Below are 60,081 nucleotides of genomic sequence, written 5' to 3'. Positions count from 1 at the left end.
GAGAGAGCGAGAGAGAGAGAGTGAGTATGACAATGAGAAAGAGAGAGAGAGAGAGAGAGAGAGAGAGAGAGAGATCTGATTACCTTGACTTTACAGGGCGGTTCACATAGAAAAAAACATTGCATTATCTTATAATAATTATCTTATATTGTCTGCATTATATATTCACAATTTACACGTTATGAAAATGGCTGAGAGATGCTGCAGTGAGAAGCATTAGCGGTCTGTGTTAAAGATAAGCCCGTACTACGTCGCAGCGTCAAAGCACCAACGGACACCCAGTGCCATGCATAAATTATTAATGTGGTTCAAAATAAAAGCTAATTAGCCTTTAGAGTACTGAGAACAGAGCCGTCTCCCCGGAGTGCGTTCGTCGTCGTACCTGTTCGCTAGAGTCCACGCTGAATTGGCCGCTTCCTCTATCTTCTGAGCCTGCAGCTCCACCATATGTTTCTCAACGGAGGCTCTGGCTTCTCGCTCTGCCCGGATCTTCTTCTCCAGCGCCGCGCTGGTCTGCTTGTCCTTGTGCTTGGTCTTTGTCAAGCACAGAATCCTGCGGAAGAGTCGTGTAAAAACGAAAAAAAAGACGCTTTGACGATGTGGATATAGATGCAACGCACGGAACGGACACCAGGGGGAGCCAAACGCTGACCTGCTTTCCTCGATGGGTCATCTGTGTGATTGTACTCACTTGCTTTGGAGCAGCACGTTGGACTGCCTGAGCAAGGACACCTCCGGTCTGAGGCTCCTCTCGCTGTTGGTCAGGTTGCAGATATGGCTTTTCAGCTCCTGTTCTGTTTGTCTGCTGGCCTGCAGTTCCCCTTTCAGCCTCCTGAACTCTTGCTCAAGCCTTGGGGAGAGGTACAGCGATGGGAAGAGTGAAAGAGACAGAGAGAGAGGGAGAGAGGGAGAGAGGGAGAGAGGGAGAGAGAGAAAGAAAGACACAGAGAGAGGGGGAGAGAGGGAGAGAGAGAGAGAGAGAGAGGGAGAGAGGGAGAGAGAAAGACAGAGAGAGAGGGAGAGACGGAGAGAGAGAGAGAGGGAGAGACGGAGAGAGGGAGAGATAAACGGGGAGAGAGGGAGAAACAGAGAGAGGGAGGGAGAGAGAGACAGAGAAAGGTTGGGGGGTGAATTTCGTTCCCCAGCACCATGAAACCCCCTCCATGTTGTGCGTTTACACCCCCCCCCCCCCCCCCGGAGTGGGCGGCTCCCTACTTGTTGATGTGCTCGGCGTGGGGGTTGTGCGCGGCCCGCTCCCCCGGCTCTCCGCCGTGGCCCGCCGCCGCCTTGGGGTGGAGCCTCTGCTTCCTGTCCGTCCGGGACGAGGACGGCGGCGGCGGCGAGGGCGTGTTGGTGCCGCCCCTGCCGCGGCCGGCCGCCTTGGGGGACCCGCCCTTGACCGGCGCGGGCGCGGCCCGGGCCCCCTGCTCCTCCTGGAGGGGAGGGGCCTCGGGGGCCACGGCCGGCTCCCCGGACCCCGGGCCCCGGGGCGGGTCTCTGGCCTCGCCGCCGCCGCCGCCGCCAGTGGGGGAGGTGGTCTTGGACGAGACGGAGGAGGAGGAGGAGGAGGAGGAGGAGGAGGGGGGGGGGGGGGTCCGGCGGCTCGGGGGGTCCACGGGTTTCACCTCCTGCGCCGGCTCCTTGTCGGACGCCCTGGGGTCCTCGCTGTGGAGCTGGAGGCAGTCCTCGCCGCCGGGCGCGTCCCCGGGGCCCGGGGCGGCGGCGTCGGGGCCCTGGTACTGACCCAGCTCTCTGGGCTTCCACTTTGAGGCTGAGGACACGAGGGACACGCCGGTGAGAAGGGGCTCCGACGGGCCGCACGGCGCCGGCGGTGGCAGCGACAGATAGCAGTTATTTTACTCCAGAATCAATGCTGATTAATCAGCTTTAATGCTGCTTGTGCTGGCCTGATACGTCCTCAGAGTCACACGCACATCCTCATTTTGGCTTGGGGACCCCTTCTGAATGCTATTTCTACTGCCACAAACATGAGCACTGAAAGACTGATCGCCAACATAACACTGACCCCTCGCCAATCTTAAGAGACCACCAAGCAAAGCTCCCTCTAGGGGTAAACAAAAAGAAGCCCTGTTTGACCAACTGAGACACTTGTACGATCAACAACTGTATTACATTATCAAGCCAATAGGTAATGCAGGTCATTACAGATAAACTAGCATTGTCCGGGGCAAAGCTTTCCTATATCTGTTTAAGTAACAGCCAATACTGTTCACTGAGCTGCGCAGTACAGTGTTTAAGTTATGTTTAAAGAAGCAAATGTGAAAAAACACACAACACACACACATCCGATTTTTGGTAGTTGGGATTCTCTCCTGTAATCTCCTATGATAATCTATTTGAGCGTCTTATCAGTTCAGTGGAATCACTCTCACTATTCTCCCCAACGAATCACCATTTTCTGCATGAGGACTTCGCGGTTCCGTCCACAGTGGCCGGCGTTCTGGTCCTTGGCTGTCTGTTGACTAAAAGGCGTTCTAACAGCGTTCTAACATTCTAACAGCATTCTAACATTCTAACAGCGCCAAACGTGGGCTTAATTCCGGGGGATGGCATCTTGGCTAGGAGAGCACTTGGCAGCCACACAGACGTTTGAATCCAGGCCTGAGGCGGCGCGCTCTCCTCCAGCGAGACACCGACCGGCTGTACGTGTAAATAGCGCGGTGGCTGCGGCGCTCGCAGTGCGCTGTACTTACCGCCGGCCCCCTCCGGGGCGGTCTTGGGGTACAGCTGTAGGCCCTGGGGGAGGGAGTGCTGGAGGAGGTGCATGTGGAAGTGGTTGTCGCTCCGCACGGCCTTCTGCGTGCGCAGCTTGAAGATGTTGGTGAAGTAGCAAGTGGCGTCGAAGCCCAGATACACGACGGGGTAGCCGATGCTGAGCGGGAAACACGGGAGGGATGGAGGGTTATGGTTAGAGAGAGCCACCGCTGTGAGATGAACGACTCACACCCTGAGACTCGTGGGTCAATCCTTTTCTCTTTCTCACCAGATTGATTGCGTGTGTGACAAGAACTACTACGATAACGAGATCCATCTGAATCATCCATTTTCTGTCAGGATGGTCCATTACGAATGGCTATATGTTTTATATTTTTAGCTCAGATTGGTGGTAGCAGGGTCTGTTATTTAAATCAATACATAAGCAAGACGCACACCGGAGAAATCATGCTAATATTATTCCATTGTGGAAATCATGCTAATATTATTCCATTGTGCTCATTTTTTGTTCAACGTTTTTTATAGGCATTGTCCTATATAACTTGTTAATTGTAAAAAAAGTGGTCTGCTGTTTTTAATGTTCAAGTGTGATCCACAAATAAAGACATTCAGGGCATTGTTGACGCAGCAATGTTCATCGACAGAAACAACGTACCAGTGGGCAGCAAACAAATGAGACAGGTTTGCACTGGAGATCTTGAGGTCTTTGAGTCGCAGTGAAGCCTCGGTATACACCAGCAGGACCCACAGGGACACTGTGGAGATACAGATGCCCTTCTCTGCAAGGAACACATGAACCATTAATGTACTGCTATGTAAGAGACCATGGAACACATGAACCATTAATGTACTGCTATGTAAGAGACCATGGAACACATGAACCATTAATGTACTGCTATGTAAGAGACCAAGGAACACATGAACCATTAATGTACTGCTATGTAAGAGACCATGGAACACATGAACCATTAATGTACTGCTATGTAAGAGACCATGGAACACATGAACCATTAATGTACTGCTATGTAAGAGACCATGGAACACATGGACCGTTAATGTACTGCTATGTAAGAGACCATGTAATGTCTCCCTGAGAGTAGGGCACTTTGTTAATGTTGTGATGGGAAAATCCAAAAATCCAAAAAAGTGTTTGAAAGTGAAAGAGATACAAAATGATTCATTTTGGGAAAAATATTAAATATTTGCCTAGACAAATAGTTAAGATTGTAGACTACTTTGCTAATATTTGCTATTTTGCTGAGAATGCGCTAACATCTTAAATCCACACCTAGAGGGTGTGGAGGCAATCCAAATGAGTTTGCATTCAGCAAACTTATCAGTCTGGCCTTGGGCGGAAATGTATTTGTCACATAACAGCAGCCAATCAGATGACATATCCAAACGCTCTCGCTCTCTTTGCTCTCTCCGAATCCTCTTAACATTAATGTTCATTCTATTTGAGAAAATCAGTTTTTATTGCTATGTAGATTGCTTCACTTTCCCTGGGTGCCATTTATTTGATTCCCGCAGGCTGCGAGGCACTGATTGGCCCTAACATGATTTTTTTTTGAAGAGGCTCTCAACAGACTCAAGGTCACTCTGAACTGAAGAGAGAAACCGAATGTGAACTCAGGAGATCAGGATTTGTCTCACAAGGCGATGCCTCATTGATGATTTGTGATTTGGCATTAAGAAATGTGTGTGTGTATCTTGGTTTGAGCGATCTGGTTCTCCATCAGAGCAGTTTCGTATCGCCACATTGTTGGTGTTATGTAAAAGCATATTTAAAGCAAGTTTGCCAAAAGTATTTTTTGGTATTTTTTGTATTTTGTATTGAAAAATAATTTGGTCATACAACACAATGCATATGCATTGTATGCATATATGCTATATATGCATACTATATAATAATATATAATATTTATAATAACCTTTAACATAAATGTCACTCACCTGTGTGCCAAATGTAGTTAAACAACACATAAGTACTGGCCACAAAAAACAACCAGTGTAGTGGGACAAAAATTAAACAAAAGATATCCAAAGTGAACGCGGCGCAGACGAACACCACACAGATGACCTGGGGAGAGAGAGCGACGTCCACGTTAGTTCAGTCTGACTCACACCTGCTGACATTCAAACTCCTCTTTGACATGAATGCATATGACGACGAGGCAGCGTCTCACCAGCCCGTAGCAGTGGAAGGTGGTGTACACGCTCCCGAAAAACATCCAGCAGGGCCACAGGTATTCCAGTCTGAACTCCAGCGCAAAGTCCGCCAGCAGCACCACAGACCACACCATCATGCATTTCAGGAAGGTGTAAGCGCTGGGAGGATTCAGAAGGAGAACGCGTGTGTTATTATTAGTCAGACTCATCATTGAATGGTTGCGGCCGTGAACCATATATTTAGTGTAACTTTTAGTATAGGCCTAACCAGGGGTTGCACATTTGTCTTGCCTAGAAACCCGAATGCATGGCATCTATTTTATATTTTATATGAAACAATGTACAATGTACAATGTATTTTGACGTATTAATATTTGTCCCTGCTCAATAAACTTCTAAACTAAACACATGTCTCTTATCCATAACAACAATAACTACAACAATAACAATCTCAGAGACAAACAAAGACAGCAGACAGACAAGCCAGCCAGCCTCACACTAACGGTATGACACGTGGTCAGGACGTTTGGTATTCATCGCTCACTCGCACTACCCTACGTATAAACGGAGGTGAACATATGTAGGCCTACAGTGTGTTTCCACGTTGAAAAGCAAGGAGAGAATGGCTATTTGTTAATTACACGCGCATTGTGTCACGCCACTGCATGCCAAACAAGAGCCGGGGTTTTCTCCTTTGTTCTGGGCTCATCCATAGGCTGCTATCGCCACGGAGCCGCCTCTTTGTTTGGTTACCATGGCAATAATTCATCTCAGAGAGCAAGAAAGGGAGAACACAACACTTGAGCCTTTAGTCAGAGGAAAGGGAGTGGAAATGTGCGTTCAGCCACATCTCTGTTAGTCTATCCCCTTTATCTGGTGGCCGACACAGACAGCTCCATTGTAACAGAGCTGTGCTGTTGGGATGTAACATTAATGCAAATCTACAGGGGTGGCTGAATAAGTCGAATACAATTATTAAGGCAAACTATAGCACAACACAAGATCAAAATGTTGCCAACTGAAATTACATAGGCCTGTTACAGATAAAAACGTGTAGAAAGCCTAACAGATCCCCTCTGTGTGAAATGCTTTTAGTCTAGACTGGGTCTAGACGCTGTCTGTAACGCTGTAAAACAAATGTCTTAGATGCAAAAGCAGTGCCTGAAGGCCTCGTTTTAGAACAACAATAGCAATGAGGGCAGACCCCCTCATAATACAAATAAAATGTATATTATAGTTGTTAATAAAAAATATCCAATAATAATGATGATGAAGATAACAGCCTAATAATCACTGGCAGCTATGTGTATTTACATCACACTTTACATAGGGCTCTTTATGTCTAGATCTTTAAGTGTGGGCTGATGCTGGCCTGTGGTGAGAGAAGATGACCAACGCACCTACACAGCGATACCTCTCTGTAAACAACGTGCCATAATAAAGTAACCAAGAGGGGCCATACACTCGGCTATGGTGGATCATAATATTGTACATCAGGCCTGTGACAAACGCCTATTTATAAGACCGTTATCCTTCAATGCATGGGAAACACGATGTGGATGGTTAAAAAGCAACAAAAGGACAAATCAAGTGTTGAGGTGAGACAACATGATGGGAAGATTACACAAAGACGGCACCACAACAAAAGCAATGGCACCCTGCGGTGCGTCACACACACACACACACACACACACACACACACACACACACACACACACACACACACACACACACACACACACACTCTATACACGCTACCTCTCAGACAGCTTCTCCGTCAATTTCATCTTCTTCATTTTCCTCAGCCTATTGGCATCCACATAACGTTTCTTCATCTTCTACTGTCAATTTCCTCCGCACTCTTACACCGCCGGAGCGCGGTTTTGAAGGATAGAAGAAAACCCCCTTATGGAGAAAGATGTTCAGCCTGATGTCAGGGAACAAATAAAACCTCTTTATTTGACCATAGCGGACGCGTCTGCGCATGCGCCCGCCTCGGTGCACCTACGCTTCGCCATCGCGCGATGGGAGCAATTCGCAATAGAAACACGCCCGGCCCTTAGTGCGTTACATTTAAAAGGGATAACGCACCACAATCACAGTCAAATGTTCCGAAATTGTAAGTGGTTATTACATGATCATAGGTCTACACTAGAAACGTATTGATAGGTCGAATCCTGGCCTATGCTTCAGTTGAATGGGCTGATAGTAGGCCTACACCTATTCACCTGCCTGTGTTGAACATACTTGATTGATTGATACACTGGTGTTTGCTAGAACCTTCCCAAAACGGAAAATCAGCTCCCTAAACTCACCTGTGAGTTAACCTGTGGATAATTGACAGTGTATTTATTTAATATCATTCTGTGTATTGATCTTACTCTGATGTGTTAGTGCTTTTTTTTCAACTTAGTTGAACAAAAATCACACAAAGGTTGTAGAGCAGGAGGCCATGAAAACAATGGGAATGGTATATTCAGGATATATATGGAATACAATATATTCAGATTGTAAACATGTCTCACTAATAATATATATGCATGCCTTCCAGTCTTTTGTAGACTTTCAACAATGGTCAAGAGAGGTTAATTCAAAGGTTGCTATTCTGGTAAGTTTTGGTAGTGCTAACTAAATGAATGGGTATACATTGGTAATATAAATACACAATCTACTTTTTATGTATAGGACATACCGTCTATGGGTTTGTAACATTACATCAAGAATGTGTAGGTTTTCGTGCTGTTCTTGACTATAAATAGGTGCTCACACTCAAGAGTGATGAACAATGCACCAAACAGCTTGCCCGTATAGGTGTGAATTCCACACTGCTTTTTTTCGATCATAGAACTATAGTTATATAGATCCTATATAATAGAATAATACCTAGAATAATACTCAATATCCAGTCATGGGTAGCAAATGTAGAGAGAGTAGATTCAAATCCATATTCACGTTACATCTGATAACAATGGTTGACACACTCCATCACTCCTAACTCATACAACTCCTCACCACTCCGAGGCTGACATAAAGTGTTCTATTTTGCACCTGACATCACATCACTACTAGTCTAGCATCGCAACTCAATGGGCTGTGAAGGACTTCATGCCTGTCTACGCTTCAAACTCGTGCATGTTTAAAAACAGCTCTGCCTTGGGTCACACTTTTCGGTGGGTTGCAGAAATCGGTATAATGGCGCATTCTAGTGGTAAGCGAAATCGGGATTTATACTGTTTCCGGTCCGGAAAAGTACAAAAAAAACGATAATGAAACGATAATGGTGACGCACATTATGAATGGGAAACAAAGTTATGTGTCCTCAATTTGTCCTTGTATGTGCTGTTTAATTAAGCGTTTGTGTTGTAAAAAACTATACAAGTACTTTCCAATGGCATTTCTATTTCCACTGTAGATTTGTGTTAGAAAAGAAGTCTGTGCAAGCCCGTTGTAGCCTGAAGTCGTTCGAACCAGAAGAGTCTATGGCCAGACTCCGTTGCTCAGCAACCATGCAAACAAAAACAACCGTACGGCGCGCCGCCATGTTTTCCGGACTGTTGCAATGAAACGCTTCAGATCAGACGTGTCACATAAACCCGGGAAGGAAGGAACGGCCTGGATTGCTAATAGAATGCAATAGAATTCATGCGCAATAGACAAATTGCACATGAAACACATTGGGAATTACAAATGTATTCACCAACATCCTCAATTGAATACTGGCCTCACCTATTTTCGATAGCACTTGATACAATAACATGAATGTAAATAAAATGTGCCACCTCTCATCCTCCTGTGATAAGTGAAGCGCAGCTCCAAAAGGCAGACTCTCTAGTCCAGTGACCACCCTCAGAGCGGCCAGCCGAGGACCAATGGCCTCCCCTGGCACTATTTAAACAGAAACAACGGGGCTCTGTGCTGAGGCTCCTGAGCCCTGTGCTGCAGAGACCACCAGGGCCTGGACTGGCTCTGCCTCAGGTCCCTTTGAGTGTGGAGGGGACAGAAAAAGCATTCAACTGTAAGTGAGCCACATCTTTCTGCTCAAATTCAAACACTATGAAATTGTAAAAAGTAAATGTTTGGGGTTGGAGGTGGAAAGGAGGGGGGTGGTACCATGGGCGTAGCGGACGCGGGGTACGCGGGGGACATGTCCCCCGCACTTCCCGTATCTGTGCCCTCTGTCCCCCGCACTTTTTACAGCCATTACAACCATTCAATTCATTTTTAACACGTGGAAGCGCGTTTTTGAGCAGGCGGAGCCAGGTGGCAAACACCGCTGTCGTGTTGTGATCAGCAAACCAGCAGCCAAGTGATGGGCAAAATAGCCTAACGAGCACACCACATGACATGTACATTACGAATATAGTTAACTCTTGTTCTAAACTAACGAACATATCACATGTACATTACGAATATAGTCAGCTATTCGTTCAGGTCAAGGCCTGAGCCGGAGGCCGCATGTCTAGGGGTGACTGCTGGAGACTCAGACAATGCACCACACATTCGCAAGAACAGGAGTCAGTCTGCTGATACTATTCGGCCACAACTGATGGGCAAAAACAAAAAACACAAAAAACAAACACATCACATCTATGGTATGCCTTTTTAACCTTTCTCATGTCAAGGCCCGAAAGGTCAATCAACCCAGAACGTAGTATGCCTTTCAACTTATATGTCATGGCCCGTAAGATCAAGTCAACCCAGAATACGGTCAGAAATCCCACCATTAGACCACAGTAATTAACACATAGCCTAACCCAGCGGTTCTCAAAGTGTGGGGCGCGCCCCACTGGTGGGGAACAGAGACGTGACAGGTGGGGCGCGACAAACGGGAGGAAATTTCACTGAAAACTCCACATTTCTTATGGTAGGAGTGAAAGCTTGACAGTAGGGCTGGGCGATATGGACCACAAGTCATATCTCGTATTTTCAAGCAGAATGTCGCTATAAGATATATACATGCTATAAAATAAGTGCTGTCGCCGCGCTCCAACTCGTCATTCTACATCGGGGGCGCCGCGTCGCTGTGCTCGTTAACCTGCCTGTAGGCCAGGGTGGCTAAACATTTTAAAATTAGTCAGTCAAAAACAGTCGGAGCAAGATGTGGCAAATACATGTTTCGCTCTGAAGGGGATTTTAAAAAGTGACGCGAGCGGAAGAGCGGAGGCTGGGGGGGGAGCGTGTGTGAGCCAGAGGCAGAGCGGGACGGAGAGAGAGGTGAGCAGAGCAGTCCTGCACGGCTCTCATGTTGCAAACCCGCACCCGTCCTTATACCCGCACAACTTAAAACCACATCCGACCTGAATATCAGATCCAGCACCGGAGAAGTCTCGCTCTCTTGCTGCGCGGGATGCACTGAGCAGGGGTGGCGAGGATAAATCTGTCAATCTGAGCGATATTGGGAAACGAACGACCGTGCTTCTCGCCACCGCGATCACACACCGACAGAGTCGTCTTTAGGTGTTGTAACCGAGCAGCAGCTTCGTCCCGATGCTGAGCCTCGTCACTGGAGTCCTCCCCGTCCCATAGCGTGTCCGCTGACACTCCAGCTCTCTTCTCGGCCGGGGGGGCGCTGCTCGCATATTTTGTAGACGTGTCACTAATAATGATTTTTTTTTTATTTGAAATAGGCCTACATTTGAACATTTTAAGCTTGCAGCTTTGCAGCCACTCATGCAGGTATAGGTCTCATGAGTTCAATTGCTCACCTGTCTTGCCAAATGCATTGCTCGTCTTTTTTTTTTTTTTTAACAGATTGCAAAGTGGCACTTTTATTTTCTCTTTTTCTGAACTTGGTACAAGTCATGACACAGCTGCACTTTTATTTTCTCTTGTTGTTGAACTTGCTGTTATTTGACGTTATTGAGTTAGAATTTAGATACAACATGATGTAACTTGATGTTACTTCAATAAATGTGGAGATGTTAAGCTTGGCGTATTTCGTTAGCGTTGTGTTGGGGCGATGGGGGCAGGTGGGGCTTGAACATCCCCCCTTGTCCAAAGTGGGGGGTGACCGAAAAAGTTTGAGAACCACTGGCCTAACCACAGCCCAGGGCGCCTCCCGCCTTTCTCAAGGTTAGGGAGCTGAACAGGGAGCTGGACCCAGGTAGACTGTTAGGGACTTAGAAATATTCAATCTCTCACGCTTTATGACTCAGCATAACTTTTGCTACTTTACTTAATAAATCCAAGGTCCTCGTGCCGACAGGCTTTATTACCTCTCCGTCTCATTTTATCTGGTCAAGTAACTAGACAGACTGTTTTTCCCAACACAAGAGGCAAAAAACGTTACCTTGTTTTTTCCAAACAAACCGTGTAAGTTGAGTAATGCTGTTGCATGTTGTTTAGCTACGACTGACTAATAGATGTCAATATATCAAGTTAAGCTAGTTAACAATTGTTAACTGTTACCTATGTTAAATCGCTTGCTAGGTGCACAGGTGATAGTAACTAGTTACATTTACTTAACCTTTTGGATAAATTGTAAGAGTTGTTTTACTGCAAAATACTTTTTTTACTTATATTATTCTAAAGTAACAATACTCCTACTTGACTACAAGTTTTGGCTACTCTACCACCAAGGAATAAACCCACTCCTCGCATTTCTGCACAGAACTTGTGCTCACTATTATTTTGCACATATTTTTAATTTTTTTTTTAATCTTCATACAATAGAAAGAGCAGGGTCAGGGAGGAGACAGTGGACCAGAGTCCAGCAGCAGCAAAAATGAACAGGGAGGGTCTTCACAGCAGGTGAGGAGAAATTATAACCAAAGTCCTTAGAACGTCTCTGTTACAACTGGCTGAGAGAAAATATTGATAGCATAAAAGGGGCTTTGAGGTTAAACTCTACAACAATTTCACTACTACTACTGTATTCCTAATTCTATTTCAAAATGTTGCTTTCCACATATTTTTTTATCTTTATTGCCACAATAGAAAGAGCAGGGTGAGAGAGGAGACAGTGGACCAGATGCCAGCAAGGATGATCATGCAGGGTCACAGGTGAGAAGAGAATATAACTAGCTGAGAAAAAATATCGATAGCATAAAAGTGACTTTGCGATTAATTTCCACAGCTATGTCACCACTACTATTCTTAATACTATATATAAGTTTTGCTTTGCAAAAAAAAGTCGGTCTAAAGTCGGTCCCCTGGTGCTGTGCTGTTTGTGGTTATGTGGTTCTTTAGCCACTAAGGAGAGGTGCAACTGAATGCGAGAGGATGATAAATCACTCAATAGACCTCTGAACAATCTCCCCCTCACTTCTGAAATGATGGCTACACCCCTGGGTGGTACTATCCCCAAGGTTACGACCTACAGCAGCTTTGTGATACTTGTCTTTAAAATAGTACTCATCATTGAGTATGAGTGCTATAATGAGTACAATGTTATATTATTGCGTTATACAGTGTTTGAGAAGCGTTTCCGATGCAACCATATCAACATTAACCGAGGGCGGCAGTAGCTCAGGAAGTCCAGCAGGTTGACTTGTCACCGGATGGTGGCTGGTTCAATCCCAGGCTCCTCCTAGAATGTCGAGGTGTCCCTGAGCAAGGCACCTAACCATAACTGCTCCAGCCGTGTGCCGTCGGTGTGTATGGATTTTTCTAAGTCGCTTTGGACAAAATCTTCTGCTAAATGCCCTATATTTAAATGTAAATATGAATATAACTGCTGGCCAGATGGCGCTTCACACATCCACACACCATTGATTGAGGCGAGGGACTCTAAAAGGAGTTAAGGTTGGAAGGTGGCCAGAGATTAGTCGGTACACATCTCTGTGACTCCCTTGCGAACTTGTACATACAACAGTTAGTGTTACAGTTACAACATTACTTTAACTGTATTACCAAGATGTCTTCATCACAAATTTTTTCCCGAGATTGAAAGCACCTTATTTAAGTTTCCAAAACAAGTCCATAGGCTATGGTATATTGAATAATGTTATTATAGAAAAAACAATAAAATTGCAGGTTTTCTTTTCAGTTTCTCACACCATCCTCCTGCACTACCATGTCATTACCTAGTCATCACCAGTACAGCTCTCTTATGCTTCCAGTCATGTCTCTCAAACTAGAAACAGCTTGTCAAGCTCCCAAGCTTCACTGGATCCTGCTCAAGTCCTGCATCTCTTAATGCCATAGCCATGGGATGATTGTGTTTATGAATATCACCATTGATAAGAGCTATTGTGGTGTAATTCTGCAGGCAGAAATACATCACCTGTCAGGTTTGACCATTCCTGTGAGGCTGGCATATGTCACATGTCCAGGTATGTCCATGCCATGGCCTGACACGTCACTCATAAAATAATAAAATGTGACACCACTGAGACGAGATCCTCTTGAAATTTAAGCCTAATAGAAATAAGCATCTCTCTGCCAAGGGAGTGTTTTCGAAAGTACCTCTCTGTTAACAAATGTTTGATCACCTCTGAAGTGTAAACCTATTTCCTGTCAGGTATAGGCAAATATATTTAGGAAAATATTGATACAAAGACAGCTGCCTTCAGGTCAATATTTGCAGCACACAGAAGTTTACTTGTTTACTGGTCAGGGAAGTTAGGGCAATAGTCTCCTTCCAACAAGTTTCCATCTTCTGGCAACAGGATCCTCTTTGTCAGACATACATTGTTTCCCTCAACCTGAAATGAGGCAGATGTATGTGCATCAGCTTTAGAAGCGATGACTACCCCCATCGACTGTGTGGACACGGTGGTCATGGTCATTCCTGACACAACCATATATGAAATTGTAATTGATTGATTGTTCAATTAGATTATAAATTACCTTTAATTCAATTAGAACTGTGAAACTTAGCAACTTAGAAACTTAGAAACTTAGCACCATCTGCGATATTGACCTCTGTAATTGTGTTCCATTCAATTTAGATCTGAATGCATAAAATAAAATAAATCTTGAGCAAAGAAATGAAAGGACAGCTAGATAACGAATTAAGAAAGGGTCAAATATCTGGCAGACTTCCATTGATTTCCTGGCCAAACATGAAAGCGTGTTATATATAATCATGTACATTGTAATGTGTCATCTGGGGGACTAGTTGCAGTACCAGTACCAGATCTCTTCACTGAAGTCCATGGACCCTTGTGGGACAGGACTTTGTGTTGCCAGTAGCAGGCCTCTGCTACTGCCACAGATGGAAAGATTAGGCTACAATTTACAATATTGACCAAGAAGGCACAGGCAGACACAGGCGTGGTTTATATATTGATATTAGTTATCTTCATATATCATATGATATTTTTTTGCTCTATAATAATTGTGACATCATTATAAAACTTATAAAAGTATAACATTTTGATATTTTACTTATAAATATAATAAGAAAAGAATAATAAGAATTTCATGTACATAACAACAGTTGTTCAATTAAAGGCCTCTGGAGCCTAGGCATGGGAACTCCTGTACTTTGTCATCTTGGCTTTACTCACCCCCAAAACATTGAAGACTAACAGAAATAAGCATATCTCTGCCACGGGAATATTTTCCAAAGGCTCGCTGGGAACATATTGTTGAATACCTTTGAAATATTAATATACCTTTTCAATATTCATAGGTTCAACTTGCTACAATGTACAGGCATATACATGCCTTTTTTAACTGGTCATGTCGGACAATTTTTTTCTTAATCATAAGCAGACATGCATGAAAACATCTGTAAGGGTATTTGTAAGTAGAACTTTATTGGAAAATGTTGAAAAATAATAAAAGAGACAGAAGAATGCACAGTGCTGTGTGTGTGTGTGTGTGTGTGTGTGTGTGTGTGTGTGTGTGTGTGTGTGTGTGTGTGTGTGCGTGCGTGCGTGCGTGCGTGCGTGTGTGTGTGTGTGTGTGTGTGATGTCTTTGTTAACATTTGCATTGCGACAGAACCATCCCCATGTGTTTGTCCATAAGACCACAGCCTCGTTCCAATCATGAACTGACAGTGTTTGTGTTTGTCGCCAAAAAATACAATGACTGCCGTGGAAAATTAGCCACAAAGCTCTATGTGCTCACCATAGATACACACACACACACACACACACACACACACAGGATATCTGTACAAGGGAAGCAATTTTGAAAACATCTTTCAAAATGTAAAAATCAACATTAAGCACTTTGCTCATTGCTTGTTGCTTATATTTTGCTTTACAGTAGCCTACAACATGTGAGGCCTACTTCATCCACCGTTCAAAGATGGATGAGAAGGAGACTGCTATGGTGCTATCATCTTCATCTCCCCTCCTGGTAGCAAGCTGGCGAGGGTTGAAGGGCCGGCCTAGGAGGCACTCAGTCACAGCCTGAGCTCACCTGCATGCATTGCATCACCATGTAGGGACATGTGTATCATCAGTGTTTCATATAAGTAAAGCCTAATAAAAGCAGTTCTGATAATAAAGTAATTAAGTACATTTAAAAGTTGCGCAAAAGTCACTGAATCTATCGACAAATCCGGACACCTCCACTCTTAGCTGCACATAGTTGTAAAGCTCTCTCTATTATTTAGGGCAAATAATAACACAAGGTACATATAGGAGCCTAGCTCTAGCCAGTGGTCCCAGCTCCACAGTCTGCTGTGTCCCAGGGTCCAGAAGACCCTCAGCTTCAAGACTCAGGAGCGAGTTACCTTTTCAAAGGGCATGGGGACTTAGACATACATGTGTGTCAGTATGTCTAAGTCAAAGCAGTAAGCCTCCTCTTTTGTATTTATTTTACCTTATCACTAATCTCATATACGTTTTCTTTCTCCGCCCCCACCCAACCGAATGTCAACTCACATACAAGAACGACGCATAAGCCTCCATGGGGAACAAATAAGGCTAATCTTTATGTGTGTGTGTGTGTGTGTGTGTGTGTGTGTGTGTGTGTGTGAGTGTGTGTGTGTGTGTGTGTGTGTGTGTGTGTGTGTTTGAGTGTGTTAGTCTTGCGTTCCCACGTGTCATCGTTCGGCTACATAACCTGTGTCTGCGGGCGTCTGCAGTCCACCGTAACCATGACGATGCACACCTTTGCCTTCCAGTGCGCTTGCGGTCTCCTGGCCCTACAGGTGCCCAGCACCACTGCAGCGGCCGCCACTACTGTACTCCATTCATTCAAACTGCTCGTGGCAGATGACAGCGTTCTCGCTTTTTACATCCTAAATATCGGGATCTCAATGGCCACAGGTGACTTATCTCCAAAGTAACGGCTCTTTCTTTCCTTCTCTTTTATCCACTCGTGTCTCCCCTCAGAACGATCAGCAGTAAGCACAACCTGGACTGAGACTCGGGGAAGCTGTCCTGTCCTCTGTGCGCATTCTGTGTGTTGAAAGGTCGGTACTGTGGCGCACTGCTCTGTACTTCAGAAGACAAGAAGAACTTTGACTCTACAATGCGATTGGTTAGATGTACCGCATCCACAAGAGGTTTAACAAAGATCAGTAGACGTGTAAATTGACTGGTAAACTGCCATTTTTGAGATGCTACAAAGGCACATTTACATTAAGCAGGCGCTTCTATCTAAATCGACTTACAGCGGTTAATACACACCGGCGGCGGAGGCGACAGCCAGCTCGTCAGGAGCAGTTGGGGGGAAGTGTCTTGCTAAGGGAAACACTAGGAGGAGCCGGGGATCGAACTAGCAACCTTCGGGTTACAAGTCAACCTGCTCTACCTCCTGAGCTAAGCCGCCCCCTAACGGTAGCATCTCAAACTCCCTTTTGAAGGAATCCTCTCCTATATCCCTGTCTTTCTCCACCTGCAGCCGGTGTCTGCGGTGAGAACCTCATCCAGTCCAGCTTCAAAGACACCTGGACCAATTCCATCCAGGCCTGGTACAACGAGGTGCAGGACTGGAAGTACGGTGTCGGATCCTACAACGTCGGACATTACACCCAGGTGCCCCAGCTTCTGTTCATTCCCTTCGCAGTCCTTTGTTGAATCCCTCTCCCCTCTGTGGTGTCTCCATTTAGAGATACCTCGAGTCAAATACTGCTGAAAAATAGGAAATTGCCATGGAGGCAATAATTTCATGTTTTCCGTCTCTGCGCACAGGTTGTGTGGTACCGGTCCAGCCTGATCGGCTGTGGGATGGCTCACTGCCCCAACTCTAAATACAAGTACTTCTACGTCTGCCAGTACTGCCCAGCGTAAGCACCGAGTTGTCATATTCCACTTTGAATGCTTTGCACTCTATGAAATGTTCATATTGTACTTTGTGTCGACTCTCTGATACAGCAGATAGGAACTTCAATATAAACCCTCCGCTTTGACAGTTCTATGAATCCATCGGTTGCGGAGTAGATGGTAAACTGACTGCCAGCGATCCATCGGTGAAATTTAACGCATGATGTCCCCCCTACGTCACAGCGGGAACAACGCTGTTCCCGCTGTACAACGCTACAAATCCGGACCCACTTGCGGAGATTGTCCCATTGACTGTGACGACAAACTGTGCAGTAAGTGGCCGAGGCAACACCCCCACACCACCACGCCACCTCTCCTCAGCTCCATCAAGCCATTGCCAGTTTAAACAAGCCTCTGGTCGTGTCCCCAGGCTGGCTGATCTCACACCTTTACGATGAGTAGCTGTCTTACAGTCCCCATGTAACCATTGCTCTCTCTATCCCTCTCGCTCTCTCTCTCTCTGTGTGTGTCTGCAACAGCCAACCCCTGTCCCTACACTGATCAGTACCCTGACTGCCCTAAGCTGGCGGCCCGGTGGGGCTGCGGCAACAAGAGTGTGGCCTCCTGGTGCCTCCTGCCAGTGCGCCGGTCTGATCATCTAGACGCCGTGTGGAAGGCTCATCCATGAGACCCCTGATTGTGATTTGGTTGTGTGGTCAACCTTTAAAATGATTCCGAAACGAGGAAATCGTTTTAAATGAAATAAAGGCGTGGGTTTTAAGCAGCAGAGCCTACTGTTTTCTTCAGCACTCTGATGGGGAGGTGGTTGATGGGAAGTGGCGGTACGGGTGCACCTCCCTGGGTCTCTGGAGGACGTCTGCGTGCTGCCGCCCGCCGCCCAGCTCTGGGCTCTGCTGAGCTCATTCTAGTATTCTAGTTGATCGCATTCGCCAGCCCTCAGAATTGCTCTGACATTTACATTCACATTCAGGGCATTTTATCCAACATTCAAGGACACTTCTATCCAAAGCAACTTACAATCAGTTCATTTGTCAGAAGAAAGAGAGACAACATATCGCTGTCGGTACAGTCAGGATGTTCATAGAACCAAGTGCCAAGCACTAACAATCACTAGGTTAACCCATTTCCCGTGAAGATAGCTAGGATAAGATGCTTCACAACTAAGTACTATAACTAAGTACGACATACAATAAGTGCGTACATTAAATGCCAGGACGTACAACATACAATAAGTAGGAGGGGTGGGAGTTGGTCGGAGGGGGTGGCTATGCAGAGTCTAGGTCAACTCTTAAATGAGGGACATATTAAAGGTACTTAATTACTTTTTGAACACAGTCTCACTGGACAAACACTAGGCCAATCAGATGACGGCAGGGACAAACAAATAAACATTTCAAAGGTGTGTCCCATAAGAGGAAGAGGGACCGGTGATGGGCCGTGGCTCTGGCAGAGGAGCGGGGAAAAGTCCACTTCATCAACAATAGTGTTTCACACACACACACACACACACACACACACACACACACACACACGCACACGCACACGCACGCACACGCACGCGCACGCACACGCACACGCACATGCACACACACACACACACACACACACACACACACACACACACACCGCATACAAACACACACACACACACACACACACACACACACACCCACACTACACACACACACACACACACACACACACATCCACACAAACACACAGACACTTCCTCCCTTACTGACTTGTTGATTAGGAATATCTTTTCTGGCACTCCCCTTTCCTCCTGTTGATTTTATTTGAAAATGATCTTCGTAACTCCCTTGTGTTTTCTTGTTTCTATGTTTTAATGCAGTTTCCTAAAGATGAGGTGTAAATGTGTATCAGGAAGATACATTTTATTTGTCCAAATTCAACTGGTTGTGTTTTTGGGCCGTGGTCTAGTGGTGAAGTCTGTGCCTGTCACATTGAATAAATATATCCAACATACATTTATTTATGCATCCCAGCCCGCATCCATTCTTCACCCTTGAACTTGTTATTATTCTGGCTTGTGGTTTCTCCGCTCTGCACCTCATCTCTGATTTCCTATCCCCTGAATCACCACACGCATGCTATTGTGTTTAAATTAGTTTGCTTTCCATGTGATAATACAGCGATTATTTTTTCAAATAAACACGGTGGCTGGATTCTTGGCAAGCGAGCGGCCTGGCTCCCAGATCGGAAGCGACCTGGCGTTACAACCGCCCCCTGAAGCACAATAACAAAGAGACATTCAGGGAATGAATGTTGAATGATGAAGACGTTACCGTGTCAGTCCCCACAGACCACCGTTTGCGCCTGAGGAAAAAACGTCAGGGAGACTTCGGTAGCGTTAGCTGCGAGTTACAGTTTTTGTCAATCGTTTAAACACGTTTTCTGAAACTATAGGTCAAGCTCTAAACACAAAACTGAAAAGAGTTTACCATTTTGTCAAAACTCCACAAATGTCTTTCAAAATGAAATAAATTGATCACACTGGTGTGATCAATTTAAAACACTTCCATCAAAGTACTGTTTACATATGTTTTGGCTTCATGAGGCCTATGTTACATATTCCAATGTATACATCTGTTCAGAAATGGCTTCCTTTTTTAAAGTTGAATAGGTTGCAATTGTATGGTACACACAGTATAAAGACTGTTGCCATATTATAATACTGTGAATATATCATAGAAATATTGCATTGACACAATCGTATCAGAATAGGATACAATGCATATGTGTCTATCCAATGAGCTCCAATGGGCTAAACTCACAACCCAGCTTCCCAGAGTCATACTGTACACCTAGAGTTGATACTGCAACATTGTTGGAGTTCTGAGAATACACTAATGTTACCTATTTTGGCAAAACTCACAGTACAGTAATTGCACTGATAAGTAAAATGAAAAACACTACAGTTTTTTATTAACAGAAAATGACTGTCTTTCGGGGGATGTAATGATGAATCAGTGCACAAGTACAAAAAGGGAACGAAGCAAATATTTATTTGTTACTGTAATACAGTAAAATGTTCAGCTAAACTGACTGCAAAAAAAGCTTTTCATAGGCCAACAAAAAATCCAAAATAAGAATATAAATGAGGTGAAACAGATGTACATGTTAATCTGTATCCCACCTCCGATCCTGATCAGGCCAGAGGAGCTCATCTACAACACAGTGAGCTCACTGAGGCCTCAGTGTTTTGCCAGTTGAGTTTGAACAGGAGAGAAGTGACCGAGACCAATTGGTAATTGCGTGTGGCGTTTTCCAGGTGAACCAAGCCCCTAAATGATGAGATTTGTGCTTAGAGGTTTGCAAAAATATGATTTAGAATTTCTATATGAGTGAAACAATGGAATTGTGCTTAGCAGTCTGGAGTCTTGCCGTTGATACAGGAGCTTCAAGTATTCAGAATTGTGTGCATAGCTCCATTTTGTGTATACAATCGAGAAAAAACTGTAAGTGTTCCTCCCTTGTCGAGGCCAGATAAAACTTTTTTTCCTCTGAGAGTCGGGCCGGAGATAGCAGAGGGCATCTGGTCTGGCGCTGCATGATAAGCCCCGGCCACGCAGCCCCGGGAGGCTTATCGGCCAGAGCAGCGCGGCACAAGTTAGCCCAGAGAACCGGCTTCACCTCATACAGTAGGCAGGCCTACTGTAGGCAGGCCTACTGTAGGCAGGCCTACAGTAGCAGGCCTACTGTAGGCAGGTCTACTGTAGCAGGCCTACTGTAGCAGGCCTACTGTAGGCAGGTCTACTGTAGCAGGCCTACTGTAGCAGGCCTACTGTAGGCAGGTCTACTGTAGCAGGCCTACTGTAGGCAGGCCTACAGTAGCAGGCCTACTGTAGCAGGCCTACTGTATACTCTCCTGTTCTTAACTTTTAATACATGGGGGTTGAACCATTGAGGTCAGAACCTGATTGAAGTTGTTCTTAAATATCTTTAACATTAGGAAACTATGACAATTTATAAAAATGTCACTATTTAAAAGTATAGTGTAATTCTGTTGTCTAAAGGCCCTGACACCAACCAGATTATCGGCCGTCGGACAGTCTGGCGAGAAAAGGCAGTCAGACCGATTTAGCGATGGCCGATTCAACGCGTGCAATCGGCTGAAAAGAACACAGGCGGCTTTGACGACGGCCGATCGCACAGCACACACCCAACAGACTCAGGTCACAGCACACACCCAACAGACTCAGGTCACACACCCAACAGACTCAGGTCACAGCACACACCCAACAGACTCAGGTCACACACCCAACAGACTCAGGTCACACACCCAACAGACTCAGGTCACAACACACACCCAACAGACTCAGGTCACAGCACACACCCAACAGACTCAGGTCACACTACACACCCAACAGACTCAGGTCACACACCCAACAGACTCAGGTCACACACCCAACAGACTCAGGTCACAGCACACACCCAACAGACTCAGGTCACACTACACACCCAACAGACTCAGGTCACAGCACACACCCAACAGACTCAGGTCACACTACACACCCAACAGACTCAGGTCACACTACACACCCAACAGACTCAGGTCACACTACACACCCAACAGACTCAGGTCACAGCGCACACCCAACAGACATCGAGTTCACCAGACTGTCTGACGACCGATGATCTGGTTGGTGTGTCAGGGCCTCAAGAGGCTCTGCGGACGGCCCGGCGCAGCAGACAGCTGGTTGTGTGTGTGCTCAGGCTGACAGGGACTGAAGATGAGAAGGCCTGGAGGGCCTCTCGGTGCTATCCGCTCATCTGTCTGCTGGCTGAAAGACGTTTGATTCAGTCTGAGGGTTATCTCTTATCTCTCTGGAGGGGCCATAGAGAGACACAGACAAGATGGCGGACGGGTAATTAGCCCAGCACAGACTACATTGCATATATCTGTTATGCTCATTCAGAGGTACATTCAGAGGTAGGTCACAACGCGTTGTGACCTATATGTACATCCATTTGGCATTTAGCTAGCACCTTCATATAATTAAAGTTAAATGTCACATCGCATCGCATCATCACATCGTTATCATTTCATCCAGTTTTCATCCTGTTTACTGTCATTTCCAGTAGACTGCACATTTTGTGTACAAATACAGTATTTGTTGTTACTGTATTTGTATTATTTGTATTATTTGTATTATTTGTGTGTTGTTTTCTATTTGAGTATACGTAAAAACATTATACGGTAATATTTGACATCCAACAGGTGACCGTGTAACACTGAACATGCAACAGCATAATACTGATTCATTCATATTGTGTTTTCCATTCACACATACTTGTCATTTGAAAAGAAAATACCATTTAGTGAAGAGTTAACACTGTTTTGAGGGCAAAGTGTGCTTTTGCAAGAGAAGTGTAGGATTTTGCGTGTGAGTTTTGAGATTTGTGTTTAGGGTTTTGGGAAAGTGAGGTAGTCCATCAGGAAATGTGTTTAAGCAATTGTGAAAAACTGTAAGATGTTTAACTGTGGTCATGCCTCCTTTGTGATATCAAATAAGACTAGAGGGAGACTAGAGGAACACAGAGAGGATAGTGTGCAGAAGTGGAACCTAACCCTGGACACATTGACGCACCACACGAGTCCAGCGAGTCAGACGAGAAGGTGAACCTACTGTCCATAAAGGACAGTGAGAGGGTGACTGTCTCTCCCCTCACTTCAGATGTAATGTGGTGTTTGGACTTCCGGAGCACTAGGGGGCAGAAGGTTAACCCCGCCTTGGCCAGGGACGTTCCCCTTGTTATTGGTCTGGCCCAATCAGTCCACCTGGGACTGATTGGCTTATTTAAGGGGAGTCTTAAGCCGTTTCTCAATTTGCGTTCTCGTGTACTTGCGTTCTCGATAAACGTCATCAGTGGTAGCCCAAGCACTGTTCCAATTCCAAGTACGCGAGTACTGTCGTAAAACCCGGAAGTGTTCTCGATGCGTTCTCGATGAGGCCGTTCTACCAAGGATGCATCGGAGGTGACTCGTGTGGACTTGGGACCGTTAAATATCCCAGAATGCATCATCGAGTCCGCTGCTGTTCCAATTGCAGGTGCCTACTCGCGTTCTCGGAAGTCTGTACTTGAAAGTCCGGACTTGCCAAGTACGTACTTCCAAGTCTGCGAGTACGTAGTTCACGTACTTGGTATTGAGAAACGGCTTCATTATGTGGATGAAGGAGGTGCTGGCTTGACGAGAGGCCAGTACTAGAGCACATGGTATGATTTGTTAGGCTAGGCTATGCTAGGCTATGCTATGTTAGGCTATGCTATGCTAGTTGATGCTGATTGATGAAAACAATACAGTCGAACAAGTCGTTTCTTTTTGGAACATTGCTTTATTTTTGTAATCAATGGATTTATTGGACTGTTTTGAAATAAATAAAACATTTTTTTTTGTTGTGACGCAATTGCCCTCGTTTTTGGCCCACACTCTCCAATCTGGTTGTCCGTATCCCGAATACGTGGGGTGACCACGCCGGCCCCTCACCGGGTCGTCTGCTGTCGAAGGGGGGGACCTGCCCTCCTGTGCAGCCCTGCTTCCTTCCATTCATTGCGTCTAGGTGCAGAATAACAGAACCTTGAGGACCTCCAGACGCCCTCCCCAGCGCCCCTCTTAAGCTGTCAGCGCACCCCCGAAGGAGCACCGCCAAGAGCTCCTACAATAACAGAAAGCCTACCTTCACATCACGCACACACACACAAACATATGTACATGCACACGCACGCAAACATACATAAACACACATGCACACAAACACACTCATGCACATAAACACACACACAGACAGATGCACATGCACACACATATACACACACTCACGTGCACAGACATGCACAAAACAAACACACACTCATGCGCCCGCACACACACACAAACTGTACATGCACACACAAATGCATGCACACACAGTATAAACACACATGCATTCACAGTACACACACACATACACACACACACACACACACACACACACACATGTATACATACACTCAATGTGAAAGGAGTGAAAGGTCACTTTCATCTGAAAAAAAACAGGATGGAAGTTATGTGGGAAAATGCTTCTTATTGTACAGGCCTGTCACCTCAGATCTGTACGTAGCAGTAAGTTGGTACCCCTTACACCACAGTTATTCTCTTTCAGACCACATTGAACCTATTAAAGTCTATCTAAACGGACTGAGGCGGAATGCCTGTTTGAAAAGAAAATGATTGCATTTTTTGACATGGGATTTCTATAGTCGCCGATCGTGAGAACAGAGTATATTATCTGAGCCCTGGAGGGAGACGGATCTATGAGCTCGACCGAAACGCCAAAGATGGATGTCTGGGATCTCACGCTCACACAGGGGCCGTCAGGTCAAGTTTAGGTTCCTGTAATGACCACACGACCCCGGAGGAGCAGTGTGTTGGCACAGTTCTGCTCAACATAAAGGACATACTGAGGTCTACAGCGGGAGCAAACGGTTCAGGAGGCCTCAGGCTGTTTGTCTCACAATATGTCAACAGAGATTGTTTTAATAATAGAAGATATGACAGGTTGGATTTTTCACAAATTGCATGTGCACATTCACTATTGGTAAGCAATGACTCGAGCCCTGTTTGTAAATTAATATTTAGTCACAAAAGGTGTGTATTATCAATAAGATAATCTTAGGAAACGATTTCTCACTCTCTCACTGTCTCTCAAGTCACACGTGCACTCAGCAATAGCTAGACACACACACACACACACACACACACACACACACACACACACACACACACACACACACACACACACACACACACATCTTTATATAGATACACAAGAGAGGCCTTACAAAACGCCCTACAAATAAATATTGCATGAGAGCATATTATTTTCTCTTATTTTCTCTATCATTGACCACACCAACCCCACCCTGATAATATGAAAAAAAATAAAAAGTTCGGGGGCCCCTCGCATCTGCTTTTTCACTGCCGCTGCGGTTCATCCGACACAGACATTTGCCAGACCTGCCGTCGACACAAAAGGAACGGGAGGAAGGGAGTGTTCCTCTATTTTCTTGTTCCTTGTCCGAGTTCAATCTGTCTGCCGTTAGATGCTGTCGTACAGCTGCAGCAATATAATCCATAAGCTTTGCTTCACTCAGGAATGGGCCTGGTCGCGCAAGGGTCAGCAACTCACCCCATCCAGAGCCCATGAGGGGCAGCCCCAGTGCATTCTGGGGTATGGGAGCGGGACACTCCAAAAATGTGCAATAGTCCATGTAGGCCTCTCACACACACTCCAGTGCAGGTGGCTGTAGGGGTGATTACATTTGTGCTTGAGGCATTTCAGCCTACCCTTAAAACCCAGGGCTTTGTTTATCCTCACACTAAACAGGTTCCCTGGTATTACCACTCCCGCTCGGACAAGCGCATGTTTCCCCAGCCGTGTCCAAACGGACTAAGTGGAAACAGCTAAATAGTGTAGATGACTAGAGAGGCCCCCTAATATCCAACATGTGGCTAAACATTCCAACGGTTGAAGATGCATTTAGAACAACACTCCTTCAGTCTCACGCACCAGAAATGATTCGCCATAACCAGGGGCTACTGCTTGTGAAGACTCCATCTCCCCCCCATGACTGCTCACGCTTTGACCTCACTATTGAAAGATGCAGAACCTGTATTGTCTGTTCCCGTGCCCACTGATGTGCCCGCTCACAGAGGGTCAACGTCAATCCAACCTCACGCACTCATTTCCCGCCCGCCCTAACGACCATCTGCTCTTGCGTGACACGTCGTTCCGTCTTCTGTCCATTCTTCTCTGTTCTCAGCCGACATGTCTTGGAGCGATCCGGCCCACATCCTGTGCATTAAGAGAGCCAGGATGTTTCTGTTTCTCCTCCTTCGTCTTCTCTCTTTCTCCGCCTTCCTCCTCTGCCTTGTTGTCCCAGTGCTGAGGGAAGTCCTGGGTGGTGGTCCATTCCAGTTTCTAGGGAGATGCGGGGATAGCGCGGGCAGGTTGATTGCCGCGTGGGGCCGCGTTGAGGAAAGGGTGCGGTGAACACAACTCAATTACAGCGGCGCTATTTAAAGAGGCCAGCGCCACTAGATAAAGCAATTAGTCAGGGAGGCTGGGTTTAGAGGGGCGGTGGGACGCGTCAGGAACGGCCGTATAATGAAGGCCCTGGCCCTTTGATGTAATGCTGATCATTCTGGGGTTTCTCTGGCGTCTGTTCATCATCGTATAATAGGCTTTTCATTTGATTTGATTGAATAACAGGATTTCAAAGTGAATAGAAGGTGAATGTAAAAGCACGTGGCCCGATTGGGACCTTTTGACATTGTTTCAGCACTATTTTTGTTACATTTCACAATGGATGCCGTCGTGCATATTTCTAGCGAGCAGCAGCCTGGGATCCTTTGCTTTGGGTTATCGTCCTCATTTCAGGAAACTTGAAAGTAAAGACAGTGTTATCTCTGAGTGTGAGCACTGAAAGGTCCCAGAGATCAACACAAAGAAACGCCTCATAAACTCTCCTCCACCACCTCCTACGTGTATGACCGCTGCGGCGGGTGTGTCGCACATCCGGTACGGAGGCGTTGGACACCGTCTTGGTAACCTGCACATGGGCGTCTCTGGGCCTCGGTGCAGATCCAGGCGAAGGGAGCGGTTGAGTCAATACTGAGCACACGTGCCAACAAACTGTGGCTGCCATGTGCTCAGCATCCTTTCGCTTTTGTTTGTTTGTTTTTCTGGTGTTTCGGGGGATACAACTGCAACGGTTTTCCACCGGCGTTACGTTTCCGCGTTCCCAGCTTGCACCAAGGCTGACAGCGTTCATTCTTCTGGACTGAATAGACCCTAAGTTAATGATCTGGCATGTCTGTACTAAAAAGGCTACTTTGAGCGAAGCACTTGAACTGTGCTGGTACCGACGGGGAGTGAAGGGAGTGTCTCCTTCCCACTGAAGCTGTTGGGCGGGTGGCTTGCTCCTCTATCTGGTAAAGGTCCGGTAACCGGAATGGTGACCAGCTGTAAGACTGTAATACAGTAGTTACACAATCATGTCATGGTGAAAAACGCAGACAACTTTCTAACCCTCTAATTGAATGAATGCATGCATTCCAGTAATATTGTGACACCAATTAGAATATGTGTCATATGTGTGTCTGCACACATCAATTGCACTTTCATTTTCTTAGACTTTCATTTTCACTTTAATACAAAACAATCTCACAGGAACAACAAAGGACCACAGTCACCCACGTCAAATCCCCCTCGGTGTATTCATCACAGAGCAAATGTGAATCCCACCCTGTGAACTGTACTACAGAATAAACACCGCAGCTGGACTCTTGGCACGCGCGCGGCCTGGCTGCCAGAGTGGAAGCGCCCTGCCGTTACAACCACCCCCCCCCTACAACCCCCCCCCCCCCCCCCCCCCCCGAAGCACCGTAAGAATAACAAAGAGACATTCAAAGAAACAGTGGAGGAAGACGTCAGCGGGTCGGTCTGTCCTAAACACAAACTCATGAAGTGGTCTGTGGTGCGAGGGAGCTGGGAGCAGACCTGCTCATGTGAACACACGTTCACATGTGGCGTCGCGCTGCTGTCCGTACTTCACTCTGACAAGTGATGCACTCCCCTGTCCCGGCTGAGCGGCACAACATGAAGGAGCGTGCGTGTGAACGCGGACAGTGATATACGGAGGCTCTGTCTGCGCCCCGCTGTGACTGATTTGCGTTGCGCATGCCCGTGTAACATGATGAACAGACTGAAACAGGCTGCTGCACCTGTTGAACGGCTAATCGCTCCCATGCTTTTCAAACATGGGACCGCTTATCAGGCAGCAGAGGCATGTGATGTACGAGGTCATGAACGTTTGTTTATGTGTGTGTGTGTGTGTGTGTGAGTGTGTGTGGGTGTGTGAGTGTGTGTGTATGAGTGTGTGTTTGTGAGCGTGTGTGTGTGTGTGTGATTGTGAGTGTGTGTGTATGAGTGTGTGTTTGTGAGTGTGTGTGTGTGTGTGTGGGTGTAAGAGTTTTTGGATGAGGTTTTTATTTTTTTTTAAAGTGCAAAGTAAATACCAGGTATTGTGTAAACATCATTTTATTCTAAATCCTGCTGAGGTTTTGCCACCCCTGAGCTCTGCAGTATCAACACTCGGCTCAAGCATAGAGTCAGGTTGTCTAATTGTGTTAAACTGCTTTAATGTATGTATTAAAAGTGACCTGTGCCCAAGAGTTTAAACCTTTTTGTCTTTTTAATTTAAATTTTCTGGTGCTCCCCCCCTCAGAGGGGGAAACGGTGGCCCACTCAAGACGTGACGATCAGACACTATAGGACGTCGTATAGGGAGCAACGCAGCCCGCCTAGCGTAAATAGCGCGGCAACATAAACATGATGAGTGCTCGCGATTGTTCTTGATTACCAACATCCCCCCCTGCTGATTAGCTGGCCGGCCTTTCCTCCGCAGGCCTGCTTATCAGGGCCCGCAACTGTCGGCCTCGCAGGAAGCGAGGGGTGGGGTGCATTTAAGTGAGGGGGCTGGTGAGGGGGGGGGGGGGGTGGTGGTGCATGAATCTCTGTGCTGTCTTTTTACAATCCCTCAATTCTTTCCATGGCATACGTGCGTTAAAGGCAGTGCACGGGCCTCTGCTGAGCACACCTGTGATTGGACGTACAGGACGGAAAAAAATGAACCAATCAACAGGTCTGTGGAGTCTCGAGCGACGAGGACTTGGTAAACACACAGCAATCTTAACTCGAAGGTAAATAATAGCAGTGAATCGGTGCAGAGAGAACACCTCGAGGCCTTTTGAAGACGCAGCAGAGCACGCCTTGTGCTGTGAGAACTGAGTCTAAAGCCATTGATCCGTGAGGGCTCAATGCATTGAGATCACAGGATCGCCCCTCTCTCTCCGGCCTCCGTAGTAGGGTGGAGTCTGGCCCCTCGGCTGTCTGCAAACCACTCACTCCATCACCCTGCACTCCATGGAGTGGCCCTCTGTTGATAAATCAGGGAGCTGGCTGGACGTGGGGTTTCCACGCACATGTGGACCAGGACCTCTGGGGTTCTGAGGCACCCCACAACCCTTTATGGACAGCTGACCTCGTTCTGATGTCGGGTCTGCTTTTGGGTGTGCTTCTAGAGGTGTGTGGTTCTAGAGACGTGTTCGTGGGACGTGCTTTCTCTGTGGTGTCTTTCCATCTGGCTTCTGTTACCTTCTCGAGACACACGTTGGAATGTTGGTGGGGTACCAGCCGTCCAATGAGGCTCATGTCTGTCATGCCCGTATGTGCAGCACTAGGATTTATTGGTGTTTCGTTTCAGCGTTCCTCTTTGGGAAGTTGACTTAAAGTTGCAGTATGTACCGTTTGAACTAGCTCACAAGCTTAAAATGACCTGGATATATCCCTACTCAATTCTTATCCATAGTGTTTTCAATAATGTTATTAATAAAAGCACATCCTGTAACCAATATTTACAAGAGTTTACAAGAACATCCTAGCCTAGAAATCTAGACGCCCCCAGCGGCAGCAAATCTAACGTGCAGCTAGGGGAAAAACCAAACTCTGGTCAGGCCAATCACGTCGTGTATAGAGTCGGCGGGCGGGCTTAACATAACGACGACGGAGTTGCGACGGTTCCGGGTGAACTCTGTGCGGTCCCTGCTACATGATTGATTGAAGAGCTGTCCTATTGCGTGCAGAGATTATTTGAAAGACAACCGTTTATCCCGCCCCTTGGCCAATGGAGTGTTCCCAGACCAACACCTTGACCCCTCCCAGTCACACTGCCCCGCTAGCAGAGCTACGCTCGTTTAAGTCACATAGTCGCACAGTGAGAGTGTACAGAACCCTCTTATTTATTTATTTTAATCTTGAAAATCTCTGCCTATTAACTGGGAGGAGCTCAAATTTAAATGTTTAATTAAACTTTAATTTAATCTGTTTAGATGTTGTATTTGCTTCTGGGTGTGTACCTAGGATGTAGGGTTAGGGTAGGGTGTGGATATGTTACAGGTCAAACCACAATCCTGACATCCAGCTGATGTCAGGTCAATCACAAGGCATGTGAAAAATGTGGTTCATGACAGGCTTATCTTGATAGATCTGGGTATTCTCAAGCCGTCATTGCTATTTCAGTGCTGTCAATGGTTGAAGTCTAATGGTTTAATTTGCACAATTTTAAAAGTTTAAAGTCACAATGGAATATCTGCGTGTCTAGTTGACGCCATCTCAGACAGTTTTTGTCAGACAGTGTTTTTTATTGGTGATAAAAATAACAGAATGTGTATTATAATATCAATCTATTTATTTTTGAATAAAGGTGAAGCTGTAATTGAATGTACAACCTTCTGTATTGACACACTTTGAACATGCATCAATTCACATTACAAAACAACGTTAATAAAATGTTATGAATGTATAAAATATTAATCTTAAACTTGGTTTAAGCTGTTTAAGTACAAGCAGTATGGCTAGACCCCGTGGTTTGCTACGGGACCGCTAGACCCCGTAGTTTGCTAGGTTCAGAGTGCCGTGTAGGAAGGAACAATCTGCGCTCCAAAGTCCAACAAAGGGAAAGTCATTACGTCATCATTTAGAAGTGTCAGATGAATCATTGCTTGAGTTTGCTACTGTAGGCAAGCATGCGCATTATGCGCATAATACATCATTTCAGTCTGTGGGCACTATTGAAAAAAAACAACAACCTTTGTAGCAGAGGGGAACCGTCAGGGCCCTTGCGACCCTACCAAGATATTCTCGATATTGTCATTGTATTTGATTAATTCTTTATTTTACAATCAACATCAAAACAAAATTCTTCTGAAGAAATAAACCCTTCAAAACGGCCGATTCAATTTGTCTCGGAACATGAAGGGTTAAATGAAAGAAGACCCTTCGTCCGCCTGTCTGAATTCTGTCTGAAAGGGCCGATAAGTTCAGAGAGATCGAGTAATAGAGACTCATTTCAAATGAAAGTAAAATTAAATAAAAAATTTGTGGGCTAGTAACGCAACCGCCAGTGTATCATGACTGATTAACATCTCAACCAACAGTTAACCTGGGGTGTTAGCAAAGTGGTTCAACTCTTAAACATGCCTAATCATTTTACCGGGCTACTCTCCTTCTTGAAACAGGACCAGGTCCCTTTCTGTGTTTTCTCTTCCATCTGGTATCTGGTTACTTTCCTTGAGGCACGCAAGCTCTACCAGTAGGAATGCTGGAGGGGTACCAGCCTGCCATTCACCCCCCCCCCTCACACACACACACACACACACACACACACACACTCACCCACACACACACACGCACACACACACACACACACACACACACACACACACAACCACACACGCACACACTCACCCACACACACGCACACACACACTCACACACACACACACATGCACACACTCACCCACGCACATGCACACACACACACACACACAACCACACACGCACACACTCACCCACGCACATGCACACACACGCACGCACCACATGCGCACACATATACACACACACACGAATGCACACACGCAAATGCACACGCACACACACGCACACATACATGCTCCCACACATACACATACACACACACACACATTCAAACTCATGCACGCAGACATGAGTGTAAACACACTAGAACTAGCAGGAGTTCGGAGGTTAACTCCTACACATTCCACACACAGTAGAAAGAAACTACTGGAAACTACTCCTCCTGAGGAGTGATCAGATGATGATGGGGGGGGGCGATGCGTGCAGAGCCGACCTTAGCATGAGAAGCAGAAGAGCCTGAACAAACACAGCCGCAAGCAGGTCAAAACATAGTAGGTGCATGTAGAGAGGAGAAGTGATGGAGAAGTGATGGAGAGCCGATCCCTCCAGCATGCCTCGATGCCGTAAAGACGTGTGAGATGGGGAGAACGGGGACCATGCTATCTGAATATCAACGGTTCATATGTCATGAAGCCCTGCATCGCTTTGTGTTAACAGCACCATTCATGTTCAACGTAGCTGCATTAGGCTACCAATCATAGCGGAAGGAGAAAGGGTTAGTCTGGTGGTTCACACATAACTGGACATTGGAGATTTCCAACTTCAAAATCCAAGTTTCTTTAAAACTTACGTCTAATTGGGTTTGCTAGAATTGCTAGAATATTAAAATATTCACATTTACCAACATGTGGAGGAGCCGGATCACCCCTGTACAACGAGCACATATGAAGCTTATCACAAGGCTTATCGCTAGGAGGGAGACTAAAGCGTCTGCAGATTAAAGCGTCAAATATGCTCCCGACCCTAAAGGCCAACAGTGCAATGAAACCATCCGTCATGTCCTCCTCTAAGTCTCCGAAGGCCTCGGCCCTCGCACGGCGAGCTCTGCAGGCCGGCGTCTCGTGTGTACGGCTCCGTCGGCTTTTCAAAGCGCCGCCGAGAGAATGCAGAGCCTCCGTGTAACGGGCGGTTACGTAACGGCACGCAGGGGCCGAGGGAGACGGAAGATAGAGAGCGCATTTGCAGCGGATGACTTGTTTGTTGTTGCAAAGGAAAATCTGTGCCCTGCGACGACGGGTTGTGAGCGAGTGCAGATAAAAGTCTTAATAGTCTTCCTGGAATGTGAAGTTCACTGGGAGGCCAGATCACTGCTCTGATTGGAGGGGATTAAAAGAAGACTTTTGCCAGAAGTATTCTTATTTCAGCAAAAAAAACAACTATACTAACATTTATATTAATCAGGAGTGTGTGATGTTATTTAACGATTACGCTTCAAGGAAAGACTGGCGTCTCAGATTGTACAGAGAAGAGGGAGCCAGGCTGTTATGTGTTACTGGCTTGGAACTACCACTTAGAACGACTGTTTCATCAAGTCTTCACGTGCTGTACTGAGAGTGAAGAACAGCCAATCACAGTGACAAAATGTAAATAGGATGTCCTATTCCCATCAGTGCTGTCCTGAGTGTATTTAATATTTAAAAAAAGATGAATGCTGCATAAATTAAAATTGATGCCGCATTACTCTTCACAATGGGTTGCCTAGTTCACCAAGTGCTACCGCATTACATTTAAATCTCACTTTGTAATCCAACAAGAATTCTGTTGGTAAACAATGCAAAATGCACACCATTGCAATGGGACGGCTTTGTTTATTTAACTTTGTCTTAGATCAAAACCAAATACATTCTTTGAAAGCTCTTGTCCTGCAGAGAAACATGTGTGAGTTCTAGCAGCAGAGCTGCAGCGCTGGCGACCTATGAACCCTGAGAGCATGTCACGTTGGAAGCGTCATACCTCGGCAATAAAACGGGCGACCCAAAGAAGGTCAACCGCGTTGAACAGCTCCACACGTCTTCTTTTAGAGGAGAGATTTAATGGCGGGCGCCTACTTAGGCCAACGCAGATCTTTCTCCTAGTATAAATCAACCCAAAGTTCACCTGTGTATCGTCTTTCGCTCATTCCTTCTTTTACTTTTTTATTTTGATAAGAACATGCGACGACATTACCCTCACAATAACCACATACATATGTGTCACGTTGCTTGCTTTGAAATGCCTTTTCTTTGAAGAGGTTCTCAGAGGGTCTGTTGGGTCTTCTGCCGGTTCCCCAGCAGGACAGATCAACTGCAGCTGGCCCAAGGTAAGCCTGTCCCGATGATAAAGGCACAAGCTCTGGGTCAACTCACACCGTGGTGCTTCAGTTCAACAATGACAACATTTAAACTATTGTAACTCTGCGTATCTGTGTGGGTGGTGTGTGTGTGTGTGTGTGTGTGTGTGTGTGTGTGTGCATGTGTGTGTGTGTGTATGCAAAGCGTGTGTCTGTGCGTGTGTGCATTTGTTCATGCATGTTTGTGAAAGAGAGAGTGGGGGAGTGGGGAGGTAGTAGATGGTCGATAGAGAGAGAGAGAGAGAGAGAGAGAGCGAGAGAGAGAGAGAGAGAGAGAGAGAGAGAGAGAGAGAGAGAACCTAAGTGTAGAGCATGTGTTACCACTCAACGTTTGGAAGTTATTTTCAGCAGGTCTGGGAACAGGTCCACCCAGCTAGTCTCCCAGACAAAGAGGAACGCTGGCAGTGATCGTGTTTTGCTTTCATTCATTCATGAAGCTCCTGGCTCCCGATCTCTGGCCTCTGAGTCACTTGTGTGAGAAGGGCCCCAGTCGTCACCCAGCACACCCTGGGAGCTCATTGGATGACAGGCGCTTCATGACACCAGTAGGTTTAGATTCCTGATACCGCTCCAGATTTCAATTAACAGGGTTAAGACTATTATTTAAAACTTGCAGATCCGAAGAGTAGGATTAATGTTGTTCAAAAGGCTGAATATGGCTCATACTTTCATCAACCTGTGCGTGATAAGGGATACTGAGCTAAAGCCAAGTTGAACTCACACAGGGTCCACCCAGCCATTATTTCTCCCTGTTAAGGGTTGGTTGGTTTACAAACTAAACCCATAGCCTTCATGTCACAGTATTGCACCTTTGATGTTCCACTGTCAAAAGCTAAAACAATAGCCCTTCCAGATGACTCCAGGCGATTGGTTGATGCACTGGGTTTATCAACCATACTGGCTGACCAATCACGCTCACCTAAAGGATGATCTCCCTTCAATGGAAGGGAGGGCTTCAATGGAACAGTGTTATCATTTGAGCTGTTAAAATACGTGTATAAATGTAATATGTCATCAATTGTAGCGGTTCAAAACTAAAACCCCCTCTGCCTGTAGAGTGCTTTGATTACAGACTGGAGAGAGAGGATGCCCATCCCTTGTATGTTCAGACCAATCCGTGGGGCAAGGGGGAGGAGGGGGTGTGTTCAACTGGTGGGGGGGAGGGGGGGGCAGGTGGGAGGGGGGACAGAGCGGCCCCAGCAGCTCTGTCATTGGTCCCCGCAAAACCTGCACCAATTTAAAACTAGACAGCTACCCCTGCCTCGTGTGTCACACCAGTCCAGACCCCTGGCAGGGATACGCAGATAAGGAGGGCCGAGGACGACCCTGTGTGTCAGTGTGCGTGTGAGCGAGGGACAGAGAGAGCGAGAGAGAGAGAGAGAGAGAGAGAGAGAGAGAGAGAGAGAGAGAGAGAGAGAGAGAGAGAGAGAGAGAGAGAGAGAGAGCGAGAGAGAGAGAGAGAGAGAGAGAGAAGAACACAAGACAGCAGCGCAGCAGTGATCACTCGGGGGACGTGGGGATGCCTGCGTACGCCACCACCATGAGGATAAAGTTCCCCGTCCTGGCTCTGGGCCTGGAGGTCATCACCATCCTCCTGTTCGCCTTGTTCGCGGAGTACGACGACGGCAAGGGCCACCACCACCATGACCCTGAGCCCGGCAACTCCACGCCCCACGCCGAGCCAGACGACCCCATGAGCCTCTACCCCAGTGAGTCTCTCTACCGTTGGGGGGGGGGGGGGGGGTAATGGGATTATGGTTGGTTATTTTTCATGGGTTTCAAAAGGTGCTTTCCAAAAGGCCCAGCTGCTAGACAGTCCTCATGAGAGACAACGGTAAGGTAATCATTAACGGTGTGTGTGTGTGTGTGTGTGTGTGTGTGTGTGTGTGTGTGTGTGTGTGTGTGTGTGTGTGTGTGTGCGCGCGCTGTTTGAGTTTGTTTTTCCACGGACAGTGGAGAACGTGAACGTGGTACACACTGAAGGATACGGCGTGACGCTCGTTTAGCTCGTCGTCTAAAGGAGTCATTTATAAAACAGAAATTAATCGCACTTAAAAACAAGATTGTGCGACGTGCTTGTGCGTTGAAAATATGACTGGTAGACCATGAGTGGTCTGCAGGAGAAGATAAGGGCTGTCACGTGGGGGTCCACTTGTTGTCCACTAGTTACTTCTATAGCCGCACACAAACACACACACAACACACACACACACACACACACACACACACACACACACACACACACACACACACACACACACACACACACAGATCAACAAGCGACAGCACAGAGGGCCAGGTGGCCCCCAGTGTAGGAGACACACTTGGTTAAGCAAAACAAAAACACAAGTCAACACTTTAAAATAGTCTTCACACTACAAGGGCGTGGTGGAGGAAAGGAAAGCCCATATCACACTTATGTGATATGGACCTGCGATGACCTGCGCCAATGCGAAGAAGCGCCTTCCCTCTCTGCGGGAGGTGGCGGCAAGTTATCGCTGATTGGTCAAACGGGGAGCATTATTATTTTATTGTTATAACGTAGTATTTTCCGTTGGTTGCGATACACCAGTGCCTTATATAATTGGGGGGAAAAAATCTATCATTATAATCAATATATCAACTGGATATATTGCTTGGTATATTCTTAAAAGTCAAACGCAGGCTTTCGAATTTTGCGTCGGTCGATGTGGTGGTTGGACCACTTTGCCGGATACATGGGGGGACATAAACAAAACTTTTTTTAAAGTTGTTATGTTTATGTGTGTTATTTCAAACGTGCAATTGGCTTCTGATAAATACATATATATTTTTTAGATTAAATACATTTAGAAATTAGTTATATTGAGGGGGACAACCCCCCCCCAGGATCTGCGCCCATGAGGCAGCCCTGTGCGTCGGAGCCCCGACGCAACTCTCCGTGAGCGCGGGGCGGGCAGAAGTGTGAATTCATCTGAACTCCGACCCTCCTCCGTCGAACGTGGAACCATGACTGAACCGCTCTCAGTCGGTAATCCGCTGTGAGAACCCCTCATTTGGTTTCAACGTTTGATTCCAAAGATCACTGAGCTGTGATGTTGGTGAGAATGTAATATGTTCCTTTTAAAGTCATGTAGGCCTACTTTCATCGCTTCATTCCAGATGCTTGCTAAATGCTTGTTGCAGGATTTAACATTCAGGGTTCAATTAGGCTTCAATAAGGCAGATAACGTTTCTTGGGAACGTTTTTGGCAGAACAAAAAAAACTAAAATGTTTTGCCCCCCATTGCACTCTAAACCAACCCTGAAGGGGTCCCACTCTGCTTCTTTCTGAAGATTTCTTCCTTGCTAATTAAGGGAGTTTGTTATTGCCCTCTGGGGGGCTAGGGGGGTTGGATAAATGTATGGCCTGTTACGTCCTTTGAGACTGTTTAAGGGCTATACAAATACAATGAATTGAATTGAATCAAGAGGATGATTGATCAGATGACGTGTGAATAGCAATGAGCAAAGTGCAGATAAATAGAAAACAACTCTATTCCCCTTGAGATTTACTATCTCTTTTTGTTATATATCATCCCTGCTCCCTTTCTTACCCAGATATATTTATATGTAGCTATATATATACGATAAATATTATGATTGTGATAAATCTCATACTTTGTAACATCTCTGTTATAAACCGATCTCTTAGGAAGTCCAGTATAACCTGGATGCCATGCCAACTGAAACGGGCTGCATTCCAAATCCTCCTCTGCTCACTCTTCATTCTGTATATGGATGTGCCGTTTTTTACAACTGTCTTCAGTTACAGGGTTAAAAGAAACATAGAATAGGGAGGATATTGTTTTCACAAATCATAGTTTGTTCAATTGTGTCTAAAAGTAAGGTAACTTTAATTTATAATGTAGCAGGCATGTGATTATGCCTCGGGCCATGCTGAAAATCAGCTTTATTTAAACGCTTTAATCAACAGCAGCCATTCAGAGTTAGCCAATGAGTGTAAGTAAATAGTAAGTTCTGTAGAAGCTGCATAAGCTTTTTGCATGGATGAGGTCTTTCCATCTCACAGCTGGCCTGGGGATGTTAAATATTAGATCAGATCTACTATGCTATTTTTTTGTGCACATTAGAAACAAACATAACATACATACAGACATAATACACACACACACACACACACAGTAGTGTCATTTTTGTTGGTTTTGCATGTATTTTCCTAGTTAATCGATAGAGACGTGAATCATCTTACTGTTTGTTATATCATTCATGCCTTCTATTATATTTAAGACCATGCTTTTGTAGTTGTGGATCAGTGTTTCCTTATTGCAATCAAATGATGATGGACTGTATTGTTCTAGTGGAAAACCATTGGCTCAGTCTCAAAAACGTCTCTGAAGTTTCAAACCGCCCCTCTCTTATCTCGACCCTGCATGCTTAATGTTACTCCCCCACTCCCCTCCTTCCCTGTTCCCTGTCACATGGTGGATGTGTTCCAGATGTCCCTCCCCCCCAATACAATAATATACAATACAATAATATTGTATATTACACACAATATTTAATTACATTCTTTCAATAAAATAAATGGGAATTTTTTCTCCCTACGAGCCAGGCCTGGTCTTCAATGAGCTCCAGCGTCGACGTGATCCAGCTGCTCCACAACAAAGAGCCGGCCTCAAGCTGCGAGTTACCACAGCGGGGATTCACGCAAATAACACATTCCAGTGAGGAGAGCGCCTTGAGATTGAGTTCAACCTCCTCCGATGTTGTGACAACTGGAACTAACGGCGACAAATGGCTTTGCGCGTTCCGTTCGCTTTGGGAGCCTTAAAAGGCGAAGGGTTTATTGAGATCATGCGGTGTTAATGTTGACGTGTGTGTGTGTGTGTGTGTGTGACCAAAGCCGACAAGATCAGCAGGAATCACAGAATCTCATTCACAACGTTATACTGAACCCGCTATGCCCTGCATGGGACACATCCGTATTTACAACGCTTTCTAGTCTCACTGGGAATCACTCACTGCATGGCAGTCCAATAACGAGGCATTCCAACAACAGAGTCAAAGATCCTAGCCTTTGACACACAACGGGGTCTACTCTGGGGGCCTGCGCAGCGTTACATTAAGGTTTTAGCGCATGGCCATCGAGGTGGTGGCCTGTGATCTCTGTGGTGTCGCTATGTGATGCTTTCATTGAGTGTCGGTGACACAATGAATGCATGAAAGCGCTTGAAGGGAAGTGATGGCGGCGCCAAAACCTTCTCACCTGGCATGTGTCTCCAGTGTTCCAGGATGTCCACGTGATGATATTCATCGGCTTCGGCTTCCTCATGACCTTCCTGAAGAGGTACGGCTTCAGCAGCGTGGGCGGTAACCTGCTGCTCGCCGCCTTCGGCCTGCAGTGGGGTCTGCTGACCCAGGGCTTCTGGCACCTGACGGACGGCAAGATCAAGATCAACATCTTCAAGTAGGTCCATTTCCTCTTGTGGATTGTTGTGAAAATGTCGTTGTTCTCTGGCGCAGGCCAAAGAACCACTGACGTTGATTGGTACTTTAAACAAACGACTGACCCCAGCATTAACATGGTCTTATGGCCCCTTCATTAGAACGACTGACCCCAGCATTAACATGGTCTTATGGCCCCTTCATTAGAACGACTGACCCCAGCATTAACATGGTCTTATGGCCCCTTCATTAGAACGACTGACCCCAGCATTAACATGGTCTTATGGCCCCTTCATTAGAACGACTGACCCCAGCATTAACATGGTCTTATGGCCCCTTCATTAGAACGACTGACCCCAGCATTAACATGGTCTTGGTGCCCTGTGATAAGAACAACTGACCCCAGCATTAACATGGTCTTGGTGCCCTGTGATAAGAACAACTGACCCCAGCATTAACATGGTCTTGTGGCCCCTTGATTAGAACAAGGCCCAGCCTGCACCCTAAGTTGAAATGGTCTGGAACGGCCACTGCACAAAACACAGCCACTCCTCAGAAGGTGGTCTTTCAAAGATCACATTTGGTCAGCCTGCAAACATGGGGTGTTGGCATGCACTCCACATGAAAGCCTACACCTTCAAGATGGCTGAGTGTGGCCGAGACATTGGTCACTCACAGGATGCTGACCAAAATAACATGGACCTCATTTACAGTTTACAAAGCTCACACGACAGGTCATATGCAGGTCAAGACGAGCACAGCTCACAAATACAAAATGCTCCACAACAGGATCCAGAACTTGCATAGCACAGATGTGGCATTGTAGCCTTGTGTGTCCAGCCCACATCGAAGGTAATGAATGGAACAAATGAGCTTAATAGAACTAGTGGGAAACGTCTTGCGCGTTGTTAAGGCTTTTCAAAGAGTCACTTGTTTAAAAACCTTGATCTGCTTTGCCCTGAATTCCCCTAGATAGGGCCTTGCCAGCAAAAACCCTAACAAGGCCTAAATTCTGATACTCTAATTAATTGCATTTAGAGAGCACTTTTCAACAGGCTTAAAGCGATAGAACTGATAGAACCAACTTTTAGAACCAATAGAACCAACTTTTTTTTTTTGTGATTTGCCTCCGGCCTCATCTGTGCTTCTCTTCCCCTCAACGACAGGATAATCAACGCAGACTTCAGCACAGCCACAGTCCTGATCTCGTTTGGAGCCGTCCTGGGGAAGACCAGCCTGGTCCAGCTGCTCATCATGACCGTGCTGGAGATCGGGATCTTCGCCATCAATGAGCACCTGGTGGCTAACGTATTCCAGGTGAAGGACCCACTAACCCAGCTTCCCCTGAACCTGACATCGACCCGTGGCTGCAGTATTGACGAGGCTGGCTCGCTGCACTCTTCTCACCCGTAGGCAAACGACGTAGGGGCCTCCATGATCATCCACGCCTTCGGAGCCTACTTTGGCTTGGCGGTGGCTCGGGTTCTTTACCGGCCCGGCCTCAAGAACGGACACGAGAACGACGGCTCCGTCTACCACTCTGATCTGTTTGCCATGATCGGTAAGGTGCTGTTCCCAGCGCCCTCTGTTGTGGACCTATCACGACTAACTTCTGTCACAGTAATATAGAGACTACAGATATATGAAAACCTATTTCTTATCTCCAGAACATTACCTCCCATGACTGTATGATAACTATAATAATTCATAATAATAATAATAATTCACTATAACAATGATTCATAAACACCAATACCATACACAAGATCTCATAGTCCCTGCTATACAAGGGCTATACCTCCCAACCCTAAATACACGCCCTGATAATCCTCCACTGTCTTCAACTGTCTCTGTACCAGTGGTCTTCTACTACCAGGTGTTGTGACTGTGCGCCGGGCCCCTGACGTTCCTTCTCCCCCCAGGGACCGTGTTCCTCTGGATGTTCTGGCCCAGCTTCAACTCCGCCATCGCCGAGCCCGGCTACACGCAGCTGATGGCGGTGATCAACACCTACCTCTCCCTGGCGGCCTGCGTGGTCTCTGCCTACGCCATCTCCTGCCTGGTGGAGCACAAGGGCAAGCTGGACATGGTGAGGAGGAGCTGCCCAGCGGTCTGGTAATGCTGCCATGGCCACAGTAACCCATTACCATGAGGAGCTAGGAGACAGTCAGGTCATTCATGACCAAGGGGCCAGTTATTCTCCTCAGAAATGCTTACAGATAGGATGTGTGTGTGTGTGTGTGTGTGTGTGTGTGTGTGTGTGTGTGTGCATGTGTGTGTGTGTGTGTGTGTGTGTGTGTGTGTGTGTGTGTGTGTGCATGCGTGCGTGTGCTTCCTTTCACCTGGACGTCAGACACCCTAGCCCATCACAGTATCCGACCCTCCCAATGCTACACAATGTGAGGAATGTCACGTACACAAATCACATTGATGTGTTTTTTTCTTCTTCTAATGACTGCACATGCTGCGGCACTTTAGGTCCACATCCAGAATGCGACCCTGGCTGGGGGTGTTGCCGTAGGAACCTGCGCTGACATGAACATCGGACCTTTCGGCGCCATGTTGATTGGATTCGTGGCGGGAATCATCTCCACCCTGGGCTTCAAATACTTGTCTGTGAGTGAACCTCGACGGTTAAGATCAGCTTTAAAAAAAAATTAAACGTATCTATGAATGTTGATTCATAGATTGATACAAAATACAAATAAATGATAATTCTGTCCTCCCGGTCGCAGCCCATTCTGGCCTCCAACCTGGGAATCCAGGACACGTGCGGTGTCCACAACCTGCACGGCATGCCTGGGATCCTGGGAGGCCTGGCGGGCATCGTGGCCGTGGCCCTGGGGAAGAAGGAGTAGGTTGACAGGCCTATGAGGGCTAACCCACTAACCACGCTGCTCGCATGCTGCTTCTCCATGTGTTTAACAGACTTGCATGGAAAAGCAGTAAGCCGACATAAACATGTGTTCTGATTGTGTAATCCTGCACCAGCCAGCTTTCCAGATCGTGAATAAACCATCCATGAGTCAATCTATTAAGGGAATTTTTCCCCTTCATTTGATTCCCCGACAGTATAGCAGCCGTCTGAAAATGATATAACTATAGCTGTAGCTGCAACTCAGGCCACTAGAGGCTGCTAAGATGTGCAGGTTGAGAGGGACGATTAGAATTTCCAAAATATTTGGTTTGTATTTAGTTTGTTTTTGTTTCTTGTTTGTTTTCAGCGGTAAAGCTACCATGCAAGCAGCTGCTCTGGCCTCATCACTTGGATTTGCTTTGATCGGGGGCGTCATAACAGGTCTATACTCAAACAACATGATGTGTCAGCCTTTCTGTGTCAACCTCATATAGACACAGAAACAACTTTATAAAAATCAATCATTGAAAGTCTGGACTTTTCTATTGGTAGAGTGTGTATTCTTGCATTGAATGTAATATGAATATAAATGTGTGTGTCAAGGTGTGAAGAGCGTTTTCTTTTCCACTCCCAGGGTTCATCATGAAACTACCATTCTGGGCACAACCTCCTGACCAAAATTGCTTTGATGACTCAATTTACTGGGAGGTAACTAGGCTTGAAAACACATACAGAAAACCACTCAAACAAATAGGCCTACATGATTGCATCTTCTCGGCTGTCTGTAAATATACTGAGAGGAAATATGTGACTCCTTTAAAAAGCATAATTCATGCGGTTATTAGGCAATATAAATCACAGAAACTGCATTTATAAAACACAATTACCATCTCTCATTATTTTCGTCCTATTTTTGTCCTATTAAAAATCAACACACCCCAAAAGGTATGTAAGTAATAAACCACATGAGGCTTTCCCATTGTTGGGACATAAGGGATGTCAGGGGTGATCAGGCGGACGTAAAACCCTGTTTGCTCACCACCGCCCAAGTAGGTCTATGTTATTTTTCCAAAAACAAGGAAGCAGCCTTTAATAAGCTTATACAACATATTCTTAAGCGGTGCTTCAAGCCTATATATGTTTTGCAGATGGCAGATGTTTTAATCACATTGATCCAGAACGGTTAAAGGCAAAGGGGTCCCGTAATGGAAACATAAGTCACAGCCTTGAGACGTTATTGACTAATCAGGATCAAGTGAACATACTGTGGTGTGTAATATGTATATATATATATATATATATAATATGGTTATATGTAGTGCCTAACGACAGAACGCGTGTGCCAGGTCCCCGAGGAGGAGCACGAGGAGCACGTGGAGGGTCTGACGGCGGAGCACTACAAGAACAAGGCCGAGGTGTAGACCGCCACGCTGCAGCCCCAGGAGAACGCCGCTGAGAACGAGCGAATGACTCACCAGAGCCAATACAAAATAAATGTCAGATGATTAGTTACAGCAGAGTGACAGAATATTGTGATTTCTCAATTTCACACATGTTCAGGTATTTCCAGTGTGAACAACCTCTTTCAGGGTCTTTTTTATCAGGAGGTTTCGTATCAGCACTCATTTACAAACCACTGTAGAAAACTGTATCCCACGCCATTTGTTTTATACTACTTTTTTTTACTTATTATTATTATACTAAAGTGTAAAAGCATGTTTTATGCCATTAGTATGGTTTTCTTAACTCTTTAATACATTGTTTGCTATGCCACAAAACTAACAACTAACTAACTAACTAACTTCATGTGCCATTGCCATGCCTTCTATTTTTTGTACGTGAAAATCAAAAGGCAAGCTTAGGCCTGTAATGGAAGGCTTCTCTGGAGCCCTCTCCTGCTGATTGGAGACCAAACTCAACCCACCCGGGTCTGAGCTGGGTACTAATGATAGTAACTCAATAAAAATTTAACCTTCATGTGGCTCATTGTCTATCTCTACATTTCTATTAACCAGCTGTAAGCTTCCCCATTGCTTAAGGGTGCCATGACATGCCACCAGGTGTGAGTGTGATTAGCCGTTACAAGCCGTTTTGCAAATCTTCCCCTTATGACATCACAGGTGGGTGTGTCCACCTAGATGTGTGACGGCTAGATTAGCAACGTTTGCTACAAGGGGAAGATTTCCAAAACGGCTTGTAACGGCTAATCACACCACACCTGGTGGCATGTCATGGGACCTTTAAGCCCTCTTTGACTCCTGTGTTTGTTCAGTGTTATTTTCTTCTGTACTCCATTACTATGATGTGTTTGTATTTTCCTATGTACAGTGATAGGTTTTTCAGTGAAATGGACATGGTCAGTTTGCATAAAGACATGTTTAAGAAGAGCGATGATGTGCTGTTGTGCGAGTGTTGAGTTGTGCCTTGTCGGGGTGGACCTAAACCAGGCAGGGCCAGTTCAAACCAACTATGAATAGAATTGATTAATTATTCAATGATCAAACCATCTATGATGTGCAGCCAAACAGCCATGCATTTTGTTCCCTTTTTTTAAACAAAGCTTTTTTTGTTGAGATACTAATACTGTCACATTAAATGTGGTTTTATACAATACTGGTGAGCGTTTGTTTGAAGGTTTGAGATAAAAATATATATATATATATTTATTTAAAATATGTGTATTATGTGCTGATGCATGGCAGGAAATAACCATTAATCTGTTTAAATATTAGACGTTCCCCTCAATTTTCAGTCTCTTTTCGATGTACAAGAGGGAAAGAGGTGAAGCACTAGGCCTACACCAGGCCACAAGAGAGACTGGGAATTGAGGTTGCTTATCTTATATAGTTGGAATGTTTAATTATTTGTAAAAATATTAATCCTTTATGAACGGGTCTCATAGACCAGTGGTTCTCAAATGGGGGTACTCGTACCCCTAGGGGTACTTTGGAGTACTGCAGGGGGTATAAAAAGGCAAACTAATTTTATTTTCACCCTGAGCAAAGTTCAATTCTGAAAGCTAGATAATATATAATCAAGAAAATGGACAAGTGGTTGAAATTTAATTCTGAAAACAAGAAGAAAGGAGAGTCCATGAAAAAGACATTCAGAAATACCAACATGGCGTCAGTTTCAGGAAGAATATGTTTGAATGGGATTAACCTCTACATTCTCTGACCCTCCCATGGCGTTGTGCTTCTTTTGTGGGGAGAAATGGTTCTCACTAAATTGTGAGTATTTGCACCCTTTTAATGTTCATGTTTACACTGCCAAATAGAACGCACATACATTATTTATGTTCATTTCATTAATTTTTATCCAAAAAATAATTGTGCCAGTGAAGGGGGTAGTCCGCTGAAAAAATACCTTAAAGAGGACATATTATGAAAACAACACTTTTCCTGGGATTTCGTGTGTTTTTTGGGGTCTCTGGTCTCTCCACACGCATACAAACTTTGAAATAAGTCTGTACATTATTTTTTGAGTGAGATATACATTTCTGAAAGTACCCCATCTACAGTTACAAAAAACGAGCGAGTCAGTTTCGGCGCCCCCTCCTACGTAGGAGGGGGATACATTTGAATATTACCACCCACTTCCCCATCCCCCTCCAATCAGAGCGTAGATAAGATTTTGCGGACGAGCGCTGGGCGGAGATGTTCGCGCATTTCAGAAGCAGGGAGATTCCATACAAAAATAGATGTCAGTTTGCCGTGATGTGACTGCCTGGCAGGGAGTCCGCGGAGCTGCTGGACTGCCGCCAGAGCTCCCCCCCCTGGAGCTTCGGCGGCAGTCCAGCAGCTCAGCTCCGGGAGTACAATCCCTTTCTCCTCCATGTCACGGTTCAATCTGGACTTCAGAGAGTCAAAGCCAAAGTTCCTTTGCCCCAATATTTCTCAACCATGGCCGAGATAACCCCCACTACGAGTCTTTACTTGTTGTGGAAGGACCAGAGACACAGTCTTTATGATTCATAATATCATCCGAAGCGCACATAGCTTTTGGCCGTGACATTAGATATTATATTATATAGATACCTATTTATTATTATATTATATAGATATAGAGCTCGGGGAGTCTGCAAACGGCAACAATCACTTCGCCTCCATGCGGTGGTTCACTCTGACAGCTCATTGGTCAATGGGCAGCAGCTCATTTGCATTAAAGCTACAGACACCAGAAACAGCACATTCTGAAGGGACTGAAACAGAGGGGAATAGCGATTCGAAGATTTTTTTTCCTAAAAGCTATTTCCATCAAACAGCTTCAAAATATGTTTTCTGGAACTCATATAACATGTTTACTTGTTGGGAAAACACCATAATATGTCTCCTTTAATATCTGTCATAGAACTAATCAAACGGAAGGTGTTACCTGTTGCGGCCGCTGGGGGCGCTAGAGGCCACGTCCTACGACGCGCTCTGAGAGAAACAAACCTTGTTGCATTATGGGATATAAAATGTCCCCCAACGGGACAAGTTAGCGTATTCGATATTTGGGTTTATTTCATACTATTACTTCGTTTGTAATATTGCATACAGACGTGTGTTTACAGGGTTGAGTGGCATTCACTCGCAGCTATGGTGAGTTGCGAAACGTTCTCTCGTCCCCTTCCATACATTACAGTGAAATGTGGTTTAATAGCGTAGCTCGCCGGCTAGCCGAGGCTGATCTGTTATTCTGGACACCGCAAAGAAACACAGAAAACGAGCCGTGTTCAGAATGACCTCTGGCCTTTAGCGTGGTTATAAGTACGGCGTTATAACCTCCCAATGTTACGTATTCGTGGTTTGCATACTGTTAGGATCACCGCCACCCTCCCCACTAAGTCAGCCATTAGCCGACTAGCATCACGAATGCACTTTCCCAGTCAGTCTCACTGCAGAGCTGCGATCACCGACTTCACATTTCGAGGGGCTTGATACGTTCTTTTTTCCCCGGTGTATTCAGTCAACGATGGAGTCCAAAGTGAGTTCGAGTTCAAGAACGAAAGAAAGAAGGAGATCCAGGAGCGCGGGTGAGTGGAGCTGTCCCCCCGGTGTCTGTGACTGCATGCGGACATGGGATGGCTCGATGTGGACCCTGACAGCCACGTAGCTCTCAGGAGAGATGTCCAACTGGAAACAAGAAGTGGTTTTAGTAGGATCAATCCCAAATATTTTAATTAAAAGCTTGCCTACATAGCAAACATTGCTGCAAATAAATGTTTATTATGTTTATGTAATGTATGCTTGCAGCAGAGTGTAATAAGGAAGTATCCGTCTTTAGCAGTCATGTAGTGAGAGCAATGATCAATCAGCATCAATATGCTGGTACGGATTTTGGTAGTCGTGTGTATTTTCAATGTTCTTCACAATGTCAATTACAATTGATCATTTTTCCAACCCAATAGCTAATCTATAATTGCACAATCTCCCTAAATGGGTCATCAACAAGTATAGGTAAAAGAAGGGCTATTTATTTTAACTTGACTCCTATTTATTCAGTGGTATTTGTTTGTTTTTGTTCAGGTACAGAGAAAAGGAAGCGCAAACGAAGCCGCAGCCGGTCCTCCTCTTCCTCCTCCAGCTCGTCATCGTCGACCTCTTCGTCTTCCTCGTCCTCCTCTTCCTCGGGCTCGTCCAGCCGCAGCCGCAGCCGCTCCAGCAGCAGCAGCAGCAGCGGTGAGTGTGAGCCGTCCACGCCGAGCACTGTCCGTCCTACGTTCACGTTTAGTATGAATGTTTTTATTGGTTTTTATTATGTCAAAACTTCACTCAAGCTTAAAGGGTTTCATTAAAATGTTTCTAGACATTTGTTAGTTATTTAAACAAATTTAGTGTCACCTTTTAAACGTATTGACATTTAAAATTGGTATTAAGAAGGGTACCGCTGTGGTTTTCTTAATTCATTTAAATAATTATTGTGTGATACTTTTTTTTTTTTGGTCAGATTCCCGAAGTAAATCCAGAAAGCAGTCAAAGAAAACGAAAAAGGACAAAAGCAAAAAGGTAAATTGTCTCCATTGAGACTGATGTGTTAAACAATTTGATAGCCCTGTAAATTTTTAATTGACTTTGCTTTGCTTTTTGTGACAATAGAAAAGGAAGAAGGAGAAAAAACGTAAGCGGAAAAAGGACAAGAAAGAAAAAGAGGACACCTCTGGCCCCGTCAAGATCTCCAGGGTATTCTGCTCCTCATGCACTGATGCTTGTAATGTAGTGGGATTAATAACGCAATGATAACTATTTTCGTTAAGGCAGTAGTTTAGTTGTAGTAGTCCATTCAGTGCATCATGGTAGTATGCCTGATTGTTGTTCATTAAGTACCTCTGTGAAATCCCATTTTTAAAGTACACGCTCATCTATTTGTGCTCATGTACTAATTATCAGTGCACAGCTGTGCATGCAGTCACCTTAAATAAATCCCCTCTTTTTATTTCAAGTTCTTGAAGGAGCGAAAGAAGGGCAAGTACAGCATGATCTCAGGGAAGAAGATCAAGATGAAAGTCAAGAAGTCGAAGAAAGACAAACAGGTACGCCGACGATAAGCCCTTGTCGTGCTGTAGACGTAGCCACAGCCTGTGTCAGGCTAAGAGCTTTGGCTTACATTTCCCTCATCCTTATGTACTCACTTTGTTTCGTTGGTCCACCAGGAGGCGAAGAATCGGGCGGAGCTCCTTGAATTCCTCAACTCGACACTGTGAAGGTGTAACCATCCATGATCTCCTCCTCCGTGGTGGACCCTCCCCCCTCCCCCCCTCCCGTCTTCTCCACCGAGCTCAGGAGAATGAGCGGGCCCCACGCCCGCCCACGTCTCCCGGACAATTAGTACAAAGGTGTTGTCACGGCAGCTGACGGATCAGCGCCCAGACAGCCCCAGCGCGCCACGCCACCGCCCGTCACCGTGGCCGGAGGCGTTTCACCGTGCGAGGACCTGCCGCCTAATGCAGTTTGACTGGAGCCAGCTCTCAATACGGGTGACTTGGTAGGTCATCTATTGCTAATAAACGGGACGTCATTTTACTCCCTTACTAAAAGAGTGCAGTGTGAACGCATGATTACTCCTGTGGTTGATCTTCCCCTATTTTCAATTTCTGCTTCTGTATGCACACGTTGGGTTTATTTGCAGTTTTATTAAGTTAATTTTAATTTTTCTTACTGTTTGGCTATTTGTCTTAAGAATCTTCCATCAAAAGGATGAGAAGTGTCTCTGCATCGTTTAGTGATCACACAGCATTGTGTGTCTCGGGTCATAGCGTTGTTGAGCGCCAGTCACTGACCGGCGCGCTCCTCGGTTCAGGTAGGTTTAGGCTGAGCAATCACAAAGCAAACTCCTCCTCCAATGTTAAACCAACTGTCAAGTTTTATTTTAGATGGGTATATGTCTGTTGGATATTGTGTTGAAACATGTGGCTTACCAAGTTTAAGAGACGAGACATAGAAATAAACTGCAGAATGACTCCCCATAATACTGTGCAGTCGGATGATTCCAGAATCGCCTCCTTCTTTCTGTCTTCATTTGCAAACTGAAAAATGCAGGGCAGACAAAGCATGTTTCCTTGTAGCGCTGAATTTCTACGTGGCCTTGGATGATGAATGGTGGTTCAAAAAACCTTGTAAGGAACTTAAGAGGACGTATCCTAGTGTCTCACATGTAGAAACGGGAGTAGAGATTAGCGTTTTAATGGCTTGCTGTATTTCACTATAAATCAGTTGAAACATATCAAAGACGATTCATTACTCACACATACATTTCAAAAAGACACGTTTTTCTTTGTATAGTGGCACACATGTGTTGGGTATAAATGACATTTATATTAATGCTATGACAATGTTAACTATATCAAAAATAGTATTTCCAATCTTAGTCACCAAGACAACAGGTGGAGACGAGGCTTGCATTAACAGACGAGTTTGAAAACCCTTCAAATCCTCTGGGAGTGCACTATAAAAGGTGTGACTTACAAGTGTGCTTTATAAAGACGCATGTTCCAATAGATTGGACTTCATAGTGGCTCAAAAGGACTGCGGCATATCTGCTCCGTTATCCCGGTATCTTGTAACGATGGGAGCCAAGACAAAGTACATGAGCCCGCCCCCCTGACGTAGGCGCGCACCATCACATGGACACTGTGGGGTCGGGTGGGGTACTCCAGGGTCCAGACTACTTTGTACTCAGTAGTCGGGCAGACTCCATCCCCGCTGGACGCGGGCGTCCCCCGGGTCCGAGCCCTTCTCCACGTCCTCAGACACGGTCTTGAGGTCCCCGCCGGCGTCGGCGGGGCTGGAGGTCAGCCCCACGGTGCTGCCGAAGGGGTTGATCTTGATGCGGGAGCGGAAGTTGACCAGCGACATGCTCATGGAGCGCTTGTTGTTCCACTGGCGGGTGAGGCGCCGCGTCTCCTCCTCCTCCCGGGCGCGGTCCAGCTCCTCCAGCAGCACGGCGCGGAACAGCCCCAGCACCTCCTGGGCGTCGGGCTGATTGGCCCCCAGCACCTCGCGGATCCTGGAGAACGAGACGTCAGGGGAACAGATTGGACGCCGTTCAGTTTGTGTTAAAAAAAAAAAAACGACATATAATTCACAAGGAGAACCAAACCCCGCCCCCCGACACCTCCTGGAAGAGAAATGCGTTTCTTATTCTGTGGCAGTCCGTTTCATAAGCAGAGGATATTTGTGACACATAGATGCGCGATAAACAAGAGACCACAGCAGCCCATCAGCTTATGCATGCAATAGCATGTTTCTTTACCTACAGAAAGTTATCTCATGCAAACCAATGTACAAGCGGTGTTGGGGTTTGGTTCTTGTTTTAAAGGTGCAGTGAACCTCTCGATTTCTAAGGGGCGCAGACAACATGCCTCTGGGAGTAATTGGACGGACCTATAACCAATCAGTGCACTGAAACATGTGACTCATGCGCGGCAGCCATCTTGTTTGTTTATGTGCCCTAATGGCTCTCTGGTTAGGAGCTCCTCTGTACAATCAAATCAAACCCGCCCATATTAGATAAGCTCTTGTGATTGCTCTGACAATGGTATCGTGGAAATCTCTCTGAACCCTTAGTGAATTACTGAATAGAATGACCCTGGAAATGTTGGGAATATGTATTGTGTGATGTTTGGCTAGCTTTACAATGCCTGTAATGTTGCCATGGACAGTAATGCAATATTATTATTGCAAGTATACTGTATCCCGAAAAATTATAATACATCTGCAACGCCTCACTATTACCCTTAACCGTAAGGCCACTTAATAAGATGTAGGCCTTCACACCTGTGCTGTGTCAGTAAGTCACGCCTTCAAATGGTTTGCCCTTAATAAAACACCACTCCTCACCTTTGCACCAAAGGTGTGAAAGTATAACACTGAAACATCGACTAAGCAGCATGGGCTTCCCAGGAGAAGATTGTAACAGCTGAGCCCCGGGAGTCTCTGTCGCTATGGGAGTGGACGGGGGATAGCAACACGGATGGGTGGAACCGGGTTCTTGTTTACCTGATGTTTTTATGTTATTGCTGTCAAAGCTTGTTTTCCCATGCGTTAATCAATGTTTGTGTTTATTTAATTGTATTGAGGATTGATTTTGTTAAGTCCCAAGAGTAGTCAATTTTCTAGCGCATGATTTAGAGCTGTTATACTATGTGTGGTTGCTTCAGGTCTTCTAAAACCACTTTAATATTTATTTGTGTAGCCCTTAATCACAGTTTCAGCTCCAAAGGGCTTCACAGCCTACGTGACATGCCACCAACCTAACCCTTAGCCCTCTAAAGGTTTTTAAAGGGCAAGGAAAACTAAATATCAAGGAAGAGACATTGCAAAGGAGCACAGAAAGAGGGAGCCCTCCTCCCAGGGATGGGAGGGCCACGATGTACCAGAACCTAAACTGGGAAATGAAGCAATCACAAACTATAAAATGAGGAATGCCCATGCATGATTATGGGCCAGTGAATCCTAGTGGGACTAAGTGGGACTCTGGGTTTTGAGCACAAATCACATTTTAAGGTCAGAAACACATTGTTGGTCAAAAAGGGATTATCTCGCTCTGAAAAGCATTTTGCACACATAAAAATGAGAAAAGTTGATATATCTGTCCCTTTCAATGCAAACCTGTACCCAGTCTAACTAAGGGTTGTATAGGCCTACGCCATATACCACCATTTGGAAGTGAAGCATAAAAATGAGAACAGTTGATATATATAAAGGACTACATAATAAATGCTACAAATGAACTGGGTGTGAGTGGACATGTAGAGCCTACATCGTCCTACTGTGTCCTACTCTTAACAGCGGTACGTACTTGAGTATGACCAGTCCGCAGTCGCCGGGCGGCACCTTGCAGCAGAGGTCCTCCAGCCCCAGCCGCTCCCCGGTGCTCACGCTGTGCGAGCTGCGGCGCGTCGACGCCAGCCAGCTGTAGTCCACGCCCGTCTTCAGCCGCCGGTACTCGCTGTCGCGCTCGCGCTGCAGCCGCTCGGCCTCCTTCAGCTGCCAGGTGAACTCCAGCATCAGCGTGTCCACCACCACGTCCGAGGGCTCCCGCCGCGGCCGCCGGTGGTACGGGTCGCTCCAGCTGAACCAGGAGGCCATGAGCCCGCTCTGCTAGAGGACGACGCCGGCCCACGAGGGCGGCGTGAGGAGAAACAACAAGTAGAGCCTTTCTTGTTACCAAGAGCATTCTTACTTTATGTTTCTGTTTACATTGTTGTGGGTGATTATATTTCCTTCATCAGGGGCCCAAGCTCATAGTGCGAAGGCAGCCTATTGTAATCGGTAGTGTTTTTATTATTCCACCACGTTTGACTTACACAGCCTAAACTGCTCGCACGTTTTTAAATCAAACTTTCTACAGCTGTAGAGGCTATTAGTAGAGGCTGACTCAAGATTAACATAGAAGAAAAATGACACTGATTGGTCCAAAGGTGCCTCTATAGCAATAGTCCAGATACACAAACTTTGAACAAGCACATCTTGTGGCCCCGTTGACCTGCAGTCATTCAACTTTGTTCACACATCAATATCCTCATGGTGAACAAATCTGCCTCAACAACCTATAAAACCCTTTTGCACATATCATATATGGACTAATATCTGACGTAAAGGGACGTCTGTACAATAAAAAGCCCCCAGGACCCATTTACTTCTTAAAAAGGTGTGTTTTAATACACGTAAAGACTTATAATGCTTATATCGACATCAAGATGGACACCTATGATCCTGAGCCCTGAGAATCCTGAGAATACAAAAGTTGTTCAGGATACAATTCAAACAAGATGACATCCACACATTTTCAGTTAGGGTTGTGGCATTGAAATGGGCGTGGCCTGTAACTAAAAGGACCACAGTTCATGTTTGAGCGGGACCGACTTAGTGGCTGTTGGGGACAAATGTTCTAACTGCTCAAGTAAGATGAAGTTGAACAACATGGAGGCTCAGAATCACCCAAATTTAACTCACCACTTGGCGTAGTCAAAGGCACATGGGTGAGGATGAACCTCTTCAATTTGTATCCAGATTAACAATTAAGTGAAAATGCAGACTTTGGACGGCCATATATCCTGAACCCTTTCACCTACAGTCATGAAATCCTGTAGACATTTGTCTCTCCTCATGTTGAGCAAATGTTCCTAGGAAACGCAGAACCTGTAACAAAATGGCGGTTGGACGTCCAAATTAGCCCAATCAATGTTAGGTGACGGGGTTAACTTGAGTCAATCATCACCAAACTTGGTGTACTTAAAGAAGCATAGGTCAAGGTTAACCAGGCTAAAGTTAATCAAAATAGGATCAATTGAAAACTTTAAAGACTCATGTGTTAGGGTCTTTATGGTCAAGGTCTTAATGGTCTGTCAAGGTCTTAATGGTCTGTCAGGGTCTTAATGGTCTGTCAGGGTCTTAATGGCAGGGTCTTAATGGTCTGTCAGGGTCTTCATGGTCTACGTTAGGCTTTGCCCCCGTAAAATGCTGCTTGCAGCTTTAATTATAATCATTATCGTTAATATATGCTTTTTTAAATTTGTGTTATTCATATGATAAATAGAAGCCTATATCAACCAATAGGAGAGGTTGTTATTTACTTTGTTCTATTCATGTTGAGCCGAATAGAAATGGTCCTTATTACATAACTTCATCAGGACGGCTGCGCTGAACGCTGTGCCAGTCCTCTTGAGGATCAGCCTCGGATTGGTTCAATTCGTTCCAAAAATCAGTCAAAGGGGCTTTCTGGTCCTTTCATGATTGCAATTATTTGTTGAAAACCCATTTGGTTGCCCTTAGCTTGTGCAAGCCGTGAGTGTAAGGGCGGGACTATATAATATGATACGATAAGTATGATTTCCATCAGATTGACATCTCTAGATCCCTGAAGCGAGTGACCCTGAGTTTTTTAAGGCACACTTGTATGTTCTGGGAGAGCCCTACCCATCTGTTACACAGGTGCAGTCTCTCCAACCCCCTCCCCCCACCCCCTCTTGTTGCCAGCAGTTCCTTTTCCTTTTCAAAAGCAATCTCTTCTCCCTCCCTCCTCTCTTAAGCTTCTTCTGGTGAGACCCATCGGCCAAACTAAAGATTAACGTAACATGATGATTTTTGTAATACACTTTGTCCTCTATTTGTATTTTTGTAGACAAATTTGTCTTGAATCTTAATCTTAACATTTTAGCTAAATTGCTTATTCATCAGTATTCCAAGTATGACACATTTAGTATGTCACAAGACTCAATTTTTAAATCATCTAACAAGCTTGTCATTTCTACTTTTGGGGCTATAGCTCGTCATATTGTTATTATAACTATTGTTATAATTATTTTGATGATCCTATCTTTATTATCGATCATCATAAATGCATAATCAAACAATCCATTCAAGTGCAAACAGGGATCTGATTTAAAAACCTCTCCCTCACCTGTTCTGGAGTTTGTGTCTTGAGCCCAGAAGACGCACAACACGCAACACTGATGGCTTCCCTTTGTTTTGTTGTAGTTGTTACGGAGCTGCTGGTGAAACAATCTGCCGGCTGCAGCACTACAGCTCCCCCTCCATCTGCGCTGCCCTCGCACTCTTCTCTCTTATCTTCTCTCTGTCTCTATCTCGTTGGGACTGCCTCCGCCGTGTCCATCCGTCGCCTGGTAGTATTTGAGGTGCGATCTCCTCCAAGGACTCCTCCTCCTCCTGCTCCTGCTCCTCCTCCTGCTCCTGCTCCTGCTCCTGCTCCTGCTCCTGCTTCTGCTCCTCCTCCTGCTCCTCCTCCTGCTCCTGCTCCTCCTCCTGCTCCTGCTCCTGCTCCTCCTCCTGCTCCTGCTCCTGCTCCTGCTCCTGCTCCTGCTCCTGGCCGGGCGGCACTTGTTGCGGGTGGTTTGGGGCCACCGTCTCCAGCAGGAGCTTCGGATCACAACCCCTTGATGAAGTGCTTATGTTGCGTTTTACGATTTGCCGTTGCCATAGTGATGCTCCCTAAGCCTATTTGTACACGGTAAGCTCCCATCAGCTGAGCACCAGTCAGAGAGCGATGGAGAGGCAGATAAGGAGGGAGGGTAGGGGCGGGGTGAGAGAGGGAGAGAGGGAGAGCGATTAGAGAGAGAGAGAGACAGAATAATGCTTGAGTCCATGGTTGGCTAACATGTGCGGGAGAAAACAGAGGTCAGCCTCTATAAATTAAGTGTGGGGGTGTGTGTGTGTGTGGTGTGCCCTTGCAAGTGTGCATGTTTAGGCTTGCAAGTGTGCATGTTAGGTGGGAGAGAAAGAGAGAGAAAACAATTGAGGAGAAACCAAGGTAGCTCGTGTGGGCGGATGTTGTGGTTTGTTGTTGGTTCTGTGTGGTTTCTCTCAGTGTGGAGGTGTGAAATGTGAATGCTTCTATCTCCTCTGGCGTGATTGTGTTGCGAAGCGATGATTCAGCACCACCCCCCCCCCCACCCCCCTGTGGCCGCTGTAACCCCTGACCTCCTCTGCCTCCTCCCTTGTGCTCTGTTTTAAATAGGTGTGTGTGTGTGTGTGTGTGTGTTGGTGTTTGTGAGCTGTGACTCTGAGACGTCTATCTGACTTCTCAGCCTACCACTATGACTAATCGTGTGGAAAAAAAGAAATGTACTTACAAATAGCCTCGCTCATGAGAGATTAGCCAGAGATTAGGTTAACCCCTACTCACCTGCTTGCTTGTGATTCATGTTGGATTTAGATTTCTAACAGGGAGCCAGTAGGAACATGGCCAAAACAATGACCAAAGCCCTTGTTTGTTTAGCCTTATACTGGATCTGTGTGTGTGTGTGTGTGTGTGTGTGTGTGTGTGTGTGTCTGTCTGTCTGTCTGTCTGTCTGTCTGTCTGTCTGTCTGTCTGTCTGTCTGTCTGTCTGTCTGTCTGTCTGTCTGTCTGTCTGTCTGTCCCTGACTGTGTGTGTGTGTGTGTGTGTGTGTGTGTGAGACAAACGGATATTAAATCCTGGAGATGAAAGAGACAGACGGATAGGTACAACGTGTGTGTGTGTGTGTGTGTGTGTGTGTGTGTGTGTGTGTGTGTGTGTGTGTGTGTGTGTGTGTGTGTGTGTGTCAGACAGTCAGACAGTTGGATATTACCCCCCCCCCCCCGGGTTGTAAGGATGGACGGATGGACAGGTGGAATCTGTCTCTCTAATCCACAGTGATGTGTGTGTTAATCCTGTGAAGTAATAGCTTTCCTCCCCCCTCTTGTTTACCTCCAGACATCAGGTGACCATACACCTTTGGGCGTCATTGGTCAATGTTTCTGTTGGGATAGACGTTGATTGGTTGAGAGCTGTGGTTTGATTTAAGGGTTTAGACCGCCACAAATCAGACTTTTTGTTTTGTGTTTAGATTGTAGGTAAGTAAGTACTCACACAATTAGGTATAACATTTAGAAAGATTGGTAAGAACGAAGTATGATTGTTGAACAATGTTTGTTGTTTATATGTTAGAGTATTGGATTGGGTTTTGAATACTTATTTTTTTAATGATCATTAAAAATGATTATATATATATATAATATAAATAATGATTTAAATATATTTATAATAATTATGTGGTTATAACTATTCTTATGATCTATTAATTCAATGCAATGTATGACACAAAACAATGGCAAAATGATGAATGAGAGCGAAGCAGAGAGTCAGACCAATCACAGACTGAGCTGTCCCACATTATCAAATGCAGGTAGAATTCTTTGTTTTGGTAAAAGGGACATTAACATATGTGACATATCTACTATGTATGATGTCTAATACAATTATTGTTCTTACTGTTTGATAAAAAGAAAACATGTGGGAGATTTCAGATATCAGTTCAATCAATCATCACACACTGATGCACACTGTAGCCTAATCTGAGTTAAAATGGAAGCGTCTTTCAGAAGTCAATATTGCTCGACATTACCAGACATTGCCAAAAAATAAAGACATTTAAAGGTAGAATGTGTAACATTGCCACCGAGCGTTTAAAGCGGGTACTGCAGTCCAAATGATCACTGAGGGCTGGCTCCGCCCCTCCTCCTGCTCGGCGCTCACGCTGGTTGCCAGGTTTTGGACACAGAAGTAACATGAGCCCAAGATAAGCCGAGCGCATCATTATATCTCAAGCAGCTCAACGAGCACAAATAGTATATATAGACAACTATGATTATAAACTAGGTTGATCAGCCAATTTATACGTTTGCATATTATCTAATAGAAATTAATTGAATCTTTCAAATGCAACTCCAAGATTTACAAGTGTATAAAGCTCTGGTCATGGAGCTTTTTCTAAAGAGGACAATGCTTTTCGAAAGAGGATGGTGCTTTTATGTTGGGTAGAGAAGAATCTAGTACATCTCAGTTGATCCAATTTGTGTGCGTGCTTTGTTTCACATCTGGCAACCCGGGGTAGGCTACTCGGAGAATAGTGAATAATGGTCATTTTAGGATTTACAGTAGGCTACATTTGTCACATTTAAGTTTAAACACTGTTTGTATTCAGACAATACGACCACAAGGTGGCGCAAAGATTACTTACTGACTTGGATAAAGTAAGCTAAGGGCCACATATTGGCGGGCGGGGGTTGAAAGAGGTTTGTTTTCAATATTTCTACACAACAGGTGAAAAAAGAACCCCGTGCTTAACAATAGCCTTAATAAAACACAATTCAAACGGAGAAGCCTCACATTTCAAAATGCATCCCACTAGCTCTAAAAGGAGCGTAGCCTACCTATGTCCCCCGGGTCCTATGTCCCCCGGGTCCCCCGGGTCCTATGTCCCCCGGTCACAATACATACCGCAATTCCTTAACGGGTCCTAATAATATTTAGAAAGGGCTTAGTTTTTCCACCATAATTTCCATAATTGCTGAATTGCATGACATAAAACTATGCCATCGCTGATTTAATTCAGCATTTTGTTACGGTAGATTACAGGCCACGTGACGCGCATATCCAAATATGATGAGGAGAGGGTTAGGCCGTGGAATTCGGCACTGATGGTGCATAGGACCATAGAACATAGGACCCTTTTTTTGAAAAAGGGTCCTATGTTCCCCGGTCTGTTATTCTTTCCCCGGGGAACATTGACCAAGGGTCCTATGTTCCCCGGTCACATACAAAGTGGGGAACATAGGACCAGGGGAACATAGGACCCGGGGAACATAGGACCAGGGGGACATAGGACCCAGGGAACATAGGACCAGGGGGACATAGGACCAGGGGGGACATAGGACCCGGGGAACATAGGACCAGGGGGACATAGGACCCGGGAACATAGGAAAACAAATACGTGGCCATGTATTGTGGGTGTGGTGTGGGTGTGACGGACATACATAATCCCTAATACCGATTTGTGAGCTATTCGGTTAGCCATCTTCTCTGTGAAGCCATCAGCAATCCTTCCTACACGGGTCAGGATTAGGGTTAGGGCTAACCCTAACAGAGGAATACAATGTTTAAAGCAATGGTGCGGCTTGCTTTCAACCACTCTTAATAAAAATGTACTTTGGTGGCCGATCATGTACCTGGCCAGCCCAGTACAGTCTCTTTGTGGGAAACACTCGGAACCGCCGCCCACGAACCTCCAGCCCTCGGTTCGTATGCTCCCCATGTCTGATGTAGAAGAACACACTTGGCAGATATGGATATCATAAGAAAGGAAGGAAGTAACAAATGAATCCTAAATATGTTTTAATTAGTGTATAGTCTCATGAAAACAAGAATTGTGTTTTCGTTAGCTTAGAATGAGGTAGCTTTATGGCTACATAGGGAGCGGGTTCAGAGCGGCTCTAGGGGACACGAGACCTCTAGTTTACAGACTACATAACGCAACACTAATGCTATCCATCAAGGAACCTCGTCACTTGGCTGCTCGATGCTGTCATAGACCAGCCATCATTTTGTAAAACCTACTGGGACCGTGCAGACCAGTAAACCACAGCCTCTCCTACGTAGTGGGAAGGGCAGATGTGAGGAGGGGTATTCAGTCGGTTGCAATCTGCAATCTCACCGTTAGATACCGCAGATATGTATATTAACATGTTCTCAAAACATAATCAAACGAGCCGACACTGCCTAGATGTATTGGGATCAGTTATGTTAATGACCTGTTCATTGTGTGTTTTATTCATTAATGTTCATTAATGTTTGTAGCACGTGGTGTTGAATACTCTCAACAAAGAAAATACTTGTAGCTTCCTCTGATGCTATATATATATACTGCACTGTCCCTGTGATATAAACATAAGAATAAAATAAATAATTGAAAGGTGCTTTGTGTAAATTTGAGGGTTATCATTTAAGTCAAAGTTGTTAAAAATGACATATCCATCTGTCAGCTATTAGTGAAATTCTCTGGGAATATCTGTACTGGTTGACTGCTATCTTCTCTGTATGAGACAAACAAGGCTCTAGGCTGCGCCCTGCTCACTGACCAATCAGGGCATCTCTGGAACCCATCTTGACTGTTAATCACATTTCATAGCTAAGCTACACCACAGGTGTGTGCCAGGAATGCAACCCTTCTAAATAACGTGTGTGTGTGTGTGTATGTGTGTATGTGTGTGTGTGTGTGTGTGTGTGTGTGTGTGTGTGTGTGTGTGTGTGTGTGTGTGTGCGTGCGTGCGTGCGTGCGTGCGTGCGT

The 60,081-nt window shown here is 45.6% G+C and overlaps 5 protein-coding genes across 5 annotated transcripts in view; 3 read left to right on the top strand and 2 right to left on the bottom strand.

Annotated features, from left to right (window-relative positions):
* LOC311364353 (macoilin) overlaps positions 1 to 6,740 on the bottom strand; it is a gene marked incomplete at both ends in the record, with an annotated part of 9,568 nt that extends 2,828 nt beyond the window's left edge. Inside the window, 9 exons of the mRNA XM_084484328.1 lie at positions 383 to 553; positions 692 to 850; positions 1,216 to 1,538; positions 1,626 to 1,771; positions 2,715 to 2,893; positions 3,392 to 3,515; positions 4,690 to 4,816; positions 4,923 to 5,064; positions 6,664 to 6,740. Of these exons, the coding sequence (XP_084340454.1) occupies positions 383 to 553; positions 692 to 850; positions 1,216 to 1,538; positions 1,626 to 1,771; positions 2,715 to 2,893; positions 3,392 to 3,515; positions 4,690 to 4,816; positions 4,923 to 5,064; positions 6,664 to 6,740 (1,448 nt within the window). The remainder of the gene's footprint in view (positions 1 to 382; positions 554 to 691; positions 851 to 1,215; positions 1,539 to 1,625; positions 1,772 to 2,714; positions 2,894 to 3,391; positions 3,516 to 4,689; positions 4,817 to 4,922; positions 5,065 to 6,663) is intronic.
* Positions 6,741 to 15,902: 9,162 nt separating this feature from the next.
* On the top strand, positions 15,903 to 17,701 carry LOC311364351 (cysteine-rich venom protein piscivorin-like; the record flags this gene model as incomplete). The annotated part of the gene is made up of 5 exons (XM_084484327.1): positions 15,903 to 16,074; positions 16,652 to 16,785; positions 16,942 to 17,036; positions 17,257 to 17,345; positions 17,553 to 17,701. 5 exons carry the CDS (start codon positions 15,903 to 15,905, stop codon positions 17,699 to 17,701), a joined length of 639 nt encoding a protein of 212 aa, XP_084340453.1.
* A 17,293-nt stretch (positions 17,702 to 34,994) lies between these two features.
* rhag (Rh associated glycoprotein) lies at positions 34,995 to 44,603 on the top strand. Its single transcript, XM_084484112.1, has 10 exons — positions 34,995 to 35,417; positions 38,974 to 39,157; positions 40,302 to 40,452; positions 40,549 to 40,696; positions 41,058 to 41,224; positions 41,614 to 41,751; positions 41,871 to 41,989; positions 42,360 to 42,433; positions 42,627 to 42,700; positions 43,339 to 44,603. The coding sequence occupies exons 1-10, from the start codon at positions 35,228 to 35,230 to the stop codon at positions 43,411 to 43,413; spliced, it is 1,320 nt and encodes a 439-aa protein (XP_084340238.1). The 5' UTR covers positions 34,995 to 35,227; the 3' UTR covers positions 43,414 to 44,603.
* A 1,836-nt stretch (positions 44,604 to 46,439) lies between these two features.
* On the top strand, positions 46,440 to 49,636 carry LOC311363987 (uncharacterized protein). The gene is made up of 7 exons (XM_084483982.1): positions 46,440 to 46,575; positions 46,943 to 47,009; positions 47,503 to 47,655; positions 47,924 to 47,982; positions 48,073 to 48,156; positions 48,417 to 48,506; positions 48,627 to 49,636. The coding sequence occupies exons 1-7, from the start codon at positions 46,573 to 46,575 to the stop codon at positions 48,675 to 48,677; spliced, it is 507 nt and encodes a 168-aa protein (XP_084340108.1). The 5' UTR covers positions 46,440 to 46,572; the 3' UTR covers positions 48,678 to 49,636.
* A 237-nt stretch (positions 49,637 to 49,873) lies between these two features.
* rd3 (retinal degeneration 3, GUCY2D regulator) lies at positions 49,874 to 55,109 on the bottom strand. Its single transcript, XM_084484198.1, has 3 exons — positions 54,878 to 55,109; positions 52,274 to 52,575; positions 49,874 to 50,479 (listed from the first exon to the last, which is right to left on the bottom strand). The coding sequence occupies exons 2-3, from the start codon at positions 52,561 to 52,563 to the stop codon at positions 50,149 to 50,151; spliced, it is 621 nt and encodes a 206-aa protein (XP_084340324.1). The 5' UTR covers positions 52,564 to 52,575; positions 54,878 to 55,109; the 3' UTR covers positions 49,874 to 50,148.
* Between the last annotated feature and the right edge of the window lie 4,972 nt (positions 55,110 to 60,081).

This window comes from Micromesistius poutassou (genome assembly GCF_964030765.1).
Source record: "Micromesistius poutassou genome assembly, chromosome: 19".
NCBI classification, from domain to species: domain Eukaryota; kingdom Metazoa; phylum Chordata; class Actinopteri; order Gadiformes; family Gadidae; genus Micromesistius; species Micromesistius poutassou.
The sequence above is the reverse complement of the archived record's forward strand: the minus strand, read 5'-3'. Positions and strand labels throughout refer to the sequence as shown.

Coding starts and splice junctions, on each gene's coding strand:
- rhag (XM_084484112.1), top strand. CDS start 35,228: ATGCCTGCGTACGCCACCACCATGAGGATAAAGTTCCCCGTCCTGGCT. Junction 35,418..38,973: donor CCCCATGAGCCTCTACCCCA/GTGAGTCTCTCT, acceptor ATGTGTCTCCAG/TGTTCCAGGATGTCCACGTG. Junction 40,453..40,548: donor TGGTGGCTAACGTATTCCAG/GTGAAGGACCCA, acceptor TCTCACCCGTAG/GCAAACGACGTAGGGGCCTC.
- LOC311363987 (XM_084483982.1), top strand. Junction 47,656..47,923: donor CAGCAGCAGCAGCAGCAGCG/GTGAGTGTGAGC, acceptor TTTTTTGGTCAG/ATTCCCGAAGTAAATCCAGA. Junction 48,157..48,416: donor GCCCCGTCAAGATCTCCAGG/GTATTCTGCTCC, acceptor TTTTATTTCAAG/TTCTTGAAGGAGCGAAAGAA.
- rd3 (XM_084484198.1), bottom strand. CDS start 52,563: ATGGCCTCCTGGTTCAGCTGGAGCGACCCGTACCACCGGCGGCCGCGG. Junction 50,480..52,273: donor TGCGGACTGGTCATACTCAA/GTACGTACCGCT, acceptor CTCGTTCTCCAG/GATCCGCGAGGTGCTGGGGG.